General features: G+C 31.6%; 4 protein-coding genes across 6 annotated transcripts; 2 read left to right on the top strand and 2 right to left on the bottom strand.

Moving 5' to 3' along the window:
- Positions 1-28,004: 28,004 nt before the first annotated feature.
- LOC140446834 (uncharacterized) lies at positions 28,005-30,233 on the bottom strand. The gene is made up of 3 exons (XM_072539419.1): positions 30,033-30,233; positions 29,680-29,927; positions 28,005-29,623 (listed from the first exon to the last, which is right to left on the bottom strand). Exons 1-3 carry the CDS (start codon positions 30,143-30,145, stop codon positions 28,518-28,520), a joined length of 1,467 nt encoding a protein of 488 aa, XP_072395520.1. The 5' UTR covers positions 30,146-30,233; the 3' UTR covers positions 28,005-28,517.
- Positions 30,234-35,660: 5,427 nt separating this feature from the next.
- On the top strand, positions 35,661-41,858 carry LOC140445531 (uncharacterized). 2 transcript variants are annotated; one of them, XM_072537622.1, is made up of 5 exons: positions 35,661-37,560; positions 37,629-37,720; positions 39,357-39,433; positions 39,978-40,199; positions 40,291-41,858. In XM_072537622.1, exons 1-5 carry the CDS (start codon positions 37,535-37,537, stop codon positions 41,806-41,808), a joined length of 1,935 nt encoding a protein of 644 aa, XP_072393723.1. In that variant the 5' UTR covers positions 35,661-37,534; the 3' UTR covers positions 41,809-41,858. The 2 variants fall into 2 exon arrangements, with proteins under 2 accessions (XP_072393723.1, XP_072393722.1); XM_072537621.1 differs by having other exon boundaries at positions 35,661-37,720.
- Positions 41,859-57,056: 15,198 nt separating this feature from the next.
- Positions 57,057-59,290, bottom strand: LOC140446832 (zinc finger transcription factor family protein 17-like). Of its 2 annotated transcripts, XM_072539418.1 has the most exons (5): positions 59,031-59,290; positions 58,855-58,971; positions 58,561-58,801; positions 58,360-58,497; positions 57,057-58,282 (listed from the first exon to the last, which is right to left on the bottom strand). In XM_072539418.1, the coding sequence occupies exons 1-4, from the start codon at positions 59,272-59,274 to the stop codon at positions 58,395-58,397; spliced, it is 705 nt and encodes a 234-aa protein (XP_072395519.1). In that variant the 5' UTR covers positions 59,275-59,290; the 3' UTR covers positions 57,057-58,282; positions 58,360-58,394. The 2 variants fall into 2 exon arrangements, with proteins under 2 accessions (XP_072395519.1, XP_072395518.1); XM_072539417.1 differs by having other exon boundaries at positions 57,057-58,497.
- Positions 59,291-59,505: 215 nt separating this feature from the next.
- Positions 59,506-60,604, top strand: Cpsf5 (cleavage and polyadenylation specificity factor subunit 5). The gene has a single exon (XM_072537620.1). It carries the CDS (start codon positions 59,664-59,666, stop codon positions 60,381-60,383), a length of 720 nt encoding a protein of 239 aa, XP_072393721.1. The 5' UTR covers positions 59,506-59,663; the 3' UTR covers positions 60,384-60,604.
- Positions 60,605-72,089: the final 11,485 nt, after the last annotated feature.

The raw sequence follows: 72,089 nt of genomic DNA, 5'->3' as shown, positions 1-72,089 counted from the left end.
CTATGTCTGGAATTTCTCCAGAATTCAAATGTAAATATAGGAATAGATCAAAGTTTGCAAGTGACTACAGCTGATGGTCAAATTCAACCAATTTTAGGTCAATTCACTACTGAGATTTCTGTTAGTTTTTGTAAAAGAATGATTACATTCTTTGTTATTCCTTCAGTTAAGAATTCAGTCATCCTAGGTATGGATTTTCTGAAAACTTTTAATAGTGAATTAAATTTTACTGAATTTTCCTTATCTGTGTCTTCTTTCAATATCTCTTGTGTCAATGCTGTTAAAGATATGAGTCGACTTAATGCTCAGGAATTAGAGCAGTTAAATAGTGTCATCACATCATTCTCTTCTATCTCATCGAAAAATCAGTTAGGTCGAACTCATCTCATCGAACATCACATTGATGTTGGTTCGTCTAAGCCCTTCAGGCAATATCAATGTCCCCTGCCTCAAGCCTGGCATGAAAGTTTAGTAAAGGAGGTAGATGAAATGCTTAAGTTAGGTATTATTGAGCCCAGTACTTCTTCTTTCTGTAGCCCTCTGTGGCTGACAAAAAAGAAAGATGGGACTTTTCGTGTCTGTTTTGACGGACGTAAACTTAACGGTATAACTATGAACAGAGATGCTTATCCTATACCTCGTATAGATATCATCCTAAGTAAATTACAGAATGCAACATTTATTTCATCTATCGACTTAAAGAAGGCGTTTTTACAGATTCCTCTCAGCGAGGAGAGTAAAAAGCTTACTGCCTTTGCAGTAAATGGCAAAGGATTGTATCAGTTCACTACAATGCCTTTTGGTCTTGTGTCTGCTCCTCAGACTATGTGTCGATTAATGGATTTGGTAATAGGTCCTGCTTTAGACCCATTTTGTCAATACTATCTTGATGACATTCTTGTCATTACTCCTGATTTCGAAACTCATATCTCTGTATTGCAGCAGTTGTTTCAGCGTTTAAAAGACGCAAATTTGACTATTAATTTGGATAAAAGCAGCTTTTGTCGTGACTCTATTAAGTTTTTAGGATATGTTGTAGATTCTCAGGGTCTTCGTACTGATCCTGATAAGATGTCAGCGATTCGGGATTTTCCTGTGCCTAAAAATACCACTCAGGTCCGTCGATTGTTAGGAATGGTTGGTTATTATAAGAAGTTTGTTAAGTCTTATTCGACCTTGTTGTCTCCTATCACAGATTTACTTCAAAATCGGAAAAAGGGACAAAATATTGTGTGGACTCCTGAGGCTAATGAAGCTTTCATTAAAATCAAGGAGGCTCTCACAAATTCTCCTGTTATGGTAGCCCCAGATTTTACTAAGCCTTTTTATCTGATGACAGATTGTTCTAACACTGCATCTGGAGGTGTACTCTATCAAATGGTAGATGGAGAAGAACACCCTATAGCTTATACAAGCAAGAAATTAAATAAAGCCCAGAAAAATTATACTACAACTGAAAAAGAGTTGCTAGCTATAATTACTGGTATTGAACATTTCAGATATTTTCTTGAGGGTCGTTCTTTCACGGTCATAACTGACCATAGTAGTTTGGTGTGGTTACAGAATATGAAGAACCCATCTCCTCGTTTGGCTAGGTGGATTTTAAAATTGGCACAATATGATTATAAGATTATTCATCGTAAAGCTGCAGGTGTAGTAGTCGCTGATGCACTCTCTAGAACGTTCGATATTAATTTGTTAGATTTATCTTCCTTGCAACCAGATGACTGGTATCGAAAAATGTTGTATGATGTACAGAATGTACCAGGTAAATTTCCTGATTTTAAAGTTGAACATGGTGTTTTGTATAAACATGTCTTAAGTTCCATGGATGCCCTTACTGGAAAGTCGGATTGGAAGATAGTCGTTCCAACTCCTAATAGAGCAGAGGTTTTGGCCACTTTTCATGACCATCCTACTGCAGCTCATTTTGGTTTTTACAAAACTTTCCGTCGTATATCGGAACTCTATTACTGGCCGAAGATGCGTCAAACTGTACGTAGCTATATCGCTAAATGCAAAATCTGTGCTACATGCAAACCGACAAATCTTACCCAACCAGGTTTAATGGGTAGTTATCGACGGATTGATTTTCCATTTCAACTTATATCTTTAGATCTCATTGGTCCTTATCCTAGGTCTTATAAAGGTTCTCAGTATGCCTTAGTAGTTGTTGATTATTTTACAAAATTTCCTTTGGTTCATACTATGTCTAAGGCAACTACTTCATCCATTATCAAGTATCTTGAGAATGAGGTTTTCTTAATTTATGGTGTTCCACAGATCGTGTCTTGCGATAATGGACCACAGTTCACAGCTAAGGCTTTTCGCGACCTCATGTCTAAATATAATGTCCAAAAGATCTGGTACAACGCGAACTATCATCCACAAGTCAATCATACCGAAAGAGTTAATAAATCAATCGTGACTGCTTTAAGGTCATATTCCTTTCCTGATCAAAGAGCTTGGGATACTCATATCCACTCTATAATACAGGCTATCAGGACTTCTTCTCACGAAATAACCAAATGTCCTCCATCTTATTTGATGTTTGGTCGTCATGTTCCTCTTTCTGGTGATTATTTTGGTACAATTTCAGAAAATGCCAATAACTTTCCCACTATATCAGATAAATTACACCGTTTAGAAGATATCCAGCATCTTCCTGATATTTATGTGGATGTTCGCAAACGTTTGAAAGCATCTTATGCTAGAAATAAATGCCATTATGACTTGAGAAAGCGAGAGTTATCCTTCAGAATTGGAGATTCTGTGTTGAAAAGAAACTTTGTCAAATCTGATAAAGTGAACTTTCAATCGGCCAAGTTATGTCAGAAGTACATACCTTGCACAGTTATTAAGGTCATTTCTCCTTTAATTTATGAGTTGAAGGAAACTTCCACTGGCAGGAAACTAGGAAGGTTTCATGTCAAAGACTTACTGGAGGACAAGACAGTAGGTCCACATAACTTGTCAGATAATTTGGATTCTTCATCTTCAGATGAAGATTAACTGGTCCCTTATCAATGCTGTACCAGTTTGGTTGTTTAAGATCGGTTTATCTATTTTTGTTTACCTGGCAAAACAATAAGAGTTGTGCTATTTTGCCTTCTATTTTTTTTTATCTTATCTTAATGTTGGTTATTATCTTAGTTTATGGACTTGTTAATTTTGTTGTTTGTTTTCTCTAAAAAGTCCAACTGCATATCATAGGAGTACAGGATGGATATATGGGAATTTCCCCATCTTGAGTTCTGAGTTGAATAGATATCTACAGGGATAATCCGGAAAACATTCCAAATATTTTCTTTAATAGTGTTGTATGGTTTTGTGGACCATGGCCATAAAGCTTATGCATTCATATTCACTTACTGTGTCGGTGTTTTAGCGTGAGTTCAGGATTGATCACCCTGGATGTGTGCCTTCACTTGGCTCAGAAATATATCAATACATATTAGTTGTTCCTTGAGTGTCTCTTAGGTTGAAATTAGAATGTGTCATTTAGAATTGGATCGTTCTGATATTCAGCAATAAGTAAGTCTGTTTAACTTGGTTTGTTATCTCCTATGTTATCTTCTCAAGAATTTGAGTTTAACATATCTTAGTATCTTGAGTTTGTACCTGTCTACCTACCATTCGTACGGATTGGTAGATGTGAGTTTATCTTTACCTTGAGTGTACCTTTATCTTTACCTTAATTGAGTTTATCTCGTACCTTTACCTTAATTGGTTTATCTCATACCTTTACCTTAAGTTAGTTATCTTTACCTTTACCTTGATAAGTTTATTTCTTATCTATATCTTATGAATATATATCTTATCTTTATCTTGATTATGGAGTCCTAAAAATCTGTCCTTTACTGTTCTTGTCGTGAGTAAAGAATTGGACCACGTCAATAGTACAGTTTGGGTATTACAGTTAGGATCTCTTTTACCTTTCCTTCTACCAAGTGTATAGCTGGTAGAAGTGAGTTTTGTGCATATCCTCTACCATGAGTAGATCTGGACTTGCAATTATCTTTTACCTTTTGTGCATATTCTTTACTACGAGTTGGGATTGCAGTTAACTTACTTATTTTTTTTTTTTAGCATACCCTATACCATGAGTATAGTGGGCTTGCTAGTATCTAGGCTTGCTAGTGCCTTTACCGATTGTGTGTTTTTCCTACCGCTGCTAAAGCAAGTAGATGTATTGAATTATCTTTTACCTTGAATTTTCGAATATGTTGCTGATATCCAGAACCATATCATATAGATGTTTAGGTTTGTAGTAATATAGTTTCAACTAGTCCTAATAAATTAAGCCCTCATTGAACTCTTGGGTGATTAATAGAATCTGTTCGCTCTAGTGTCAACGTTGGGTAAACTTGATAGGACTTTGTTTGAGTTTGTGTTGTGAATGGTTCTTGGTCCTATCTTTTAGAGGTTGTTAACACACCTCAGTAGTGTAGTTTATTTATAGTTTTACTAATACTTGGAAATATAGAATTTAAGTATTGTCGAAGGTTAATTTACTCTATATAAGGTTGAATTGAATTATATTGAATATATTGGTATTGAGATTGATATTGCTATAAAGTTATTGAATTATATTTAGAAAGTACCTAAGTGATTGGGTTATATGTTTTTTTTTTACTTTTCTTAATACTTTGTCTAAATAAATTAGATTATTTTAATTTTTTTTGGTAAATTACGCATTATTAAATAGATCACATGCTGTCTGTCTACTGTACGTCTGTCAGTGTCATTACTTTTATCCCATCTAATGAGTAAACAGTGTGGCTGATAAGCTCAAAATCCTTGTGGTTGACATCACAACGTTTCGGCTTCAACATATTCATCGTCTGGTTTGTCTTTAAGGCTAGATTGTCCTAGACAATAAAAAAAAGGAAACTTCTGGTAAGTGGAAAGTTTTCCTTTTTTTTTCTGGAGTTGAGGGAGGATGTAGCAGTCACAACTGCTAACATATAATTAATTAATACAATTTATTATTGAAATCCTAAAACCCCTCAGAATCCCGTTTATGAAACGTTCATGGGCAATAGACGGTACGATGCGCAAACTACAGGTCAAGAGGCGCTCGCCAAAGTCAGTTTTGGCCAACAACTCACGCAGAGAGGTGTATTTATCCAAGCCTTAACCGGCATTTTTTTGTCTTTAAATCGGGTAGAAAATCTGGGATTGGATTTAATATTTTCCCCGAACATCAAGGGAGAAATTGGAACAGATGATAAAGAATCTTGATTGAAAAACCGACTTCCAAATCTATAGAAATGAATATTTAAGACCCGGCTTCCAAATCTACTGAAATAATTATTTTTTGTAGATTTCACCCGATTAGGATAACGTTTAATACTAGAATTAGTTTAACCAAACACCTAATTCAACCCATTGGTAACCAGGAACCGATTGTCTCCAGAACCACAGCGTTCCTCTTCATTCGTTTTTTTTTCGGAGCCTCAAGGATCGTCAGAGTCTTAAGGGGACTTATCCAGGACCGCTGTAGTGTTGTGACAGACAGTAACAACTAGTTTCTCAGGGTTAAGGTTTTTCTTGTAATTTACAACTTTGTATATGCATATACCAAGGTTAGTACTTATTACAGTTTTTGTAACATCTATAAAAGTTAGGTAAATAGCTATTAATTAATTAAATAAGGGAAGAAATTTATGTATCAGGTTTTTTAAAAATTATATATATATCTTTCCGAGTCTGTTGGCCATACTCATCACACTTGATCACTTTAGATATCTCCCAGCATCTATGTGTAAGCATAACACTTACACATAGATCTGGTGTTAAGCTGCTTCGACACATATTAGTCGTATATTTGTTAGGTAAGGTAGTTTCTTTTGTATAACCGTCACGGTTTTTTTTTAGTATTTATATTCCCTACCTTACCTATCTAGGATTTAACTTTCGTAACTAACCTTAGTGTTAAGATTTCGCTTCTCCCATGGACTTAGATTATAGATTTACTAATACACTTTTTCGTTTGGCCCAGTAGTGGGGATATTTAATTTTGTCGTGGCTTTTTGGTCCTCGCATACCGTAGCCCCACTACTGTAATTATATTTTCTATATATATATATATATATATATATATATATATATATATATATATATATATATAGGTGAGTTTTGTTAGTTGTTAATATTATAAATATATTTGTTACAAATAGTTTTGCTTTTATTTCAGTTCCTGCTTACAGTTATAATATAGCAGAACAAGGTCAATAGTGTCTTTTCGGTTTTTAAACATTATTACAGGGTATTAAATCAATAGTACTTTATTCCTTGTTGTTCATAACTTCATTTATTTTTTTTTGTTAATTTCCTTCAGAAATTAGCTGGCGCCCATTTTAGTATTTTCCTAGGCATCTCCGTATATTCTCTTATCTTACCCCTTTTATAGTTCCAGATTTTCCGGTGCATTATTATATTGTATTCTTTTGGTTAAAAGATCTCTTTTCCCCTTATCTCAAAGCCAAATTCTAGTGTAGTGAGGCTAGCCCGAATTCGTGCTTGAGGTTTTGTGTCTCTGTGTTCTTTTGAGCTAAGCCATTCTTTTTATTATAACTTCTTTGCTAGTTCTTCTCTAATTGATCATCTCCTTCTCCATATACCACCCCTAAATTTTATTTAGGTTTCAATTGGCGCTTTTGCGTTTGCAATTTGGTTAGGTTTCAATTGGCGCTTTTGCGTTTGCAACTTGAGTTGTTTCAATATTGCTCCAATAAACTTTGCCAGGCTACATCATAACTGTCTTCCGAAATTTGTAAATTCCGTACAGTTTCAGCTTCTTCACCTTTCAAGGCAAGTCTTAAGTAATGAAACTTTTGAACCTTTGACAAATTAGGTTTATTGTGAATGACAGAGATAAAAGTATCCCTAAAAAATAGCCAGTCTCCAAAAGAACCATCAAAACAAGGCAAATTGATATCAGGCAGTTTAAGACCAATATCATAAACAGGAAATGGTGTGTGAACCGAAGGCAATGGAAGTGTTTTAGAGTCAACAAAATCATTAGATACCATGTTTATGCCATTATTATTTGGCAAAGAGAAGTTAATGTTCGATGCTGTATTTACATTGGTAGCTTGTAATGTGTTGGCAATGTTGCACTCAATACTACTAGGTACAACTGGAATATTTTCTTCAGCATTTACAACTTTGAGAGGCTTTTGACTATTGTTAGAAATAACTGATTTAGAGGAGCTTGACTTACTTCTTTTTTCTTCAAGTTCTTTTTTAGCAAGAAAAATTAATTTAAAATAAGTTTCTTCAAACTGTTCCCGTTTAAAATCATCAGTTAAAAAATCTCCGTCAACAAGTGGTGAAGCCACCTCTATACTATATTGAATGTTATTGAAGTCATCTAAAATTCCTAGAATATTGTTATAGAGCAAATAGAGTTGATTAAAATCTTTATTAGAAGACGAGATATATTTATTTAAAAATGAATGAAAACGAGTGAGAGTTGATTTAATAATTTTACGTTTACCTTTTAAAAGATCTAAATCATCGGCCATTTTGTGAGAGAAAGCAAATAAAAGCTTGACTAAATGTTTATTTTATGAAAGAAAACACAGCGATAATTATTACGAGGTATACTCTTAGTTCTATAGAATGAACTTTATGTTTATTTATTGCAAATTTAAATCGATTAGATAATACTAATGATTTATAACTAAGTGTGTCGACTTACTATATAACAACCACATATAATATTACCAAAAACAACGCACATAGTGTGGGTTGGAGGTTATAATAACAATATTACGACAAGTGTTAGGAATTAATTACTGTAACCAAAGAAGTATAGTAACAAAATTATGCAAGGTTATATTGTTATTGACTAAAATATGGTCAAGTATCATTTAATTTTGACCAATCGAAACCAACATTTCATCCAACGACAACTTATACTGATTCTGATTCAAATAAAGAAAACCGAAAAACTCATACCTTACAAAATGTCCAAGTCTCCATTCCAAAACCAACTCCTTCAAGGTTATGACGAAAACGATGTTTTAATTATTGGCACTATTAATTCCAATCCAGCGATGAAGGACCATGAAAAAAGGGTTTTCGTATTTTTGATTATAACAAATATACGTTCTTCTGCGGTAATCAGAAGGAAAATTTATTAACTTTAAAAAACTTTATTATGGTACGCTTCCCAATCAGCTTTTTTAAAGTTTCTAATTTTATAAGGACTAGTCATGTTGTTAAGTACCTCACAATTGCCATTATCATTAAGTAAAAGACGTATAGGAAAGTGGTCACTGTTACCACAATCTTTAATAGTATCCCAATTAGCCTGTATAGCTAGATTCCCACTTACCATAGTCAAATCTACTGCACTTGGTATTGCCGCTGATAATTGAAATAGTGTTGGTGAACCATCGTTCATAATCACAAGATCATTATCAAATAAGAAATCATGAATTATTCTACCTCCTTTGTTGGGTGTAGCTTTATCCCATAAGGGGAGTTAAAATCTCCCATAATTATAATGTTTTTAGGATTGAAGGAAATAAGATCATTTAAAATATTGTTATTTATATGCATATGAGTTGCAATAAAAATTAATTACTTGTAAATTACCTATTTATATTATTATATATTGAATATAATTACTATTTAACTGGGAATAAGCCACAATTAAAGGTTAAAATACGTTTATTGACGTTTCAATTTCCACTTCGGAAATCGTTCTCAAAATACAAACATTAGTGTAATACTAATGTTTGTATTTTGAGAACGATTTCCGAAGTGGAAATTGAAACGTCAATAAACGTATTTTAACCTTTAATTGTGGCTTATTCCCAGTTAAATGGTAATTAATTTAAAATGCCACAAGAAAATAGCTTCAGAACAATATATATTGAATATGTTCTGAAGAAAAAGATTTAATTTTCTTAAATATTATATTATTTCTAATGCATGTTACTATCCCACCATTCCCATCATCTCTATCCTGCCTAACTATGTTATATGAATTGAGCCTAAAATTGTCATTGGCTTTTAGCCAAGACTCATTTATTAAAAAAATATCGGGGTTTTCTTTGTAAATTAAGCTAATTAAATTACCCCTGTTTGAATTTATGCTTCTTAGATTCCAAAAAATTATTTTTAACTTAATTGTATCTGACCTAGATGGAAAGAAAAGAAGATTATTTAGGACTCTGAGTCCGATTGGGAACCAGGGTCTATATTCATATTAAAATTTTGACTGAATAGTATGTTTTTAATTACTCTTTTATTATTTTCTGAAGTATTCAAGATTGCATTGATAATACATCTAACCTCATCTGGATATGAGGAATGAGATTCTTGTGGATTATAGGTATGAACTGCACTAGTAGTAGGCAACTGTGTATTTATATTATTTTCAAGTTTTTTCTAGAAATTTGGTGAGTTGTTTTCATTTTGAGATCTTGAGTTGGGAAATAATAAATTTTCATTATGAGCCTTTTTATCATAGCCTTTGTGAATTATCCTTTTTTTTATTGTTTTCAGCCACAACTTGCTGAAAAGATCTTTTGATAGGGTCGGTTCTTACATGATGTGTACGTCTTTGTGAAGGTTGAATGAGGTTATCTTTATTATCATGTGTTTTTTCAGTTCTATTAAACTTTTTAATGATAGGGAATTAGGAGGGGCGATATACAAATTCATCACGTGTCAAATAATTTTTTTTTAACTATTTCGCTAGCATCATAGAAAGTTATATTTTCAAAAGACATGAGCTCTTTTCAAAAGACATGAGATATTTTTTGTCTTGTATACTCGGGACAACTTTTATCAGTTGATTTATGGGGGTTTTTACAATAAAAACATTTAATTTCACAAGAAGAGTGAACCTCCCTGTCCGATTTTTTTTTTCTTCAGCACAGGTGAAGCACCTCTCCTTGCCTTTACAATTTGTATGTGTATGGCCATACCTTAAACATCTAAAACACTGAGTTACTGGGGAAATATATACAGAAATAGGTATTTCCAATCTATATAAATTTATGGATTTAGAGAGACAAACTCCTTTAAATGTAAAGAGAACCGATCCAGTAGGTTCATATGTAGTTTCATTATTTTTAACTATTTTACGATTAAGTCTCTTAACCCCTTAACGTACGTGCCCGTCTCAGACACGGGCGCGCCTTACTGGTAATTTTGTACGCGCTCGTCTGGGACACGGGCGCCGGTTAAATTTTACACATCGAATTTTTCAAGTCTTGTGAGGCGGATATTTGTATAAAGAGACATATATGTAAGCATATATCTAAATTATTTATCTATTATAAAATAGATGACTCAGTCAGTATCGAGTTATTTTAAAATATATTTATTATCTCATAACTTGCAATTTGCAATCGTCACCATTGATAACCGATATTATTGTCGAAGTTTTGTTTTTATACAAGTATTCTGTCTTGCTTGCCATGTTAACTATACTGTACCGAAAAATAGAACAAGTGGAGACATACACATGCCTTGGAACCACAGTCAACACAAAATGGGACCAGTCAACAGAAATAAGATCACGAATTGAAAAAGCGCGAAACGCGTTCAACAATATGAAAAAGTGGTTCACAAGCAAAATCTCAATGGAACTAAAATTAAGACTGGTCAAGTGTTATGTCTTCCCGGTCTTGTTCTATGGAGCAGAGGCATGGACCACAACGGAAGCCACCCTGAAGAAACTAGAATCCTTTGAGCTGTGGATATATCGCCGTATTCTTCGGATATCCTGGACAGACCACATCACTAACGTGGAAGTAATGCAGAGAATAGGCAAAAGCAAAGAAATAATCTTCACCGTAAAGAAACGGAAGCTTGAGTACTTCGGACATGTCATGAGGCATACTAAGTACCGGCTGCTACAGTTAATAGTCCAAGGAAAAATCGACAGTGGAGGGGACCGGGAAGAAGACGACACTCATGAATGCATAACCTGCGACAATGGTTCGGACTAACATCGACCGAACTGTTCAGAGGTGCCGTAAACAAAGTCAAAATAGCCTTGTTAATAGCCAACGTCCGAAACGGATAGGGCAAAGGAAGAAGAAGAAGAAGAATTCTGTCTTGCCGGTGTAAAGTCGTTTGATATCGATATTTATTGTGTTTTTGCGTTTGAACTAATTTGTGCCTTATTTTAATCATATTATATTGTTTTGTAAGTAAATTTGGATATAATAATCGGTAGGTTAGAGTAATGTGTATATTTTTTGTTTTAATAAATTTCATTATAATTCATCTAAAATGCCATATTGTGTGTGTGTCAATAAAACATTTTGGATTATTTGTATTGTTCATATAAATCATACTACTATTTACCTATTTACAGTATTTCCTCTGCACAAAATTTTTAAATTTCAACGGATTTGCATAGATATAGAGTGCGCCACTGTCATCTCTAGTAAAAGACCTTTACGCGTAGGCGTAGAACCTTTACTTTCCCTGGGGGTTAGGCGAAATATTTATTTTTGTTTTAATACATATACTAATAATATACGCATATTATATATATATATATATATATATATATATATATATATATATATATATATATATATAAGCAGTCAGCTTGGTTTTGATATTAGGTATTCTACTGTCTGTGTCAAGTTAAGAATTCATAAAGGAGCCTTATGGGAAGCGGTGATGCCAGAACTACCGATAGACTGAGATAGGCGAGAGTAGTGGAGTTGCAGCGAAAAAGCAGGGCCGAACTGCATGTTATATTGCACATTAGACGTTTTTTCACTTAGGTAACTTTAAATTTTTTTTGTTTTTTTGAAAAATAAAAATTAAAGACATGTCTTTTTCTCACAACAGTTATTTATTAAATTTCGGCTTAGGTCATCATCAGACTCTTAAAAATATTCTTAATTGTTTAATGAACAAATTGAGTGAGTATTGTGGTAGATATTATTAGTGTCAGTAAAAAACATAAAAAAACAATAAAAACTTCTGTATATTTTAAAAAAAATACAACAGAACCATAGAAATGTAACAAATTATTTGGTTTTTTAGTTTGACATTTATATATTTACAATATTACAATTATCAAAAACTATGTACATTCTTCGTCCATATCCAAATCGGAATTGTCACTACTATCATATAAATCTATAACTATGGGAGTTACGTCTTCCATTAGACCGTCCACTTCCCAAAATTTTTTCTCCAGAGTCATTACATGTTGAATATAGTTTTTCCAGTTATCAGACGTAACATTTGAAAACGCTTTTTTTATGAGGTCCTCCATATCCTTCGCTTTGAAGGTGCTGTTATTTACGGCCACATGCCTTTTTACTTGGCTCCATACCATTTCAATTGGATTTAATTCGCAATGGTATGGAGGCAAACGAAGCACTTTGACATTATTTTGTTGTTTACAAAGTTCTTCAATTTTGTAATTATCAAAATTTTGTTTAAATTGCGCGACTACCTCCAAAAGCTCGCACTTCAGATAATTTTCTTCAAAAAATATGTCTTTTTGTCTTAACCAGTCCATAATGTTATTCTTATTCCACGATTGGTTAGGCAACAACTCGGTTTTTACACTATGATATGGAGCATTGTCCATAACAATAACCGTTTTTCGAACTAAGTTGGGCAACAGTTTGTTTTCAAACCAGTTCTCAAAACACGGACCGTCCATTTCGTCGTGATAATCAGCGCTGTTTTTTTTTGCAAGGAAAAACATTTCAGCACCGTTTACAAAACCATTTTCACTTCCGGCATGGACAAGGATGAAACGTGGTCCACGCTGAGTGGGATGCTTTAGTCCAGTACTTAGCCCTTTTATGAACGCATCTCTTGCCGAGGTGACGGTTTTGTCTTTCCATTCTCTGGAAACCGAGTGCCCCACATTGACCCATGACTCATCCAAATACACAATGTCATAGCCCTCAGCCCGATATTGTTTAATGGCCCTTAAATATCCATGCCTCCATGCAATTATATCAGGACGTTCTATTAGCACGGCACTTTTATCACGTTTTGCATAAACAAAGTTCATGTCTTTTAACAACCTGTACATTGTACTGCGGGTAAAATTTGGCAAGTTTTCGTCTTGGTTCACTTTTGGCAGAAGACGATTCAAAGTAGGAGGAATGTTTTCAAAAAAAAAACTATGCACTGTTCGACGAACGCCGATACGAACACCTTCATCGTAAGTATAGTCTCTGGAGTTGTTTCGGCAACGGGTTCTTTTTCTGTTTGTTTTTACCTCAGAAAGCTCACCTTCTTTGTCTTCCTGTACGATTTTTTGAATCGTACGAACTGACACTCCTGTCATCGCGGATACTTTGTCGAATACAATACGTTGACTTTCATCTCGAAGCAAATTAATGTGGTATCTCACTACGTTTAAGATCACTTTTTTAGCACTCAGATGTAAAATTTGACCACTTTTAAACGGCAAAACTGGATCCATTTTAACAATATAATTTTTTACACTTGAGATTTGAGTGCGCGATGGTTATGCCTTAACCCTTGTCCGGGCAGAAGAATTTAAAAACGTAATCGGGCAGTTTGGGCTTATGTATACAGACAAACATATAATCTCCACTTCACCTAATTACACTATTTTGAAAAACATACCGCTCATTTATCTATAACTCATAAATCTGTCTGCTTTCCAAATGTGCTTTCCAAATGACACTATTGTTTGGAATGACTAAGTACATAAAGAGAATTAGAAAACTATTAATAGTCAATTATAAAGTAATCAATATTGTTTACTGTTAGGGCCTGTTAGCCCGGCTTGCCCGATAATGGAAGTTTAAGCACAATATCTTAATTATTATTGCTTTCTATTTATTAACTATTGTGAAAGTAATATTTTATAAATAATTTTGAGAGTTGACACCTAAGCTGTCAGAATTACCTGTGCCATAATAATTAACCAATTGCGTAAAACCTAATTTTTAACTTTTAACCACTAATAAAGACATTTTTCTAATAATCTTTAAAATCACTTCCCTGAAAATGTAACCATATTTATAAGTAATTGTAGTCGTTAAGCTTATTAAATAGATACGTACCTATCTTTTTAAAATAAATTTGATTAACATTGGAAAATATAAATAAAAATTTGAATATAAATAAAGAATGGGTTATTTCGGCCGGCCCTGCATAGTCCCGTGAACTATTGGCAACATACGCCCGTAAGAAATGCACTGGCCTATCTGTTCAGTTGTGAATTCTTAACTTGAAACAGTCTGTAGTGAAAGATGCATATATCTGAAATGATATTCTATCATTAGTTTGAAAAAGTTGAGACACCTATCTGACTAATCCTAAATTTAAGTTGGAAATGCTATCACTTACCTGGTTTTACCTGTAAATCTAAATAAATCAATTACTCTTCAAATAACATATTTAACACAAATATAATAAAGCAAATATAATATTGTCCAGTTTTGTGATCGAGATATGAGGCTTTTACTAGGTAATAGCAATGTTTTAAGGTATTAGTGGATATTTATGACATTTAACTTGTTTTCCCTGAAAATTGTATTAACAGCTATGTGTAGTTATAGTTATTGTTTATATGAATGACAGGCAGTTTTATAGAAAAAATCAAATTTATTTCGAATATAATAATAACAATATTATTATTATTATGAGGCTTCCTCGTCCGATTCGTCACTGAAAGCAGGCTCCGGCAAGATGTCTGTTACATCATTTCCCGTTTTCAAATTACGATACCACCAGTGATATTCCTCCGGTATCACTCCCTTATCACATAGCTGTAATAAATCTCTCTTTTTTGCTATGCTATTGACAAATGTGCATCATAAAGTCGCTTAAGTTCTTCAAGATTGCTTGAATTAGTTGATAACTTGGCGTGGTTTTTTCTTGTTGACTGCCGTGCAGTATCAATAAGGAAATAATTGAAGCTTGTTGACATGTCATAATTAAAATAGATTCTGTTTGTCTCTCCTTTCACGAATCTCATTCTTTTTATCTTCAACCAACCTTTTTTGAATTTATCAATTCAACCTTTTAAATCATAAAAGTCGTAGTATTTAAATTATTTACATTTGTATGGTTCTATACATACTTTTTTATCATCAACCTTGATATTTTTATTTCTTCTTGCATTTTGAAAAACAGACAACTAATCTGGCATCCCATAGATAGATCTGTGTTTTTTAGCAGTTTCGTTACTACTCTGCATAGAGTCAACTTCCATATAGGAATGTCCAGACTCTAAAAATTTGTGTTCAATAATATTTAAACGGATTCTGTCCTCTGCAGGTATCACAAAATAAACTTATTTCACTTGCATATTCTGGAACACATTTTGATAAGTAGTGGAGTATAATGCTTTCTATTTCAGAACTTCCTTGTCTACCGTTAATTTCTGACCAGTCAAAACAGTAAGCTGCATTTGGTAATGCGGCTTCATATACACACAAATTGTAGACACATAATTTTCGAGAATAATATAGTTTTCCAGTCAATCCACTTGGAATCTGTAGTACGGCCTGTAGATCGAAAGTATCTGAAACAAAATCCCGTTGTTCATTAGATCTTTTCTTATCATTTTGTTTTTTAAGATTACATACTTCTTTTCTTTTCTGATGTTCTCTGTAACTGTCTTCTAAATCCGATTTGTCAGTTGGATTACACATATCATATTTATTACAAACTAAACATTGATCTTTTTAGCAACAAAAAAGCTTAAATTATAGTCGTTAGAAAATATTCTTCGATATGTAATTTCGCTAACACCTTCCAGTTTCTTCTGCTCATAGTCGATTATAAAAAGTTGGTACATTTTTCTTATACTTAAATTTTTGTCCAAATATCTACGCTTTGAACTTTGGCGAATATAATGTGGGCCCATGGTTGGAAAAGACTCAATATGAGCCTTCACAATTTTTCGGGCTTTACTGCTTGTTTTATTTGGCGGTGTATGCTTGCCTCTTTTATCAGTATTTGCATAACAGCCTAGAATATCAGTTTTTCTTACATCTTGTATTAACGACGCCGACATACAAAGTGTCTTACAAAGAAATTTTTCACATACCTGTATGTCTTGACCATTCAAAGAAAAGTAACACTTTTTGGAAAATGCACGTGGTTTTTTAAACTTCAACGAACTGCAACGACTCTCTTTGGTGGCTCCGTTTTAATACGTGCAATAAGAAAATGTTTCTGGCCTATACATTCTAACTTTCAATAATCACGACATAGCCTTTGTCTGTAATCTTAGCTGAAATAACTGGCACATTTGTAAAAGCACTCTGAACAATTAACTGGTTTTGGCATTGCTGGTCTATGGTCTTTTTTTTATCTTATAACGCAAACCCTTAGCACGCCTCCTTTTTGCGACATTTATTACCCAATCTTTGGGGTTAGCTTTTCTCCAATGTTTTAGTGGACGTAGGTACGTCTTTCCATACTTTGTCAAGAAGTAGATTTAATATCCAACTAGCTATTTCAGTTGACACTAAATTGTTCGTCGGTGCACCTATTTCAGTATCTTTTTTCTCATCATTTAGGCTATCAAAGTGTGTAAATCATATAGACTTCCTAGAGAGAGCGTCCCTCTTCACTTAGCTGATATGTGGGGTCTACATCTGAAAAGTCACTATCAAAAATGGATTCCATCATTGAGACTATATTGTTCTCAGAATCATCAAGAATTGAACTGCTGTCTTCAGTTATTCTGTGTATGTGTTATAAAGATCATTTATGGGTTTAGCTTAGTAATCATTTCTAAATTTTACCTCAACCCGTTTTCAGGTAGAATGAAGTAAGTAGGTACACAAGTTTTTACTAGTCGATATGAAAGAGAAATTTTAATAAATCATACACGTAAAATGTATTAAAGACCCTTATCACCTTTTTACCGAATATGGTTTGCAGTAGTAGAAATATATTGTTGTCCGGCATAATAATATATGTGGGCTTACTTTGTTTTACATGCAACAGAACTTTAATTTTATGGAAGTAAGTAGCGATATATTGTTTTATTTGAAAATGAAAAGTTGATTAGGTGTAACTTATTTGTTTATTACACAAATTATCTGCTGAATGGTAAGTTGTATCATTTATTGGGTTTTACCTGTATGTAGAGCAGAAAAAGCTGAGAATTTTGGTATACTTAACTCAATATTTTAAAATTTGTCATTTACCTGGTTTTCGCAGTATACCGACGATATACATATATATATATATATATATATATATATATATATATATATAATATATATATATATATATATATATATATAATATATATATATATATATATATATATATATATATATATATATATATATATATATATATATATATATACAGATTGAACGAATTTAAAACGGAACATACAATTTAATATATGTCTGTTTGAACTGCATTTGAAATAGTGGACCAATATAAAACTTGGACAAAAATAAATCCATACCCGGTGATAGACATTGTATAAAATATCGTTCAACTATCTGTCTCCTTTAAAGGAAAGAGGAGCTTGCCTAATAGTCGGAGAGGTAGAGCCGAAATTTTGAACTGATCAGTAATAAGACATTTCTCTATTGGAATATATTCATTGTAACTGGGTTAAGACTTTGCCTTACAGGCGGACGCCCCTCGTGGTACAGGGGGTGGCTATACAGGGATGAAGTTGTAATTTTTTTCGGAAAAATTAACGATCGATAATATGGCTGAAAATTTGCCCAGAGTAAGATCTTGGTATAACTAGACGAAATCCCAAAGGGCGGACGCGAGAGTGGATACATAAGGGGTGGTGGACAGGGGTGAAATTGCAATTTTTTGGGGAAAAATTAACAATAAGTAATATGTCCGCCATTTTCATGGCTCATTATTTAGCCCCTAAAAACTCTAAATCGAAAAGAGCGGACAGCTGGGTTGGTACAGAGAGCCATAAAACGGGATCAAATGTACCACTTACCTGCGCATTTTAGGTCTCGGTAACAATTTTCACTGATTTTATTATGATATTTTTATACCGATTGATCTGAAAATTTGTATGCTCACTTCTGTTACTATTCTGAAAAGCTTCAAGTAGAGTTTTCCTCAAAATTTTCCAAAAACATTTCCGTAAATGAAAATTTTCGTAATTTTTTGAGGTAAAATCTAATTTGTAGAATCCTTTCGATTTTCTGTCAGTTATACCATGATTTTTTTCCAAAAATTTTCAAACGATTTTTCTGATAAGAAAAAAAAATTTAGAAAAACTTTTCTAAAACATTTGATAAAACTCTACGTCATCGTCTGAATCTTTTATAGAATATTTTGTAGTTTTAAAATGATATTATGATAATGTTATTTTTTTCAAACTAAAGTCATATTTACTTTACAAATCACATTTTTTTCTTAAATATACCTCTGGGCAAATTTTCAGCCATATTATCGATCGTTAATTTTTCCCAAAAAAATGACAACTTCATCCCTGTATAGCCACCCCCTGTACCACGAGGGGCGTCCGCCTGTAAGGCAAAGTCTTAACCCAGTTACAATGAATATATTCCAATAGAGAAATGTCATATTACTGATCAGTTCAAAATTTCGGCTCTATCTCTTGGACTATAAGGAAGCGATAAGTGGTTTGACAGCATAATAACTGCTTGTATAGTCTAGTTTTTTCCGTGATTCTAGGCAACCTATTTGGGTGGAGTTTTGACTTGTTCTTGAAAGAATTCAGAATCCAGCAGCCCGCTGAAGTATTGGATTTTTATAATATCATTATTTGACAACCTTTTGTTGGCCAACCACCTAGAGCGGACTTGAGCCGAAATACATTGATTTCGTATGTTCCGTTTTAAATTCGTTCAATCTGTATATAAATATATATATATATATATATATATATATATATATATATATATATATATATATATATATATATATATATTGTGACAATTGGGGTTTATAGAAAATAATTTATAAGTTATATACTACATAATATTAGATATAAAAAAGTATTTGATTATTTTAAATAAGTTATATACTAGAGAATTTTATAAAAATATATTTATGTGAGGGCATTTTAAGAAATTAGCATATAATAATTGTAAAAAGTTGTATTTTAATGTTGTAAATAGATTTAAGTGAGCCATGTGCCTAGGCAACCAACTATACAGTAAGTAATTGACAGATAGAAATTAATCATAAGGGAATATAAAGTGGGGTTATAATAATATATTGTTTGAAATGTGTATTTTATTAAATTAGAGTGTTAGTTACTAATTTAAATGTTTATTCTGATCTGAAAAGCCTAAATGTCAACAAAATTATCAATGGAACATTAACGAATTCTCCAGAGTGCAGAGTGTGACCATTGTTTACGGTCGAACATTCTGGAATAATGATTATGTCGGTGGATGGAACAGATATTTTTTTCGAGAACATCTATATAGAAGAAATAGAACAAATTGGAACATGATCTCTTACCAGATGGTTCTGGAATATCCAAAAGGATATAAATACCCGTGATTTGGATTCAAGAAGGCAGTTTTTAGTCAGAAGTCAAGCAGTTTATTATGAAAGTTAGTAGATTAGTTAGTGAAGTCAATTGTTCACAGTTTTAGTAAGTCAGTCAAGCAGTTTAATAAGAAATATGAAAGTTAGTTGGAGATAGTCCAATTGTTTAATATAGTGAGTTAAATGAAGATTAAAAATTATGCATATATTTAATGCACATTTATAATTATACACAAATAATTATTGAAGATTATAAAAGTATATTAGAAGAATATTGGATGGACATTGGAAGGAATTAAAATTATATTATGATTGGAGATTAGTATAAATCAACTTATAATAATTGGATATTGGTATATTGAAAAGAAGAATAAATATAAATGCTGTTTGCTGGTTTGGTTGGTGGTGTATAAATGCTGGTGAAGAAAACTATATCTTAAATTGGTAGAAGCTGATAATTGGAAAAAGTAATTTCACAAAAACAAGGATAACCGAAGTACGAAGACATTCAGTGGTGATTAGAATCTATATAGTGGAAAACAGTTCATTTAGGCATTCAGTGAAAGAAAGGTACAAAATTTTGTTAATATAATTTAGTTAGTGTCATAACAATTTCAATTTTGAAGATAGTTTTGTTTAAATTATAGATTGTCTATAGAATTTAATTAGTTTTATAAGAATATCAATTTAAAGATAGTTTATTTTAAATTTACATTGGCTAGGTTAGATATATATATGTGTGTTTCATAATAGTTATAATAAAGATAATTTAAAAAAGAACTTACAAGCTAATTCTTTGAGAACCGCGATAAAAACCCTATATATTATATTATTAAAAATACTCATTGCTCATCATTCAAACAAACAATACATCATAACAATTTTGGCACCCAACGCGGTGGCTCTCTATTTAAAAGAATTAGTTTGGGAAGATAAGTGCTCTCATATAATTAAATTAATTATCAGTAGAAAGGAAAAATTATAGATTTTATTTTTAATTATATTTGAACAAGTAAAGTCTCAAAATGTCTCAAGGAAAGAAAGGTACAAGAAGCAAAAAGAATGAAGAAGATGTGGAAGTAGAAACACAACCTATACAAGAGGAGAGTTTAGTTCAAGTTCCACAAGATACTGCAGAAATGAATCCAGAAAGAGAGGAAAATGTCAATATGGCAGCTTTGATGTCATTAATGATGCAGATGAACAAGACAATGGAAGAGAATACGAAAAAAATGGAAGAGAATTCAAAAGAAATCAAAGAAGACATGAAAAAAATGGAACAGAAATTAGAAGAGAATTATAGAAAATTAGAAAAGAAAATAGAAGATAATAATAATAAAATTGTAAAACAAATAGAAAAACAAATGGATAAAAAACTGGAAGCTGCAGAGAAAAAAGTAGCAAATGAAATAAAAAATATACGGAATGACTACAAGAAAAGGATAGAAAATGAGAGGACAGAAGTAAAGAAGATTATTCAAGATAATAAGATAGATATAGAACAGAAAATAGAGTTACAGAAATGTAACTTAGAAGTAAAAATTAACGAAGACAGGAGAAACACAGAAGAAAAATTAGACGATATACAACAAAATATCCAAATAAATAGTAATCAAATAAGAAATGTGGAACAGAGAATAGATGATATTTCACAAATGAGAGACATAGGGAGACCTTACTTAAATTTAACAAATGAGACTGGGATTAAATTCTCTGGTAATATAAAAAATTTGCATCCTAGAGTATACATAAATAGTTTAAAACATAAATTAAGATTGGTGAATAATATTAATGATAGTAAAGATTATATTAGAATGACATTAAATGACAATGCAGCAACTTGGTTTGCTAGTATTGAGAATGATTTAGATAATTTTCAAACATTTGAAAATAAATTTTTAAATTATTATTGGGGTGAATTAGAGCAAGCCAAGTTTAGAGAAATTCTATATTTTGGAAAGTATAATCAAAATTTAAAATCAAATCTGGTAGATTATGCATTGAAATTGATAACAGTTGCAAAATATTTAGAACCACCACTTAGAGAGGATGAAACAGTCTTAAATGTATCTAGACATTTTGATGCTGATGTTGTGCAAACCGTAACTGTACAAAATATTCAAACAATAGATAGTTTTATTAATTTTATTCAAAGAATACAAAGAGGCAATATGACAAGTAATAATAACAACAGAAAAAACAATAATAACTTTCAATATAATAAAAATGATAATCAACAATATAGACAATCATATAATAATTATAGATATGGTAATAGTTTACAAAATTTTAATAATAATAATAGTAATCAAAATAGACAGAATTTTAATAATAATACTAGTTATAATAGACAACATTTTAATAACAGTACTAATAATAATAGACAAGATTTTAACAATAGAAGAAATACAGAGCGACCTAACTATAACAGACAGGTAAATTGTGTTCGAAGGAATAGAAGCTGCGAAGACAGGGAACGAAGTAGTACAAGGCAGGAAAATGTGAGTAGAAGTCATAGTAGGGAAAGACATAGGACATCAGATCCAAGTGGTCAGATACAATCTGACAATTCTAATAATCAAAATTTTGTGCAGTAAACTTTCTGAATTACAAGTTAGGCCATTGCTATTATGAAAAACCTTCTGAATTTATTTCTTTAGATGAAGATAAAATTATTGAATCTATTAATTTAATTTATATAAATGCTTTGGCCAAAAATAAAATGATTAAGATTATGATAGATACTGGTTCAGAAAGTACTTTAGTCTCGGAGAATTTTATTTTTAATACATTAAAACTATCAGATATAATAAAGATTCCAAAAATTAAAATTGTTGGTGCAAATAATAAGAAGTTGGGTGAAATTGATAAACTAGCCAATTTTAAAATTAATATTCTTAATAAAGAAATTAATATGCAAGGATTTATTGTCAAGGATTTATGTGTTGATATATTAATGGGAAATGATGAATTGGAAAAGAAGAAAGTAAAGATAGATTTTGAAGAAAAAATGGTAACTTTGGAAGGGCAAATAATTAAATTTATGCAGAAAGATGAGGTGGAAGAAGGAATAAGAGTTGATAGGATATTATTAAAAGAAAATAATGATGTTTATGAAGAAGAAATGTATTTTGATGATAGGGAAATATCCCAAAAGAATGTAAAGAATAATTATTGTAGTGAATATTTAAGGAATGGAAATTTTAAGCAGATGGATGCCTACGAGGCGGAGTGCGTAAAATTGGAAGCAAGGAATAATGAGTACATAATGAAGAATAATGTTATTTGTAAAGAAGAAGATATGATGAAAGTTTTAAATTGCCCTGAAGAATATAAATCAATAGTCATTTCCATATTGCAGCAACACAAGGGACTTGTCAATAAAGAAAATAGAATTGCACAAAATTATATCCATAGTATAAAAGTTAAAGAAGAAAAAGATTTTAAAACAAAATCATACCCAATACCATATAAATACAGAGAAGAAGTAAACAAAACAATTAATAATATGTTAGAAGATGGGATCATTGAGAATGCAGACACACGTTTTATTAACCCCATAGTAGTAGTACGAAAAAGATCAGGTGAAATCAGGTTATGTTTGGATGCAAGGAATATTAACAAGATTACTGAAAAGCAATTTGAAGCACCAATGAGTATAGATGGAATATTAGGAAGAATTACAGGAATGTCATTTTTCACTAAAATCGATTTACAGCATAGTTTCTGGTTAATACCTCTAGAAAGAAAAAGTAGACAGTATACAGGATTTCAGATAGATGGAGTAGTATATCAATTCAAAGTAGTACCATTTGGACTTCAATCATCTTGCAGTGCTCTATGTAGATGTCTTCATGATATTTTGGATCAATATGAACATTTTGTAATTCACTACATTGATGATATATTAATTTTTTCTAAAACGGCTGAAGATCATGAGAAACACCTAAAAATTATAATAAATAGATTAGACAAAGTTGGACTAAAAATAAATCAAGAAAAATGTACAATTTTTCAAAAAGTAATGATATATCTAGGTTATAAACTTAACACTAACAGCTTACTGATATATCCATTTTATTCAATAGACTTGATTTGTTAAATAGATGGTAGATTTCATTATTTTGAATCAATTTGACATCATATTTATTGTCTGATACATATGGAAATTATTTTGTACCCTAAAAATCATAATTTGGGGTTAGACACAAAATTGATACTATAATTGCTATAAAAATGTCTTTCTAATATAATAAAGTGGAAAAACTTACCAATTTATATTGATGAAAGTTATTTTGAATGGAAATACTTCCTAGATTTTGTCTATAAATAAACAGAACACAATATAGATTATATTTTTAATTAAGGTTATATTTTATTCTCTGATAAAATCCATTCTCCATTTGACATGACAGTTTGACCATAGAATAGCCGAACTGTGCTACGTTGTTCTCTGCTTTGATATAGACAGCGAACAGGGATGTATTTAACACATTTTAAATAAAAAAAAAAAAAAAATTTGATTTATTAAATTTAATAAGGTATGAGAAAATTTATATTTAAAAAAATAATAAGTAAATTATTTATTTTAAATATTATTTTGGGGTATTGTGACAATTGGGGTTTATAGAAAATAATTTATAAGTTATATACTACATAATATTAGATATAAAAAAGTATTTGATTATTTTAAATAAGTTATATACTAGAGAATTTTATAAAAATATATTTATGTGAGGGCATTTTAAGAAATTAGCATATAATAATTGTAAAAAGTTGTATTTTAATGTTGTAAATAGATTTAAGTGAGCCATGTGCCTAGGCAACCAACTATACAGTAAGTAATTGACAGATAGAAATTAATCATAAGGGAATATAAAGTGGGGTTATAATAATATATTGTTTGAAATGTGTATTTTATTAAATTAGAGTGTTAGTTACTAATTTAAATGTTTATTCTGATCTGAAAAGTCTAAATGTCAACAAAATTATCAATGGAACATTAACGAATTCTCCAGAGTGCAGAGTGTGACCATTGTTTACGGTCGAACATTCTGGAATAATGATTATGTCGGTGGATGGAACAGATATTTTTTTCGAGAACATCTATATAGAAGAAATAGAACAAATTGGAACATGATCTCTTACCAGATGGTTCTGGAATATCCAAAAGGATATAAATACCCGTGATTTGGATTCAAGAAGGCAGTTTTTAGTCAGAAGTCAAGCAGTTTATTATGAAAGTTAGTAGATTAGTTAGTGAAGTCAATTGTTCACAGTTTTAGTAAGTCAGTCAAGCAGTTTAATAAGAAATATGAAAGTTAGTTGGAGATAGTCCAATTGTTTAATATAGTGAGTTAAATGAAGATTAAAAATTATGCATATATTTAATGCACATTTATAATTATACACAAATAATTATTGAAGATTATAAAAGTATATTAGAAGAATATTGGATGGACATTGGAAGGAATTAAAATTATATTATGATTGGAGATTAGTATAAATCAACTTATAATAATTGGATATTGGTATATTGAAAAGAAGAATAAATATAAATGCTGTTTGCTGGTTTGGTTGGTGGTGTATAAATGCTGGTGAAGAAAACTATATCTTAAATTGGTAGAAGCTGATAATTGGAAAAAGTAATTTCACAAAAACAAGGATAACCGAAGTACGAAGACATTCAGTGGTGATTAGAATCTATATAGTGGAAAACAGTTCATTTAGGCATTCAGTGAAAGAAAGGTACAAAATTTTGTTAATATAATTTAGTTAGTGTCATAACAATTTCAATTTTGAAGATAGTTTTGTTTAAATTATAGATTGTCTATAGAATTTAATTAGTTTTATAAGAATATCAATTTAAAGATAGTTTATTTTAAATTTACATTGGCTAGGTTAGATATATATATGTGTGTTTCATAATAGTTATAATAAAGATAATTTAAAAAAGAACTTACAAGCTAATTCTTTGAGAACCGCGATAAAAACCCTATATATTATATTATTAAAAATACTCATTGCTCATCATTCAAACAAAAAACACATCATAACAATATATATATATATATATATATATATATATATATATATATATATATATATATATATATATAATATGCGTATATTATTAGTATATGTATTAAAACAAAAATAAATATTTCGCCTAACCCCCCAGGGAAAGTTAAGGTTCTACGCCGCTGAATATATTTTTTTTATTTAATTATAACAAAAACACAACATTTTCTCTAAAAAAAAATCGATCATTTTTTGACCATAACTTCAAAATTAATGTGTATGTTAAGGGGTTAACTTGAAGAATTTCTACCAAGCTGTCTGTTTTACAGCAATCTAACAGTTCTCTCTCTCCTAATTCAACATCAATTTGCCTAACTAATCCCTTACAAGTTACAAAATTGAATGGCATTTCGCATTTTAAGGCACTCTAACGGCTCTAACCTAGCCAAGCTTTTATATGACAGTTAACATACTCTTAAATGGTGTCAGAGTTGCCAAGTCTCCAGTTTTTTCATACTCTCAAATAATATTAAAGAAATGTATATAAAAATTAATAGGAAATGCATTGAAATTATATAAAAATTCATAGATTTTAGTTAAATTAAAGATATTCAAATGCATATACAATAAAATTGATTACAATGATATAAAAAATTATTAGTATTAATTAAATTACCGTATATAATAGAAATGCATTGAAATTATATAAAAATTCATAGATTTTAGTTAAATAAAGATATTCAAATGCATATAATAAAATTGATTACAATGATATAAAAAATTATTAGTATTAATTAAATTACCGTATATAATAGAAATGCATTGAAATTATATAAAAATTCATAGATTTTAGTTAAATTAAAGATAATCAAATGCATATACAATAAAATTGATTACAATGATATAAAAAATTAATAGTATTAATTAAATTACCGTATATAATATTTGTTTTATACTTATTTAAAACTTGTAGCTTCTCATAACACAAATTATAATTTCGTAAAAGTAACTTATATTTTAAACCTTCGTATACATTTTACAAAAAAAAATATGGCAAGTTTTATACTTATTTAAAATTTGTAGCTTCTCATAACACAAATTATTATTTCGTAAAAGTAACTTTATATTTGTAACATTCATATACATATTTTACTAAAATAAATACGGCAACACTGTGACGCGGTGCCTTGAGGAAATATATTTGGTTAGGTTAGAGCATGATACCACAGTATAGATAACAACCAGTATTCTCACTCTACCGCGGTACCTTTGATCTTTTTAGACAAAATTCGGTGACCTTGACGCCATATTTTCTGGACGAAAACCGAGGACTGGCCCTGCACATATGGACGCGACAGAGCCGACTTTGATTTATTTAACAAAATTGATTTTAATTTCAACCAATTTCAAAACTCTTCTTGCTACTCTTTCATTCTTCGAGAAATTAAAAAAAAAACCTAAAATTGTTTCTTTCTCTGCGTTGTATTTATGATTTTGTTTTCTAAAGTTTCACAACTATTTGTTACAGAACTGTCTTATACACTATCAAAAAAAAATCAAATGGAGAGTTATGCAACAGTTTTTAATAAATATGCTAGTTTTAAAGCTGTATGGTTATAAAGTAGAATAAAATGCAAAGTTTCATTTCAAAATTCAAATACAGAGTTTGAAATCAGTTAATATATTTTTAATTATATCTCACTAAAAACACAAGAGGACGTGAACAAAACTCCTAAATATATATATTGATTAGTGATTGATCTTACCTGTTCATTGTAATAGACTATTTTAACTTGTTATTTCGATATAAACGATTAAATAATCGTTTTATTATTTTTTTTTTTAGTTTTATTTTCATATTTTTGAGTATTGAAATTTCTGTTGTTGAATTTTAATGAATAGTACAAACGTATACGGCTAAATAAAGTTGTACAATATTTTTTGAGTGTTGAAATTTCTGTTTTGAATTTTAATAAATACTACAAACGTACAAGGCTAAATAAAGTACAATATTTGAGTGGTCTTTGTTCAAAAGGTGACTAAAATTTATGGTACTCAATCGAAAAACATGTTTTAATAATATTCGGCTGTACAGCTAATATTTCAAAATTCTTTTGAAATAGAATGTCAAGTATACCTCCTTATAAAGTCAACAGAATCAACAGTAGGGATTTTTAGATTATCAAATGTGTCACCGGTTCTATTTTTATATACATTAACATATGAATATACAGTTTTATCCGACAAATTAGTTACACTTTTTGAGTAGCTGTCTGGTATATTATTTTTAAATAATATATTAGGGCTGGGTAAACAAAATTTGCTACACAAAACATTTTTGTAAAACACAGGCCCCTTGAAGTACATTAAGAGACATCCTGTTTAAACTGATTACTGAATCTTCTACCTCTTGCCTTTTTCTAGATTGTAAAATTTGAACATTTATGAAATTAGCTAAATTTAAGGAAGGACAAAATTTAGATGTAAGTGCCATATTATCACATTATCGACACATTTCTTTTCTGTAGAATGTAACATCTGAATTTTTTATTTAAATAATGGTTTTCCTTTCATAATTTCATAACTGTACTTCATAACACAATTTTTCTTTGAGTTTTTTCTTACAATCCTTGTTGATGTACATTAGACGTCCAACGGAATCGTACAAAGTGCTAAAAGTAGCGTCATCCTGTTAATGTTAAGAATGTATTTGTGGAAATAAAAAATAAATTTTTAAATGAACTTCATTTATTATTACATGTTAAATTAGATATTTATTTATTTATTAATAACAAAGGTAACAGACCCACTGTCAAAATTATACAAAAATACATTGTAGATAAATACAATTACAGATAAAAATCTGTTTATGTCCATATAGCTTGGCTAGTAGCTTTGTGAACCTCGACGAGTGGCTGAAGTGGTCTATCAATCGTTTGAAGAAGGTTGTGTGGTCCAGTTTGGGGTCTGCATGCGTCTTGGCCCATGTAGATGTCTATCCTTCGTTATTGTTTTTTTTGTTTATTTTGTTATAAAGTTGTTTTCCCATTGAAAACAAAGGAATGTTTTAACATATTATTTCTAGCCAATTTGATAAGATGTGGTGGGTCAAACATATACATTATTTTTTTATCACGAAAAACAAAGTATGGCTTATTTGGTGTTACATTTAAATCGTTAGCTAATTTCCAATTATTTGACCCAAGATCACTTATTAAAGCACATACATCTAATCCACAATCAATTAGGGCAGCAATCATTGTAAACAAAATCGTTTTAAGTTTATCTGCTGGACAGGATGAATGGTGAAAATAATATGCTAAGGGTTGTTTCCAAGAATTGAAAAGCCCTCGTACCATTAAAACTGTCACATTTGCTGCAGATTTAAAAGCTTTTGATTTATCACCAAAATCTTCAAAACCAACAATTTCATCCAACCCCCTATTGTAAAACATATTTGATTTAATTGCCATTTCGTCAAATGACAAAACACAAATTTTGTCGAATTTATTAAAGTTTGCTACTTTGTGTTTTAAAACAGTAAGTAAAGCTTCATTTAGTCCAGGCTCAATTTTAATATGTTGTATGTGTTTAAATAATGTATTAGGACTGGGTAAACAAAATTTTTTGCACAAAACATTTCTATAAACTTTTGGTCCAGTGAAGTACATTAAGAGACATTCCTGTTTAAATTGATTACTAAATCTTCTACCTCTTACCTTTTTTCTTGATTGTAAAATTTGAACATTAATGAAATTGGCTATATTTGCAGAAGGACAAAATTTAGATGTTAGTGCCATATAGTCTTCAATTGTCACATTGTCAATATCCTTCTTTCCTGTAGACTGTAACTTCTGAAGTTTTTTTTTTAAATAATGATTTTCCTTGCGTAATTGTATAACTGTACTTCGTAATACATTTTTTCTGGGAGTATTTATTGATAATTTTTGTGACACTTGAGTTGAACTTGGTGTACTAAGTGGTGTTACTGGACGTGTAGTTAAATGTTCAGGTTCTCCATGCATGATGTTTTTACCAGGAGTAATAGTAATATCCTGAAGTACAGTTATAGTAGATGGTTTATTTTTAATACTAACATTTTTCTCTATATCCATAGCTGGACTTTTCACTACTTCTAAAAGAAAAAGAGAAAGCTTACATATGTGTTACATAATTATTTATTTTATTTACCTTCATTAATAGGACATCTTGGAAGACATATGTTTTGGACAACTGCAGAATAAGTATGATCAAAAGTTGATGAGCCCTCCATTAAATGACAGTTTGTGGGAACTGCAGAAGGTTGTAATCGATTTCTCGTATCATTCAGAAACATCTTATTGTCGAAATGAGTACCACAAAGACGATGACTTCTATGTAAACGTTCTGCCTTATCCAATAAATCTTCTCGTCCACATGCCATTAACCAAATTTTTGCCCTAAATACAAACATTTTTTAATACACGATGAAAATCCGTCGTTAATAAATAATATAACATCTAAACATCTGTAATACACAATTTTAATTATAATTTAACACTCACCTATTAACATCTTTTGGAAACGAAAAAAAGCTAACATTACTTTTTATAGAATTATTACAACACTTTGTAGCTACACAAGTGTGGCAAGGCTTTTTGTTTTTATTTTTGTACATATCGATGTACTTATACAACGTAATTGCGAAATAAAAAATGTAAAGATTATTTTTTGTATCTATAAATACACAAAAAGTAATCAAATACAATGGCCTCTGTATTATTTGCCTATGACAAATGACAATGGCCAATGACCAATGAGAGCAGTCAAATTTTTTGGAGTCCAGAAAACATGGCGTCGCTGTCTGCGCGAGTAAAATGCGTGAACTTTCGCGCCAAAGCGGAGTGGGAATACTGGTTGTTATCTATACTGTGATGATACTATGATTAAGAAGATAAGATATTGCGCATAAGTCGTGACGTAATTGGAGACCTGCACGTTCGTAATGTCAGTTTTTTGTATGTGTCAATAAATAATCTTTAATAAATAGTTTGGAGATATCCTTTTGTGTACGATTATTGTAATTATTAAACCTTTTTTTAATATTATTAATTTGCTAATCGAATAATTTCATCACAGAATGTATAAAAATCCCATTTAACTTGAACAAGAATTCAAATTCTGGTCTCCAATGACGGCATGCGCGAACACGACCGATTTTGTGCTACGGGAAGATCCTATCTTGTTATTCATAGTATCATGGGTTAGAGTGCCTTAAAATGCGAAATGCCCAAATGTTTTATAGCCTTTATCAAGAAGAGTTTTATTTTTTAAAAAATTATTTGCAGCTTGAAAGTTAACAAATTCTACTGAGATTGTATTTAAGTCTTTATATATTGTCTATATGTATCAGTTAAGTTTTGAATACAAATATCTCTAGCAATTTTAATATTGTTAAATTTACCAATATTGAAACCCACTTTTTCAGTGGATTCCACATATACCAAAAAAGGCCCATTATCGTTTTGTCACAGAATACTAATCACAACAAGAAGCGAAAGCTTTGTCGGAACCTTTGATGTTGGGAGGACAGAAATTCAGAGTGACAGTAGCAATAAAACTATGCATTCGTACACGAAGGAAAGTAGTGAGGAAGTCGTTCAAAACTGTAGTCAAATGATAGTTACACTGAGAAATGAAGTAATCATTTTTAAGTAATCTGTTTTGTATGAATTTTATTTTTTCTGTAAAATTTAATATAACTTATATATCAATTCTGTACTGATAATTAAAAAGTTGTTAAGTCAAAAATATCGATTTGTTTTTTTTTAACAAACAAATTACCGTATTAAAAGTATTTTAGTACGTTAAAAAACCGATAAAAATCGATTGAATTTGAGAGTTAATTTCAAAATAGAGATGAAAAGCAGTTGATTTCTATTACTTTTTATCGTTTTTTTAAGGTTAATAAAACACTTCATCACTCAAAATCTACATTTTGACTCAAGACTTTTTTACTTATCAATACAGAATTATACTTTTGAAATTTCTATTAACTTTAAGTTGCTGACTTTTTTTGTTTCCTGTTGAGGAATTTCTTTGAATGTGAATATCTATTAACCTCCAACACCACGATATTTTCGCTGCGCGTAAAAACTCTGCAGCTGCGGCTAGAATGACTGTATACCTCTTAGATTTCTTTCTATGCATCTGAGGTCTCTGAAACTTCTGGTTGTACAGTACTACATTCAATTCGCCTAGATATATCACATTTGTGGTAGGGAGGGGTAAAAAATTGTAATAAAACACAATAATAATAATAGAAATTTATTGTAATTAATACTAATAATAATGTTTATTTAGGAAGCTTAGGTTATAATATAGATTTACAAAAAATAAGCATACTTAACACTAAATAAACATGAAAAATCACTGAAATAGAGCTACCATAAAAGTAGCACCCCTTGTGTGTGATACTTAAAAAATATATGTACAAAAAAGCAAATATTTAACAAATGTATTAATATAAACAGTTACATATGCGCACTTACAAAAATACATTCATTTTAATATAGCATGTGACATAAATATGTCAATAAATTCAAGAAATATTGTAGTTGGTAAACAAAGTATATTTCGATATTTTTTATTTATTACTATTATCAAATAATCTGCTCCTCGCAGAATCGTGTTATTTTGTTTCCAATCCATTGTTTAGTTTTATACTGTTTATATCTATATCTATGTTTTTTATAACTCTTAATTTGTTTTAAATTCTCCGGTAGACAATTGTATCATTTGGGCCCTATGTAGCCAACATATTTCTGGAGTATGGATTTATTACATTTAGATAAAATTGCATTATTCCTTATATAACTAGTTTGATGCGCATGATTGCTAATGTATAATAGTATATTTTTAAATTTCATGTATGTGTATAAGGGCTTTGTAAGAGGAAAATTTACGTACAGTTAAAAATTTATTCTCATTGTATAACAGTTCGCTGTAATATCTCAATTTTTTTCATAAAAATTTAATTAACCACTTCTGAATGTTTATAGAATGCAAGTAAATATTCCTTATTCCGCCCCATTCTGAAAGACCATCATAAGCATGGATAAACATAACCCGGATGGGAATAGAATAGAAATATATGCTTTATTGTCATTGAAAATTTTACAATTTTATGGACGAAGCTTACAAAGACTCAGAGGAAAAAGACAATAACAAATTGCATAATCAACCGTAGGAACTAATAAGTTTAAGCTACTTTGGATAATGATGACCCACGGGTAAAGAACCATGGAACTGTACATTAAGATATTGTAATTTCTTAGTTATTAATTAAGAAACTCTTCTACTGAATAAAATGGTCTTTCAGATAGATAGGCTTTTGTCATTTTACGAAACTTCGGGAACGATGTTGCAGATTTATGTCGTAAAGGGAGATCGTTGCAGTTTTTTTGCAGAATATAATATAGATTTGTTTACTAACTGTGAACGGCATCGGTAAATAAACATCAAAGGTTGAATTTTCGTTTAGTAGTCACGATAAGGTCTTGCTGGAAAGACATGTAGGTATTTACGAACTAAGCAAACAGTTTCTAAAATATATAAAGAAGGAAGTAAAATCCCGTGATCTTTGAAGTAGACTCTGCAATGTGTTGTTCTTCTGAGGCCAAACAGATACTTTATTACTTTTTTTATTTAATAATATCAACGGATTGGGCAGCTGTACCAGAACCCCCAAAAGAAAGACCACATCGAAGATGAGACTCGAAGAAAGAAAAATATGCAATTTTGGAAGATTATAAATTGATCGCCTTCGAAACAGATCTTATTGCATAGCAGGCTGAGGCTAGTTTCTTACTTAACAAATCGATATGAAGGGACCATTTAAGGTTGCTGTCTCAAAAAATACCAAGAAATTTTACAGAATCGGCGGTACTGATCTGGCTTTTAAGAGTTGAAGAGCTCCTTGATAGGATAATGCTACTGTTTCAGAATTGTAAACGGCCAATTGCTTATTTTTTTAATTCAACCTGTGACGCGAACGACTTCACTAAAGTTCTCACTGAATGTGTTACCAAATTATCAGAATCTGGTTTACATGGTCACATTCTACTAACTGATTTAGGGTCAAACTTTATAAAGCTTTCCAGAAAATTAAATGTCACTGCTTAAGCTTATTTATTTTTTGATCCTCCACATCTACAAAAATCACCTAGAAATAACTACCGACGCGCATATTCAACCAACAAACTATAAAAAAATGAAAGTGAAGTTAGCTACTCAAGTTTTAAATGGAACAGTTGCAAGCGGTATGCAGACTTACATAGTACCCCTAGTAACACTACCCCTTCATGCTGCAGGTATTTTTGAAATGATAAATAAATTTTGATATATTCAGTTCCACCAATATATGTCACCACATAAATTTAAAAATGTTTTTTTAAGATTTGGATTATCAGCTCAATTACCTCGACCAGATATGGATATTTTTGGATAACTTAAACGTATGTAAAGAAAACATCGATGTATGATCAAGATCTAAACTTCGTACCGGTTGGATGGTGACAATAAAAAGTCTAAACGTTCTTTGGCAGCGACTGGAAAGGGCAGGATTTATTAACTTAAAAGTCAGCGAACAAATCAAGATAGATTAGAAAATTATTTTCGGAAATTTAAGACCACAAGGGGGAAGCTCTGTAAACTCTACTCCAATTCAATGTGAAAGATCATTCAAAAAATTAATTTGTCTTAATTTTTACACCTTGAACATATATGAAGTAAGCAGATGACTTAGGGATTATATGAACAGGTGTAAATAATATCAAACATAATATTTTCGAACTTATAAATGTTACAAAAAATATAAATACCGCTATATCCATTTCAGATTCCAACTACAGGTACAGAAAATGCATTTACTTATATATGTGGATATTTGATCAAAAAAGCTTGACAAATGCATGATTGCGCTGTTTGTAATAAAGTTTTTCAAGAGGCTAAAATTAAAAATGACTGGTTTATTTACTAGACTAAAAGCATACAGTACTAAAAAAGTGTCGTGTTACATCTGTTCCGTGGTTCTGTGGATGCGTGTGTGATAAACTTATTTTCCACGGAAACAAAATAAAAATAATAATAAAATCTAATAAAATGTAACAAAAACTGTTAATCGTAAAACGTAATTAATTCTCGAATGGAAGGTATTATTGTATGTATCGCGGACTGATGCAAATTGTGACTGTTTGATTACTAAACTAAACACACATTCTTTGTTTTAAAAGCCAGACTATAAACTCAAATATTATCGGCCTGTTCTCATGTAATGTCATTGCTTACAATAGAATATTTCGTTTTCCATACATATAAGATTTTCCGTTTTTGTATAAGAATTATTAACTGCGAAAATGTAAATTTTATTATGAGATCTGTTATTTAATTTTTGAATAGAAAAGTTATAATTATTCATAATTAGCTTGTCGCTACACAGTTTTATTAACTTTCTTAAAAAGGTAGAATTTCTAAAACTTAATTTAAGGAGATGTCAAAAGAACATTTTCATCATCCATGTCTTAATTTTCCAATATCGTACATTGTAAAACTATTTATCAGATCTTACATTATATTGAATCCTCTGTATTATTTTGTTGCCTTAGCAGCAATAATAATAAGTGCATAATAAATAATTTATAAATGAAGTATCCCTAAAAATTGATTTAAAAATTTGAATCTTAAAACAATAATAAGTGCATAATAAAAAACATAAAAAAAATCTTGATAGGAGCCCTCTTAACTTAATCACTATATTATTTGCTTGAGTATATTATATATCTCTATATATATTGAAAAAGTTGTATTTTATTAATTTTATTTTTATTTATAATAAATGTTGTAATTTTTAAAATCTGTGGTTCGTTGTTTAATTTAATATATACCTCAGCTAGCTCAATTATGTGTTCTAAGCAATCTGTCACTGTGTGACGTCGACTCTGTAGTCTCCTGGTAGAGTTCAAAAAGAAATTAAACCAAAATTTACTTTAGACCTTTGATAAATTAACCCAAATGAAGCACGTTATTTATTAATATTGAACAAATTTAATATAAACAATAAAATTCGTCTGCAACTTGGGTTGCCTTTAAAAATTTACAAAAATAGGAATCGTATAAATCTTAATGTGGTTTAGAGTCGTGACAATAAAAATTTATTACAAAATGTGGAGACTCTATACAAGTACCTAAAAACTAAATAAATATTGCAACTTTATAAAGTGTTTAAATGAACTATAAAGAAAAGAAAATGAACACTTTATTCCGCTGACTTTTAACTTGCATTCAAATATAATCAAAATTTCAAATGATCCCCAAAATTATTATCCAACCTTACTTTAAAACAGTGCTGATTTATTTAAAGAAAACTAACTACTCGCAAAATAATTGGTGAAACTGGAATATCAATCCTCTCTTCGGAAGTTAAGGTACGTACTATTCTATTTTTAATTTAATGATCATTAATATTTTCAATTTTTTTAAGGCCTATCGCAATTATGTTAATTCATGAATTTTAATTTTCTCAATTTAAATGACATTTCTGTACTCCAATAATAATTTATAAGTTAAATTGTTTCTCTTACTCTCTGGAACAAATTCTGGATATCTCTGCTGTGGAAAAACTAAAATTCTCTTTAGACGAGTTAAAAAAACACTCCCGACCTATTCCACAATTTCAGGGCTCTCCTTTCCAAATTTCTTGTCGGCCTCGCAAAAATCTATCATTCGTTGCTAACAGCAACCAACGTTCTTTTTTCTTTTCGTCTTCTATTTTTTTTTAAACCATAAAACTGTCCTGTTCTGACACATTTGTCAATCCACATTAATTTCTCATAATCACTTTAATCACATCTAATTTGGGAATTTATAAAAAAAAATGTTCAGATATAAAACTTATTCTATTACAATGCTAATACAATTTATTCTTTTCATCTCCACATCATTGTAATTTCTTATTTAACAAAACCCCTATTAATTTAGCTCCCATAGACTTGCTTGACAGTTTATTTTCTGACGTTTTCAAAATTTCTATGTTTAAATATTTTTTTAAGAATTCTTCTTTTTTTGTTCTTTTTAAGGTTTAGACGATTCACCTATACACTAGGCAACTATACTATTCAGAAATTATTAACACTATACCAGGTAAGTCAAAATTAATTTATTTAACAATTTACTAATCTTTTTCTCTCTTTTATTTCAGAGTCGAACCCACATTGTGATGGCTTCATGAAATTCATGAACACCAAACTCATATAAAAATCCATTTAAGTTGTATCCTTTTTAACATATTGAAATCATTTCAATATATATATATATATATATGTGCATTTGTATCCTTTTTGCCTCCGTATATACAACAGACGTCCCTCGCTCCACCAAAACTAGATGTAGTGTGTGCACATATAATGCATCATTAACCTTATTTTGATGTATATTATAAAGGCAAAGAAAGAGGGGTAATTATTTATTAACCTAATTTTATACAATTATTTTATTTGTGTAGTTCTTGTTTGCCTCCATACAGTGAACGTACTCTATGGACTCATTTGCATATTTTATATGATGTTGCAAGTGCGGGTCCACCTCCGTAGATGTTGCCAAATTGATCGTGTTATTATAGTGATCGCGAAATATGATTCATACTTCTTATACTTAACTCTTTCGTATTTCTAGATTGAAATTTATTTGCCCTTTTTCATTTAGTCTTTTTATTATGTACTGTACAGTTATTAGGTTTCTGTTCTGTTTTTGTTGTATTTTACCTTCTCTGATATTTTTTAATAGTATTGGTATTGATAAAGATTATTAATGCGTAATCGCTTTCCTCCGGTGGTTTCCCGAGTTCTATGACTTTTTTTCGGCGATTAACAAGCTGGTCGAACTCTGTCTCATTTCTCAGTATAGTACGATTATACACATTATACAGTTTACCTATTTTAGAAATTCGTTTTGCTTTGTGTATAAATACATGTGGTTGTGGTATACATGATCTATTCTGACTTTTATAAATATGTCAGAACTGCCAGGATTAAAAAGGTAAGTTTAAAAATATCTAATTTTAATTTAGACTATAATTTCAATTATTATTACATTATTGTCTTCAGTAAATCAAACAATGATGTTATGGCCAAGGTACCTCGAACAAGAGGGAGGATTTTATTGGAACTTGCTAACGAGTTACAGGAAAATAAAGAAGGTGAGTTATTTTTTTCCAAAAAATTAATAAACGCGGCCAATAATCCCAATCATTTTAACATTAACAGTGTAAACATTTTTCCAAAAATATAATTAGTTTTCTACTTCTTTTATGTTTAGTTAATTAGTATGCCTTTGTAGTACAATCGTATTTTAATCAACGGTACAATTTATATAGTGGCTCACAGTAAATATGATCATTCGTTTAAAATATGTTTATTGCGAAAAATATCTACATTTAAAATTAATAAATTCAATGTTGCAACACAACTTTTAACATAAATAATATGAAAATAAATTAAACAAAAGTCTTCCAACTAAAGAAATTTTAAAAAATTAGTGTGGGTATTTGTTAATTCTAATGCTCACAATAAAAATCGCCAATCTCCACTTCATTACCATAATTTAACAGTAGGTAAAATTTTTATAAACGTCTTGTTAGTACTTGGGAGATAATACCTCCTTTGAGCTCGGTTGGAATTGATTTCACTAATTTTTTACAATAATTAGGACTAATTTTACTCCATTTTTCTAGAAGAGAAGTTTTAAGATCTTCTTTATTGTGAATATCATGTTTACGGATCTGAACTCAATAAGGAAAACTAAATTACAGAAACAAATTACTAATTGCATTTAAGTCAGCTGATTATTTCGGTGTTTGAATTACCTTCTGTCAATTACATAATAGCCATTATTTAACAATTTGTGCGGAAGCTTTGAATCGTTATCATTGTAGAAGACAAAAGTATCTACAATACCTAACTTCTCAACGCTTTTATTTAAATTTGTTTTCAATCTAGTATGATAAAATTTGCTTTCGTCAAGAAAGAGCACATGTTTGAAGAAGGAAAATCTTTTGCAAGATGGTTCTTGGTAAATTCTGTTAATTTTTGCGTTATTTTGACTGTCGTAAGATTAGGTACTTACTAGCTTTTCTATTATGAAAAATATTCTTTCGTAATATCCGTTGTATGTTTTATCTTGTTACAGCACTTTTGTACTTCAATAGTACGCAGTTCTTGAACCATTTTTTATTTTTATAAAAATACATCGTTCTTCTCGTATACTTAACGTTTTCGTATTTCTAGCTTACAATTTATTTGCGACGCTGGTTTCTTGTTTCCATTTTTTTATTATGTTGCACAGTTGTTCGGCTTCTATCCTCTTCTAAACATTCATATTTAATGATGACGTCTACACTATTTGCAGTTATAAAACACTTTTAATTACTAACTACAAAACAAATAAATGAAATAGTATCAACTAAACCTCTTTTGTTTAGGGGAATTCCCCGATATTCGGATTATGACGATGTTTGTTAGTATGTATTAGAATTAACAAATATTTTATTTTTTAAATTTAGTGTAGTCGAGATGACTTTTTGTTCCTTTTCATATTATTTACGTTAAAAGCTGTGTTCCAACATCGAGTTTATTAATTTTTTAATGTTCTTATTGTACGTACTATATTTTTTACAATAAATATATAATGAACGAATGACGACATTTATTTATCTTAACGATATCTATATTATTGACGAAGTTACCCTCGCAAACACAATAATAATTATTAGTTTTGAATATTTCAAGACTGTAGTAAATGACTGAGTTAAAATACGTTAATATTTTTGGATGTAGATACGAATACCATTATTATAAGTCAACATCAAGAGCCCGAGCCGGAATATTCTGCTGATAGAAAAAATAATGTGCTGGTAAGATTGTTAAAATTCCTTATTTTGCAATAATGTTATACAGTATTGTACAAATATAAGGAATAAATTCGTTATTTCTTAAGCCGGCGAATTATGATAGTAGGAGTCGTATAATAGCTCATTTGCAAGGTAATTAAGTTCTCTATTCTGTGATATAAACATCAACATAATGATTTATACAGGATGTCCAATTTTTTTTTAATTAAATTAATTTGGACACCCTGTACAAATAATTATGATAATGTTTATACTACTCGATAAAGAATTGAATAACCATTGCAACTGAGTTAGCACATGACCCCTATTTTCATTTAAAAAATCATCGATTACGTCATCACGCCCAGGTGGGTGACGTCATTAGTATGGTATGTATATGTCAAAAAATCATAATTTAAAAAAAAACATCGACCTGTTTCAGGATTTTTCGTTACAGTCGCCGGCTTACGAAATTACGAATTTATTCCTTTCATTTGCACCATACTGTATAATCAAAAACAGTCTTGTTACACTTATTGTTGACGAGATAATTACGCTTAATTTGTAGGAGTGGGTGAAGTCAAATAAATTTAACGTCTACGAAAATGATGATCCCCAAAACAGTCATTCTGATTCCGATAACAGCACTGACGAATATAATCAATCTCACATATCCAGGTCTTATGTTTCCGATTCCGTTGATTTAGATTCTGATGTTAGCTCAAATATTTTGATAATTCAGGAACCAATAGTCGTTAATAGGAGAAATACTGCTGCACTAGATGAATATGTAAGTGAGCATTAAAAAAATAGTAAACATTTTATTCAAGTTGCGTTTAAGAAAGTTATCTGGGATTTACCTATCGTCCCTTTAATTTTAGATAGAAAAAATTTCGAATAAAAGGAACAAGAAAAGGACTGTTTGCAAATTTTGTAAGAATAATGTAACTAATTTTGAACGACATCTAGTTAGACATCATTCTGACAAAAAAGAGGTGAAAGATCTCTCAAATTATTCAACAAGGTCGAAGGAAGACAAAAATATACGAAGAAAAATTTTATCTCTATTGCGATATGAAACTCAATTTGAGGCATTTATACAGAATGACAAAATAGATTCTAATCGATTACCCTGCGTTTATTGTAAACGTATAGTTGCTGTAAATTACTTACGTCGCCATTACAAAACGTGTGCTACCAAACCCATAAATGAAACTGGCCATAAAATTCAGCATCGTGCTCAATCTCAAACTCTAGTTGCTTGTGCTGATCTTTCTATAAATACAGCAGCTACTTTAAGGCTTAAAAATGAAGTATTTGCAAAAATGAAAGCAGACCAAATATCATTAGTTGCAAAAAGAGACCCATTAATTCGACATTTTGGGGAAAACTACTTAAAAAAACATAAGCGCGCTCAAATTTCGGTCGCTTGCTCTAATAAAATGAGGGAATGCTCTAGATTACTAATTGAAATGCGCCGACATACCGAGAAGAAAAATTTACCTTTTTTTGACATATTAAACCCTATGCTCTTTGATACCGTTGTAGCAAGTGCAAGACTAATCAGCGGTTACAACGAGGAAACTAAAATCTATAAAGCTCCAAGTTTGGCCATGCATTTGGGAACTACACTAAAGCAAATATGTGATTTGTGTAGTCATTTGTTAATGAAAGATCACCCCGATATTTTGTGTAACGATAAAGACGCAAAACTAAAAGAATTGAAGAGATTTAAGTTGTTAGTGAATAGTCAGTGGAGTTTTGAAATATCGTCATTAGCTGTGAAAGATCTTGCGGAAAAAAAGTGGAATAAACCAGTTTTATTACCTCTGACAAAAGATATAATAAAATTTAGAAATCACGTTGTAAACTGCGCAGAAACTAATTTTGAACTCTTACAGCAAGATTGGACAAATCAACAAGCTTTTAAGAAAGTAGTTGATTCTGCATTATCACTAACTATTCTGTTTAATAGAAGGAGGATAGGAGATGTTCAGTATGTAACTATAGATTCATATTTAAAAAATTTCGCATGTGTTGACCAAACAGAGTACTTAGAGCAACTAACTGAATCTGAGAAGCTTTTATCAAATACATACAAGAGAGTTGTAGCTGGCGGAAAAGGTAGTAGACCCATTATTATACTCTTTCCAAAAAATGTACAAGCATATATCGACTTAACACTGCAAATTAGAAACGAAACCAACATGCTATCTAAGGAAAATCAGTATCTGTTTTCTTATCCTAGCTCTAAATCTCAGTGGGTTAGAGCAGATGTCGTCATAAAAAAATTTGCGAATGCAAGTGGCGCAGAAAATCCTGTAGCACTGACGTCTAATCGCTTACGTAAACAAATAGCAACAGTAATGCAACTAATTAATTTATCGAAAGAAGAATAGGCTCATTTTGCACAATTTATGGGACACACCGAAAAGACGCACAGGGAATATTACGAGTAAGTTATCTTATTGATATATATCATTGAAAATGCTCAACAACTAATTAAAAAAAAATTAATTTGTTAAATTTTTTGCTACTACTAATTAATACTTAAAAATTTTTTTATTTAAATAAATCATTTGTAAAAAATAGCGGATTTTCATTAGAATTTTCATTCAAAGTAAGACATGAAGCAAAATACCGAGGTGCAAAAAAGTTAACAGCAGAATTTTACAATAATGACAACGACAATAATTTGAGTGACAGTTCGTGTCGTATGTGTTTTGTCAGATAACATAGAAATAGCAGTAATAAAAGTAGTTTTAGACTACGTAGTACTCTGAATAGAAATTCTAACATCCGATATAAGGTAAACATTATTTTTAATAATTTTTTCCTCTAGTCTAAATTACGCCATTGAAAAATTTGTAATGATTTTTTTTCTTGTTACTTGCTTGCAGAATAACGCAGGACGCTTACCAAATGGCAAAGATGTCAAAAATACTTGTGTTATTTGATAAGGGTCAGGGCCTTCAATATAAGGGAAAGTCTTTAGAAGATATTGATATTGATCCTACCAAGGATTTGGTCGAACCATGTGATAATTTCGATGATGACAGTCTATCTGAGCCACCAAACGATCGACCAGATAATTATGTTTGTGAAGACAGTGAAGTATTGGACAGGGACAATAGCGATAACGAGACAACAACTAAGCAGAAAAAGCATAAGAAGAAAGATTGCAGTACTTCAGGTATGATTAAAAAGAAGGCGAAGAATAACAAAATACGTTGGACAGAAGAACAGAAAAAATGTGTTAAGTCATATTTTAAAGGTCATATTCAAAATAAAATTGCACCAAAAAAAGAGGAATGTCAAACATTAATTGATGAACAACCCATCCTATTAAAAAATTTAGATTGGGTTAAAGTAAAAACTTTTGTTTATAATAGCTATAGAAATACAGTGTTTTAGGCGTTTGCGGTAGCTTAGGTACTTATTCTACATTACTGAATGTTCTATTTTTTTACTTCTATAGTAGTTTTTATATTAGGCACTAGATTACTTTTTATATGTTATAGTTTTATATTTTGTAAGCTCTATTACAATTAATTTCATTAATGTTTAAATAAAGTTGTTAAATTTACATTATGGTTTTTAATCTTAGCACCGATAGAAAATAGACCATATATGTCAACCTAGCAAGGAATCTTCGAAGTAGTAAATATTTTCATATGGCTGGGGTCTCTAATAACAAACGATAAGGATGTAACAAAGAGATACGTAGAAGGTTGACTATTGCAATGCAAGAACAGCTATGATGAAACTGGTAACAATTTGGAAAAATTCAACCATAAAAATACACAAAAAACTACGGCTGATAAGGGCACTCATTTTTCACATAGCTACATATACATCTATATCTATATAAACGTGGACCTTGAACTAAGCGGATAAAAAAAAATAGATGCTTATGAAATGTGGGATACCGCGGTATGTTAAGAATATCTTGGGATGATCATCGAACTAATCTATCGATGCTAAAATAACTCAAACAGTAAGAGATATATTGCTTAAACAAATACAACAGAGATATTTGCAGTATTTTTTACAATTTGCTAGAAGAACAGGCACGATGGAAAAACTTATAATCGGGGGCAGAGTTAAAGGGAAAAAATCTGGGAGAAGATCTCCAAACCGTTGGGTGGATCAAACAGAAACACTGATTAACCAAGGATTACATGACGCCGAAGAACTAGCCCAGGACCGGAAAGGATGGAAAGAAATCGTAAAAAAACTATAAAATCCTGATGATGTCACCAAATCCCAAAAGGGATTGGGAAGGATGAGCAAGGGAGCTCGCATATTTATTCACAACGTAAAATTTTGTCAGGTCAGAGAGGTACATGTAGCAAACACTTTTGCCACAAGTTGTGCGTGCCGATGCTTTTAGATAAACCCAAAAACGTACCGAAGTTTAAAAAAACTGTACGCATAATATGAGCAACATTAACATCAAAATAAAGAAATAAGAATAAGAACAATGTTAATAAAACATAACATTGTAAGGTACGTTTATTACAATAAAAGTATGCTTCAAAATAATGTAGGTGCTATTACTATTGAAAGCAATGTACGCGGAAAAAAAGTTAAATCTTGTCCTTTTAGACTTTCTAATTTAAATCACGGGCATGAAAACTTACACGATTTTATAAATAGATAAAATAGATACCTACTTAGGATCTGATAAATTTAAGATTACCCCGTAACAATACCTATTTAGTCAAATGCATACTTGCATGACATTTTCTATCGCGGTTCTCAAAAGTGAAACAATAAATATTAGCATTTCAGTTTCTTATGACTATTCATAATAATTATTGTATATCAGGTCCCGACTACATTATGCGATTAAATTATTGCGATGTTGCCACCGCTAAGAGGCGAAGTGAACCGCTGAACATAGCGTGTATATCGGAGGCGCCGTCTACCTTTGGCTAACGACAGAGTATACACGTGTAACAAGCTGCGCCTCTGACGCCAGATACGGTGAACTAAAATGTATATCGAGAGATGATTTTGACTCGATTTTGCCTCTAGTTAAAAAATTGTCAAACGCCTTATACAGACGAGTTAGCAACTAAATGCACAAGAAACATGACTGTACGTGTTCGCCTCCGATTTCGGAGGCGAACCCGTAAAATCGGAGGCAAACTCGAACTAAGGATGTAGCAATCGGAGGTATATGGGTAGCAAATGCATATATATATATATATATATATATATATATATATATATATATATATATATATATATATATATATATATATATATATATGATACCCGAGTCGATAGCCGTAAAGAGCGGTTTGTTTTGATATTGCTGTCGGTGCGAGTTTGATAGTGATCGCTATTGTGTTATTTTGTGAATTTGTTTAGTGCAAATTAGGCCCATAATTTGGTATTCCAAAAAATCTAAGTATGGAAGAAGATGCTATTGGAGGTCATAGACCGCCCGATGAATTACATTCCGTAAACACGTCTGAAAAAACTAATATTGATGATAACAGGTCTGTAAATACTTTAATTGATTTTGAAAACCGGTATAAACCCAGCGATAAGGCCCCATTCTTTGTATATATTGAACACAAAAATAAAAATATCGGTAGGTTATTTCCAATGAAGGTAGGACATTTTTTATTAAATGATTCGTCTATTAAAAATGATGTACTTGATATAAAAACAGTTGGCATTAATAGGGTAAAAGTCATTTTTAAAACTTATTCTATAGCAAATAAAATAATTAATCATGATTTAATAAATAAAAATGATCTTATAGCTTATATTCCAAAATTTTATACACATAGAAAGGGCATAGTCCGTATGGTTGATACTTTCTTTTCGGAGAATTATTTAAAGGATGCGATAATATCCGAGAGACAAGTGGTAAATGTTCAAAGGATGCAACGAAAAGTAACGAACAACGATGGCACAACTCAATTAGTACCAAGACAAATGATAATTGTAGAATTTTTGGGCAACGAGGTTCCACAAAACATAATAATTAATTTATGCAATTTTTCAGTAGATCCATACATACACCCGGTAGTGCAATGTTATAAATGTCTCAGATATGGTCACTCCTCAAAACAATGTAAATCTAAGGACAGTAGATGTAAAAAATGTACAGACACCACCCATACTGTAGAAACTTGTAATGAAAATAATCATTGCATATTATATTGTAAAACCAACGATCACACCTCGTTGTCTAGAAAATGTCCAATATACGAGAAACAGAAGAAAATCAAAGCAATAATGGCATCAGAAAATATAACATTCAGAGAAGCAGAACAATTACATAACAATCCAAGTTACGCAAAAATAATAACTAATAATAGATTTTCTATTCTAAATAACACTTCCAATTTTCCAAGTTTACCTACCTCGTCTAACAATGTCCCTAATTTCACATTAAATAAACCGGTAAGAAAAACTATTCACACATCTACAAATAATAAACGTAAAGCAACTTCTCCACCAATTTTACCCCATACCTCTGCGTCAACTCCTAGCAAAAGACCTACCCCTAAATCTAATCCTATAATACCCAATCCCTACAGGGACGAATTTATTGACTATAAAGAGAAACTTATATTACTTGTCACATCTCATATTAATCAACTTATGTATACCAATAATCAATCTCAACCTATATGCAATTTAGAAAATGAATTAAGAAAACTTATTTCTAATAATTTAGAAGAAACAGGTAATAACACAGAAACGGATAATTTAGCGACAAGTGACAATGAAAGCATTCACTCGTATTATTAATTTCCAAATGCACAGTCAACTTACTCAATCTTCCTTAAATATTTTACAATGGAATTGTAGATCGTTAGTAAGTAATAGGGATAATCTGATAAGTTATATTAATAATTCTCATGTAGATATTATAATTTTATCCGAAACTTGGTTGAAAAACCAAATAGACTTTAAATTAAAAGGGTATAATTTTGTTTCAAAATGCCGTGAAGGTGGCTATGGCGGTGTAGGCATTTTCATATTAAAGGGCATTGATTATCAAATAATTAACATTAACTATAATTTTAATACCGGAATAGAAGTGTGTGCAGTCTTACTTAACAAAATTAATATATCTTTTGTGTCTATATATAAACCATCTGACATCAGAGTAGAAAAGACTGATTGGATACATTTATTTGAACAATTCGATTATAATAAAACAGTTTTTTGTGGTGATTTTAATGCCCACCATTACATGTGGGGTCCGATCCCAGATGACCGTAATGGTAGAATATTAGTCGAAAGCATGGATTTTTTCGAATTAGTTTCTCTAAATGACGGAACACCTACTAGAATCGCCGCGAGTGGCAATCATTCTGCCGTTGATTTGACTATCACCTCAGCCTCATTAACAAATCGTATAAACTGGTCAGTATATCCCGACACATTGGGATCCGATCATTTTCCTATTAAAATAGAGCTTAAAATTAATCCTACTTCTTTCCTAATTAATCCATCAACAAAATGGAACGATTGCCGCGCTGACTGGAAGCTATTTCAGACAGATTTAGACAAACAATTATCCACATTTTTATCATCTAATAATCTTTCTAACGATGAGAAGACAGCCCTACTCTTTCAGACTATCTCTCTAGCTGCTTCCAAATCTATGCCCATAAAAAAACCTTTTACTCCCTCAGTTCCAAGGCCTTATTGGTGGGATGAGGAATGTACATTCATAATAAAAAAACGATCAGAAGCATTGAAAGCGTATCGAACCCAAAGTAACCATAATAATTACATAAACTATAAAAATATAGCAGCCCAAACCAGACGATTATTTAAAACAAAGAAAAAAAGTAGTTGGATAAATTTTTTAAATAGTCTAAACAAAAGCACACCTCTTTCAAAAATATGGTCAACCGTCAGATCAATTTCCAATAACTATCAGTACAACAAAAAACCTCAACTTTCTGAAAATCTCATTAAACAGATGTTAGACCAACTTGCACCTTCATCTGCCTCTGGTAATGTTGGTAGGATTAAAGAATTTTTTCGTTTTAATACTAGTGTAGATTCCATGTCAAAACCTTTTACTCCTTCAGAACTTGATTTCGCACTAAAAAAAAGCAGAAATACAGCCCCCGGTTTTACTTATAAGATATTGGACAAATTGCCGTCAAATGCCAAAGATGTTCTCTTACAAATCTTTAATAGTTGGTGGTTGAAACAAGAATATTGCGATACTTTAAAAAATATTATCATATGCCCTTTACTCAAATTTAACTTAAACCCAGAACTTCCATCATCTTATAGACCCATTTCTCTATTATCATGTGTGACAAAATCCTTTGAAAGGCTTATAAAATTTAGATTAGAACATTTTATTGAAAGTAGTTCAGTTTTTCCCTACTCACAGTATGGATTTCGTAGAGGTCGGGGTACCATTGATGCTCTCATACATTTAGTTACGGATATTCAACTCTGTTTTTCAAAAAACGAATTTATGCTATGTTTGTTTCTAGATTTAAAGGGTGCATATGACGTGGTTGATTTGGATATATTATATTCAAAAATGGTGGGGTGTGGTATTGATAAAAGATTATCTGTAAATATAATAAATTTGTATGTGAATAGAAAAATATACTTACGGGACCATAGAAATGTATTACACGGTCCAAGAATATTATATAACGGTCTCCCACAAGGCTCAATTCTAAGTCCTTTATTATTTAATGTTTATACTGCAGATCTGCATGGTTTGATGGATGAAAAATGCAAAATAATTCAATATGCAGACGATATATGTTTATATACCAGCCATAAATCCTATGAAGATTGTATGTTGAATCTAAAACTTAGCTTTAGTAACTTAGATAAGTGGGTGAAACAAATGGGTTTTAGTATATCACAAGAAAAATCTTCGATTGTATGTTTCACTAGACGTAGACAAAAAATCACAGGCAAATGCCAGATAGGTGATTATAATTTCCCCTTAGCAGAAGAGTATAAGTATCTAGGCATGATCCTAGATAAAAAACTCTTGTGGTCCAGCCATATAAAGTACGTAAAACAAAAGTGCGAGCGTGGAATTAACCTTCTGCGTTTCGTTTCTAAAAAAAGATGGGGTGCAGATCAAAATATCTCTTTAATGTTTTATAGATCCTACATACGATCCATTCTGGATTACGGCTGTGTTCTTTACGGTTCAACATGCAAAACAAATCTATTAACTCTTGACAGAATACAATTTAAATCAATAAAAATTTGTCTAGGAGCTATGATGTCTTCACCAAACCAAGCAGTTCTAGCAGAAGCTCAGGAACCACCTTTACACATACGTAGGCAAATGTTAGCCAACAAACGTCTAATAACATACAGATCGTTTAATACAACTATGGTTCACAAAATAGGTTTACTTTTGACAGAAAATTTAACAAATTCTTATTGGAGAATAAAAAATTCTCCTCCTCTTGCAGAATCTTTTATTGATACGAATTCATTTCAATCTTATATATTACAGCTCCCAAAATTTCCTTTTTACATACAAGACTTTGAAGTTCTGATAGACAAACCAACCATTATAATGCCCTCTTATTCAGACTTGCCAATTTTAACTAATATGATATTTAAATCCATACTAAGCAAATTAGGGGAAGATTTAACAATAATTTATACAGATGGTTCAAAAACTGTTGAAAGTACTGGTTTCGCTTTTTTTGTTTCAAACAGCAATTATGTTGAGAAATATCGAATTCCTGAATGTTGTTCTATTTTTACAGCCGAGGCTGCTGCTATACAGAAAGCACTAACTTGGTGTGTCACTAATTATTGTGACAACATCGTAATAGTATCAGATTCTCAGGCAGTATTACAAGCTATTCGTAGCCATCCATTGGATAGTTTTCAAAACTCCATTATACTTGATATCAAAAAATTATTACATGATCTAAAATTCACAAAAAAAACAGTTACTTTACTCTGGGTTAAAGGACATAATGGAGTAATTGGAAACGAATTAGTGGATGGTATGGCAAAAAATACATCTGAGATATCAGAAATTACAAATTTTTACTACTTTAAAGATCTTTTTTCTATTATCAGGAGTATTGGCAGGGAAAGATGGATGTCAAAATATAAAGAGGTTCAGGAGACTTCAAGAAACCATTACTTTTCTATTCATCCATGCTTACCAAAAAATATTCCCCATTTTAATTTTAACTATAATAAAGTACATTCTTCGTTAATAACCCGGTTAAAACTTAACCATGGCCTCTTTCCAGAGCATCTGCATAGGATTGGAATCTATGAAACCCCTTTCTGTCCTTGTGATGGTAAATCTGTCGGAGATTTGAACCACTTATTTTTCGATTGTCCTAATCATAGGGAACAGACTCGAAGCCTATATCTAGATTTAATTGATCTCAATATTAGCCTACCAGTTAACATCAGCAATCTGTTATCTTATTCTGACAAATCTATATATAATATTCTAATCAAGTTTATAAACAATTCTAAAATAAAAATTTAAACTTCCTTATAACAATTTTCTGTGGCAAAAAGATTTTTTGTCTAATGCCATCTCTCTCTCTCACACACACACACACATATATATATATATATATATATATATATATATATATATATATATATATATATATATATATATATATACTAATATTAAAAAAGTAACCATAGATAGATAAACAGGTGTTCTACAAGATTTATTGTAATATTGAACAAAGTATGATAAAAAATTACACCAATTTTAAATACACACAACGCAGAAGTATAGGGATATTTTATAAATAGACGTATTTTCTTTACCTGTAATAAACTTAAAAAAAGTAATACAAAATTTGTAGTTTAAATTGTTGTTTAATATGTCAGAAACCATAAATTGCAAAAAAACAGAAAATTGGAACAAAAAAAAATATATTGCAAATCACGCATGTTTCACATACCACCATAAAATGTCAAAAATACGGAATAAAAATTAGATTATTAAGATTATTAAAATATCCTTAGACTTTTGCGTTGTGTGTATTTAAACAAGGGATAATATTTTCAATTTTCTATCCCCCCTTTTTATTTTGTTACTTTTCAGATCCGCGTTAAAATATTTTAAAGAATAAAATAACCGTAAACGAATAAATAATTTTATAACATATATATATATATATATATATATATATATATATATATATATATATATATATATATATATATGGAAATGAATCACATGGATGTTTAAAAGGAACTTACTTCTTTCATGACCCTAAGGTACGAGTGAGATATTTCACCTTTAGTAAATATTTCTTCAAATGAAGAACAAAACATTATTTCTAATTTATAAATATATTGTACGAAGTTCTCAGTCCCCCATACTCACATTTATCAATATTGTATGCTTTAAAATGTGTCAATAACAAACTACTATCTAGTTCTTCTATTTCCTTTGAATATTTAATACATATATGACAAACATAAATATTGAGAGCCTTTTTAATTAAATAACCACATACATATTGAAAAGCATTTACAAGTTTTTTTTACATTTAAATCCATTAAACGTTTATCTAAATCATCTTTGCAATTCATTTTGTTAGAATGCATAAAATTTTGACAAAATAGTTTTTTAAATGCCCTCTGAAATTGTATGGGAGTTGGATTGATGGAATTTCCACCATGTTGTCTTATACTACCAAAATAATTTTCCACGCAGTCTTGGTTAAGTCTTCTTGTTTTTAAGTATTTAAAATCATGAGACTTTAAGTTACCCCAAAGCTTTTTAACACCATTCATTGTTACAATCCAACACTTTTTTGATCGCGAACGACATGTTACATCTTTTCCTGTTTTATCTAATATTTTCAGTTTATGTACCAAATCTATCATAGAATCTAGGTAATTGATCTGAAAATCAGTTCCCTCAAATACATTTTTAAATTTGTTAGGATTATTCTTATCAGTAGAATTTAAAATATCAAACAAATTATTAAATTTTTCAATAATTTCTATTGTTCCCAATGCATCTGATGGAAGAATATAATATAATAGTCTCCCGTTTTATACCGCTGTCGCGGCTTTGGGAGTATAGCAGGGTAGTCTGCTATATCTAGGGCCTACGGTATACAAGGAAGGTAACATGGTCAGTGCTACGCTTCAACCGTCTATTATTACCCCTGGTTTTACCCAAGGTACTCATTTTTATTCAGGCTGAGTCGACCTGGGGCCTATAGACATTTTTTAAAATGTCTAGAGGTTCTTGCCGGCGGTGGGATTCGAACCCCGGACCACCGGCTTGCGAGGCAAGCATCCTACCGCTTGCGCTACGCAGGCCCTAATGGAAGAATACCAAGAGAAATATATGTATACATAGAACTTGCAACAGTGTTACTTAAAATTTGAGATGCTAGTTTTACTCGCATTTTTTCAAAAGATGTAGGATATATATGGGAGTGTGTTAGTTTTGGTGCACACTTATAGAACTGCTTTTTATCTTCATGATAAAAAGTTTCTATAAATGACCAAGATGTTTTTTTGTCATCAAAATCAAAAACATTATTAATTAAGTTATTTCTAGTGGCTTTAATTAAATGACATGGATCAAATATAAAAATAATTTTTTGTCCATTGACATCAAATTCTGAGTTAGCTGGAGAAATCCCCAGTAATTTACTCAATTTTAAAAAATTTGATCCCATATCAGTAACAAGACAATTCCCATATAAACCTGATTGAAATAGTTTAGAAATACATTCTTTTATAATAGGAAGAAGGTGATTTGCTTCAAAGGTACTGTTTACAAAGAAATATGCTAGTTGTTGTTTCCAATTTGAATATAAGCCTCGAACCATTATCACAAGTACATTTTGTGCAATTATTGATTCCTTTTTCCCATTTCCTATATCATATAGACCAACAATCTCATCACGACCTGTATCAAAAAATAAATTACTTTTAATAGACATTTCATCAATACAAATACTACAGTGCTTGTCCTGATCTAACATTGTGTTCACTTTTAACTTTAGGGCATCAAATATTTGGTCATTATTCAAACCAGGTTTACAGACCAAATTTTCAGTAATTTTTTGAAGACTTCGTTTTGAGGGCAAATACAATATTCTTTCCATAAAAGCATAGGCTCTTGGGCCCAAAAAATATAGTGTTAATGCAAATTGTTTATATTCATCAGAATACCTTCTACTTTTTGGACATTTAGTTTTTAAAATTGCTTGAGCTTTCACTATTTGTGCTAGGGATTTGTTTAAAAATTTGTCACACATTTGAAAAAATTTTTTTAAAGATTTATTGTCTTCCTTCTGTTTGGAAGACGCATATGCTTTCTTTGCACTTGCACGCAATTTTTTTATTTTTAATCTTAGCTTCTTTTTAATGGGTGTACCTCCCGACAACTTGGAGGGGGTTTGTGTTTCAGCTGTGAAACATTCTGGAGTATGGGCTAGACACTTCCTGCCTATTAACATCTGAAATATAAAAATATATTTAATAACCAAATAACATATAAACGTTCAAAGTAGATATGTTAATGCTTATTAGTGATTAGTTGAATGCATAATACAGTTGTAGGAACAATAAATAAAATTACCTGTTAACAGAAACTCTTCCATCAAAGTATCAGTTATACTATGGTTATCATCAATTGGATTTTTAATGGCAACTGGCTGCACAATATCTATTTCTGTTATACCTAAAACCACAACATAAATATTACTCAGTATGTAACCATAAGATATATGTTCTTAATAAGGCTGATAAAAGATCATTAAATTTCACAATTCCAGATCTTGTTTATACCTATTATGAAAAACAACAAACAACTTTGTATATAGTTGTAAGTAGATACTGATTTTTATATGACTTTTATAATAAAGCACTATAATTGTGAATAAATAAAAAGTATCTACCTTCCAGCCTTATGACTTTCTTTAATGGTTCGTCTGTGTGTTTTGAATACTGAAGAGTATGTGAGAAAATCGTTGGATGCGCTTGTTGAAATAATCTCTTCCGTGTGTTTCCTTTGTACATGTACGCCGGTTCGAAATGTTTCTCGCACATTTTATAATTTGTATGCAATGTAGCATGTTTGGAAAGAAGATCATACCTATTGGCCGCTCTCAGCCATAATTCAGCTCTAAAAAAAAGTGTATTTAACTAAAATATAAACATTCAGACAACATTTGTAATACGTTTGAATTTAAAATTTAATTAGTTTACCTGCTACGATCAGTCGGTATTGAAAAGAGACTAATTCCTTCACCAGTTTTCGATGGGCACCCACGAACAACACAATAAAATCCTCTCTTTGGTGCAGCCATCACAATAAGTTTATTTCACAAATATATTAAATTAATTAACTAACTAAATAACTAACTAACTAAATTAATTATACTAACTATTAAAAAACAAACACCAAACACTTTTCAATACATAAACAAACAAGACATCAAAACTACATAAAACATGGCGGATTTCGCACATGCGCAAAGAAATTTGGATTGCGAAAAAGCCCTCCGTTTCGCTTCTGGTTGTGATTGATTAGTATTCTGTGGTTTTGTGAATAAAAAACTGGCTCTTTTTCAAGGTTATTGCTATTACTGGTCGCATTATTAAAAAAAATTATCACCATTATGCATCTGTTCTTGGCATTCTAGCCCTGTGCTGGGGGGCCGACCCCCCTGTGTCGCTCATACTACTACAAACAATCAACCAAAAGAGATAAGCATGCAATCAGAGAAAACAAAAAATTAAGCCAATAAGCAAAATATGTAATCTAACAAAATAAAGCTTATTTAGCTGTTATCAAGCTCAACTCACCTTTTAGAAACACACACCAACAGAAAATTAGATGGAAAGGGTTGGAAACACAGCCTCCCAAACTAAAGCTTATGTCGTGAACGTTATGGTTATGGCAGGCAGAGAATAACCGAACACATAAGGTTCGGTTATTCTTATTTCTTATAGTTATGGACATAAGAAATGAATGGAAATGATTCAAGAAAATGCATCATACGCCCATAATACCATCGAGCAAAAAGACAAAAGAAAAGAGGGAATGTAAAGGTAGTGGGGGCAAAAATATTGTTAGACAGGAAGTGCCATCTTGAGAGGCCAAATTAAACAAGGAAAGAGAGTCTTTCCTTGTTTAAGAAATCAAATTTAGTTGGGTTATGTTATTATTTGTCCCAACTGTCACATGAAATCTTATTTATATTGAAGTTTTTTAACAATTGTTTCACATTTTAGACTGTTATCGTTAATATTTAATTAAAATATTCTCGTCTAAGACACATTCTGAAAACTATTTTATAGCTACTGCTAATAAGTGTCGTAAAATTTAAATTTGGCGCATTCGCATTTCCGGATATGTCCGCCATCAGAGGCCACTTTTTTGGTCGCCTTTTCATAACGATTAGATTCCCTCTTTTGTCTTTTTGCTCGATGCATAATACCATCGAGCAAAAAGACAAAAGAGGGAATGTAAAGGTAGTGGGGGCAAAAATATTGTTAGACAGGAAGTGCTATCTTGAGAGGCCAAATTAAACAAGGAAAGAGAGTCTTTCCTTGTTTAAGAAATCAAATTTAGTTGGGTTATGTTATTATTTGTCCCAACTGTCACATGAAATCTTATTTATATTGAAGTGTTCTAACAATTGTTTCACATTTTAGACTGTTATCGTTAATATTTAATTAAAATTTTCTCGTCTAAGACACATTCTGAAAACTATTTTATAGCTACTGTTAATAAATGTCGGAAAATTTAAATTTGGCGCATTCGCATTTCCGGATATGGCCGCCATCAGAGGCCACTTTTTTGGTCGCCTTTTCATAACGATTAGATTCCCTCTTTTGTCTTTTTGCTCGATGCATAATACACAAACACAACCTCAAAAATTCATCAAAATTCAAAATCAGATGACGATGCAACGAGTTCGTAGTTCTCTGCTGGCAACGATGCCAACCCAACCAATCCACAGGAACAGGATAGACACTCCTTATGCTGTGACCAATCACAGCAAACGTAGGTTGTAATATTTAGCGTGGTCTGTTCCATCTGGTCCATCCTTTAGACACAAACGAAATATTATCAAATCAATCAGTCATAATACACACAGATAAAATTACACCTAGATTGGTAACAGGGATAGCCAAGGTCAAATCATGTTCGGATTAGGCGCCCATTCGTTTGGTGGCGCTGCTAGTCTCGTTCCTGCGCGGAGGGAGTGTGCTGTGATCAAGTCAAAGTTGAGAGGAGCGGCTAAATCATCGAGCAAAAAGACATAAGAGGGAATGTAAAGGTAGTGGGGGCAAAAATATTGTTAGACAGGAAGTGCCATCTTGAGAGGCCAAATTAAACAAGGAAAGAGAGTCTTTCCTTGTTTAAGAAATCAAATTTAGTTGGGTTATGTTATTATGTGTCCCAACTGTCACATGAAATCTTATTTATATTGAAGTTTTTTAACAATTGTTTCACATTTTAGACTGTTATCGTTAATATTTAATTAAAATTTTCTCGTCTAAGACACATTCTGAAAACTATTTTATAGCCACTGTTAATAAGTGTCGGAAAATTTAAATTTGGCGCTTTCGCATTTCCGGATATGTCCGCCATCAGAGGCCACTTTTTTGGTCGCCTTTTCATAACGATTAGATTCCCTCTTTTGTCTTTTTGCTCGATGGGCTAAATGTAGCATACGAATCCAACGTTGCCAAGTTGGCTAGAAAAAGAATAGCGCGAATTTCAAAATTTAGGATTGAAGTTTCTGATATCAGTGGTAAACCAATAAACTTACTCGCATATTTAGCGAATAAGTTGCTTATAATTAAGATATTTTTAATCGTCTGATGCTAATTATTTGTTAATATAGGAGACAACATTCACACAGTTATATTTTTTAAGAAATAAATGAGAAGTTGAAACTGATTATTTTAATTAATTGTTGAAATTTTGAATGTTGTTTGTAAAGATAAAATATTATAATAAGGAACAATTTGTGTTTCGCGTTCTAAATATGACAAAAACAAGTGAATTATTTTAGTAAGTTATCAATCACTCTGTATTAGGAATTAAAAGAAAACAATGGTAAAAAATAAGTTTATTTATATCTACATACAGTATACAAAATATATCGATCGTGAAATTGCAAAAGTTCGTGTTAATTTAATATATTACAAAAAAAAAGAAAGATTTGTATTTCACTATTTTTAAAATATTCGACTTAAAGTAGGTATAACGTCAATGTAAACTTAAAAATAATTATGATCATTTTCAGTACTTCGTGAAATAAATTGAGATTGTCCAAGTATACATTCTTTTATATTTACAATTTCTTTTACAGTGGGTTTGCTTATATATGTTTAGAATTCATAACTTGTTTCTTTTTTTTTCGTGGAATAAAATGTTAGCTGCTTTTTAATTTTTTTATTATGATGCTCTACATTAATAATTGTTGTAGGTGAAAACTTTTTGATTGTATTTAGGTTACATTCAACCATAGTATTTTCATTTTTTAATGTTTTTACAACATGTTTTAAATTGTCTGCATTTTCAATTAATTCTATATTGTGTTGTAGTTTAGAAACTTCTATTGTAGCATGTTTTCTCAACTGTTGAATATTGTCAGTAATATTATAATTATTTTGTGACAGCGTTTTTAAATGGTCTATAATTTCTACAATATCATCATTGTCACTAATACCTAAATTTATATTTCGTTCAAGCAACTTCTGTCTTAAAGTTGAAGCAACACTATGTATGTGTTTACATATTGTATGTTTTATAGAAAAATCTATACAATTACAACTAAACGAATGAATACATACATGACATTCAGAGCATGTTAGGTGACAGCATGGTTCTCCATTTTTTGCCACTTCATAACTTTTTATACTGGAAGTAGTACTGCCTAATTCTGATAGATACCACATATTACTACTATTTATATTTTCAATTATTTTAATTTGATTAATTTCTTTTATTGCAGTTCTATGTCTTTTGTTGATAAGCTGTATATGTGATTAATTTTTTCCTTTTACTTTTTTTAAGATTCGCTCAACAACTTTATCTCTAATGAATTTATTAAGTGCATCAAGTCCTTTGTCTAACCTTTTTACCTTTTTACCATCTAAATACACATATTTTATAATTTTATGCATGCTCTCTAATCTCATGTTTATATTAATTCCTGCATTTTGACGGTATGAATAAGCCCATAGTTGAAAATTTCTAGCATAAGTATTCAAGAAATATTCACCAAAATTTATTGTTTCTCCATCTTCAAATGTTTGCTCGATAAAATTTGATAACAGTTTCTGAAATTCTTCTTTATCTGTTACAGTATGTAAAATTTTTAAAGACTGGTATACTATTTTTCTTTTTTCTAAATTACTAATTTTGGACATATTCAATTGCCAAGCTCTGTCTACGTGCCATGCACAATACAATTGCATATTAACTTCACCCATAATTGACCTCCAAGCATTATAGAAAACATGCGTTATATCTGTCATAAATACATTTGGTGTTAAGACTCCTATTTTATTTTTAATTGTTTGAAAAAATAGTTCAAATATAAGAGTGTCTTTTCTATTTGTTAATAAACTGCACCAGGAAACCCTTCACCCCACTCATCGACAACTACAATAGTTGTTAATTCGAAATCGTAAGCATTTAAACCGTGTGTACTATCAATAGCCACTATATTATTGCTGAACTGCAATAACATTTTTTGTTGTGATACATTCATAAGTATAATGCAGAAATCATCTTTTTTTAAGAAAGAGTTTTCATCCACTTCACCTTGTGCTTTATATAATAGAACTGGATAATGTCTAAATTCATGCATTCTTGTACATACATATCAACACTAACCGCATCTGTAACAAACGAATATATTTTTAGTTGATGTCAGCAGAATAATTAAATTTCATAAAAACTTCTAAATATAAAGTACCTTGAACATGTCTAACTCCATCCTGAATTTGTATATTAAATGCGTTTTAAATATTGTGTACCTATATCTTTTTTGGTAAGCAAATCTATACGCTTTAGTTTTTCATCATTAAAATTATTTCTGTTATTATCAAGAATTCTAAAAAATAATAAGTGTATGCAATTAACTTCATATACATAATAATTTAATAAAATAGTTTACCTTGTTACACTTACACCACTATTTAACTTTTGTGCGATGTTGGCTCTTTCTACCTTTGGTATTGACAAATGTTGAATATCAACGCTATGACCATAATGTGTCTTATCAAAGATTGCCTTTACTCTAGAATTAGTTTCATTCTTTATAAGTTTGATCTGACTAGTACAAGCAACATTAATTTTCTTAGATCCTTGACACTTCTTCGTTCTTTTCCGAATGTGGGAAACTTCACGACTTTTTCCTGCAAAATTAAAAATAAACAAACCAAAAATATTATTTTGTTTACAAGAATACCTGATCTACTACAATCATAATATACATCTTTAACGGAAACTGAAAAAACTAAACCACGAGGAAAAATGTATTCTGCGTTGGAAACACTTTGAACGTTTCTTAACCAAATCTGAAAGTCTAAAAAAAATAATGTAAGTACCTAATGATATTTAGAAAGTAAATGGATTCATACTGACCTTCAATTGTAGAGAATTCGTACATCTCTCGTTCCATTTTAAAATTATGACAATCCTCTAGGTGCCGTACTAATTCTAGTCGTAGCCTAAAAGAAATATTGCATCCCTCTAAACACTTAAACGATGTCACATTTTTATCATAAAATATTATTTGTGCATTTAAGCCATGAATTTCCTTTAAATGTCTATTCAGATTACTCTGGCTTGAATAAACTTTTGAACATTCTTTGCACATTACAACCATAATTATCTTCAACCGAAAAAAATCCCGCACATAAACGATAAACCAAAAAAATAAAGAGTTGATGAATTGATATACTGTATCTATCTATGGTTATGCTAATCTCTGTGACTAGCCAACTTGGCAACGTCGGATTCGTCTGCTACATTTAGCCGCTCCTAAAGTTGTGGTAGTGTGCTATCAAAGAATATAGACGCTTAAGCGTCTATATTCTTTGGTGCTATGATAATACATCACATGTCACCTGCCACACGTCAACTTTAGTTTCCATTTCCATTACTTATTGAAAGCTTAGTAAAGTTTGGTATAAGTTTTATATCTAAATAAATACTTAAGTACCGTATTAGTGCAAGTGTAAATTGTTAAACGTTTAATAATAAATAGTAGCTATCATGGCTATGACATCTTCGCAAGTAAAGAGAGAACAACAGAACAATTTAACCGGGGGCACCGGTTGGCCAAGAAGAAACAGTCAAACGACTACTAATAATACAGCTCCAACAAATACTTTTACGCCTACAGCAATAAATCGAATTATAAACTTGTATCCTTTAACAAATTATATATTTGGTACAAAAGAGCCATTATTCGAGAAAGATCCAAGTGTACCTGCCAGATTTCAACGTATGCGTGATGAATTTGATAGAATTGGAATGAGAAGAAGTGTAGAAGGTGTATTATTAGTACATGAACATGGTTTGCCTCATGTGCTTCTTTTGCAACTCGGAACAACTTTTTTTAAACTTCCTGGTGGAGAATTAAATCCTGGAGAAGATGAAGTTGAAGGTTTGAAGAGATTATTAACTGAGACTTTGGGTCGTTTAGATGGTGTTAAACAAGAGTGGGTTGTAGAAGATATCATTGGAAATTGGTGGAGGCCCAATTTTGAACCACCACAATACCCTTATATTGCCTCCCATATAACCAAACCAAAAGAACATAAGCGTTTATTTTTGGTTCAGTTACAAGAAAAAGCATTATTTGCAGTTCCAAAAAACTATAAGCTAGTAGCTGCCCCACTTTTTGAATTATTTGATAATTCACAAGGGTATGGACCTATTATATCCTCATTACCACAAGCTTTGTGTAGGTTCCAATTTATATATATGTGAAGATTATAAATTTTAATGATGCATTCTTTTGTATTACAGACTGTAACTTCATTACATTGTAATATTGATTAGATATAAAGAACTCTAAGCTATTTACATTAAATAAGCTAATATAGGTTTAAAGTTTGTGTTATCAGTTTGTAACATTGGTTATATTTTACAAGAAGGTGTCCTAGTGGTTAACTTCATATATTTTGGCAAATATAATTTTTTTCAGATTATTTTTTTCATATTTTCTTCCTCATAATTATTTAATACCTAATACTTTTTGATCTGTTTACAACTGAGATCATATAAGTAGGTGACCTAACCCCTCGGCAAGGATTTTAGATTTATTCACTGCAATGAGTTTACATAAAATACAAATCTATTCTTATGTTGACAACATACTATTTTCTAGTTCTATTAAAAATACTAATTAAGATACACTAATTAAAATCACATTGCTATACAGGTCTACAGAAATATGTGAAACCACCAAGGTCAGATCAATAGAGAACTTTGGTTGTGCAACACTGTCAGATCAATCAGCTCTTCAGTTTTTTATTTGTTACCTGTTTCACAGTAAAATTGATTACAATTCTAGAATTCTTTTAAATTTCTATTATGAATTGAATGAAGCTTTTTTAATTTTCTTAAGATACTACAGTCTTAAATGTTTAATGTCGATCAATATATTTTTCTGTTATTTGATGTCTTTTTCCAACAAAACCCAAGCTGGTGAAATTCCTGTCTGATACTTTCTCTGCTACCTTTATAGTTCAATTCTTCTACAAAGTTTATATTAATCTTTTTAACAGTTCAGTAACATCAGGAACCTATTGTTCAGTAAGATGATTGTTTGATTCAATTATGACATGTTATACATCAATAAATCTTTGTATATTTTGTTGGTAGTCAAAAAAATATTCAAAATAGTTGTATACAAACCAAACATAAACTAATAGATATAATTATTTCTTTGCTAAATATTTTTAAACATACAATGAACTTCACTGTCAAAGCAGGTACTCATTCTTGTATCATATGTAGCTCAATAAGTAGTATATTTCCCCTACATAAATTTTAAAACATTGTCTATAATTTCATGGGATTGCATAGTTAGTGTCCTATTTTTCATGGCATTTAATATTCATGTTAAATAAAAAAAAATAAATGTATTCTATCTAAACAGCTATTTGACGATTTTATCACAACATCGCAAAACCACTGATTTCGTGTACAGTGCTTTTTACATGTATGTTTACTCTTTACAGCAATGCATTGAATTGAAGTCCCCTCTCCTTGATTTGCCACCTGAGTGACCTTCGCAGTTTTAGATATTTCTGTATACTTGTAATCACTTTCATAGCTAGCTGATTCAATGCAACTGGGAAACACTAGAGGTGTTCACAAAGCATTTTTTATTAAAAAGTTGTTCTTGAGAGAAAAATTCATAATTTTTGACACATCTTTATATGACTAAAAAAACTGCTATGTGGATGTTGCATTTTAGGTTTTAGACAGAGCAGGACTGTTTATAGAGAATAGCTTTTTTTGTAAATTTTTTGGTTTATATAATTGCAAAAAAATATTTAAAAAACTTTTTTTTGTTTTTTTTGCATTTAAAGATGCATTCAAGAAGTTAAAATGAAAGCAACACGAAATTAAAATCGATGGCAGATTTTAAGTCATCTTAGATTTGCCGATGACATAGTAGCTACTCATAAGTAACAATACAAACGAACTACTCTACATGATGAGCTTAACCCTTTAACAGGCAAAACTATATTTTTTTTGTAAAATATACTTTTGAATAGTAAAAGTAATTAATTCATTATGCATCATTAACAAGACATTTAAAAAATGTTTAAAAAAAATTTTTTCTTTGTCAGAAGGGCTGGAAAGGGTGGTAGATATAGCTACCAGTGTGCATTTTGACAAACTAATACTGGACAATGGTTTACATAGCGACCGGTATAAACAATTACAAAAATTTATAAAAACAATACTTTATTTTGAAAATATAAAAAAAACTAAATGCAGGAATATTTTAAATTTATTATCTAAGAACTTTCTATCTACTATGGCAGGGTGCAACACAGTCTTTGCATAGAGCAACGTTACAAACTTAACAAATAAAATTGCTGTGCGTTTCTTTTAGATGAGGCACAAAGGGCACAGCGCCTATAAGTTCCTTTGGTGGGTAAGTGTGAACCAGCATTCAAAGTTGAGTTTGATGGAAGTCCAGACTTTTTTGTAAAAGTCAAAGTGCTAATCAAATTATCAGCTAGTTCACTGTGAAACTGTAATGCAGTTTTTTTTAATAAAGTTTTTTTTTCAGAGTCTCCTTATATAAAATATAGCTGTTTACTATTACTATATAATATACTACTATAGCTGCGTCTAACAGGTAGTAAAATATTTTTACCCACCAATGTCTTGATTTCCATGCGATGGAGTAGTTAGCATGATATTGATCGAGTAGATCTACTCCACCCAGGTATTTGTTATAATCAGCTATTGTCTGAGGACATGGTACCTGATCTCTATTTCCGGTTTTGTTTGTTCTTAAAACCTGAGTTTTTTTGACAATTATGTAGATTGCTGACAACACTAATACATTTTACGCCTCTATCTTTCCACTTATACACAGATATTTCCCCAGAACTAACTGAATCTGACTGATTTTGAGAAAGCTCTTTATCAACATATATTTGTTTCGGAAAATATTTTCTTGTTTGCCTTTCTTCCAGTAGTTTCTGCATCAGTGCTATTGTGAAAAATTGTGAAAGTATACGCAGTAACCACGATTTTGATATTTCGGCGTAAGTTTTAAAACAACACATTCTTCTAACTTATTGGACCTTGACTCAGTGGCTTTTCCTTAATATATTTGAAAATTTAAAAGGTATCTATCCCATTTTAGCACATGCTAATGCCCAAATTTTAAAGCCTCTTTTTATTGACTTTATTTGCATGTACTGTTTTAGTGATGTACGCCCTTTGAAAGCACACATGCTTTCGTCAATAGATTGGTGTCTATATGGCGTAAAAGCATTTTGAAAGGTCTCTGAAAGAGGGTTTATGAGTAGTCTAAGTTTGTAGAGCCTATAAAACTCTTTAGATTTCGGTTGAGCCATATTTTCATTATTGTTTAGATGCAAAATTCTCAAGACTTATACATGTAAATACTACAGTCACACGTTCAACAAGGACGATTTCTATGCTCGACCAATATGACCTTATTGTTGGAAGGCTGTGGAACCCCATGACCATAAAAAAGTTGCGAATTCTTCTGGGTATCGTAGAGGTTCGATTCTTTCGAAATTGTTTGATAGATACTCTCACCAATATAGACGCTTATAGAAGAATTGTTCACTGTTATTTTTGAAAGTTAGCAAAAAGTGAGTCGAGTGGAACGCACGTGTTGCACGTGGTACCACTAAGGAGCGGTCATGTTAGCTGTGGCTCTACTATTGCTTCTAAAATATGAAAGAGTGGGGCAATAAATGCAACTTTAGATATTTTTATATGTAGATGCCGCGTGGTCGTAGAATAGGATTAAATTTTTGCGTTTTATAAAATTTTTTAAAGAAAATAATATTATTTTAATTTTTAATAAATTAATCTTTTTAGAAAAATTATTATGATTCAAATTTTTAATTGAAATATGTACAAATCTTAATTATAAATCAGTTTAAGACTATATTGTAATAATTTCAACAATATTCATTCATTGTCAAAATTATGTTTTAGATACTACTAGTTGTTATTTTAAAACAAGATTAAATAGTACCCATACAACGTAAAAACTTTCACATATACTATTCATTAAAAGGTACTGTTAAAGTTTATTTTGTTATTTCAAAAATAAATCAGGAATGTTTTTTGTTGTTATTAAAAAATTATGGATGAAATGGAAGTTTGGAAGTTTTGGCGAAATGGAAAATTTCATAATTTAGTAAAAAGTTTCATTGAATACTTTTTTTCGTTAATTTCTGGGCAGAAAAACAGTATAATAAAAGTTATGTGACGGTTTTTCGTTGTGTTGGAACAAACCAATTTTTAATTCAAAGTTATACAATTAAAAAAATAAATACTTTGAATATTGTTAATATCATACATTTTTAAGTTTTAAAATTAAAAATTTAACAATTTAATATATTAAAAATAAAGATTTTATTGTGAAAAAACAAAAAAAAGACGCAAAGATGCAAAGTTACCCGTTCGTACTCCTTTCCCACTTCCCCCTAACTACATCTTTCATTATGAAATTTTCATAATAGTTTTAAGCCGACAGCCACGGCACCACGCTGTGAGTTTATGCAGCCACCCTCTTTTAAAGTATAAACCGTAACCAAATCGCCCATTTGAACTGCTCTTCTATAAGCGTCAAGCGTCTATATTCTTTGCTCTCACTAAAGAAAACTCTGAAGAAGCGCTTGGTTTACTCGAATTAATGGTAATCAACATTGACGCTTGAAAACTCAGTAAAATCAAATGATTCGAAAAGGGGATCAGAGACGTTTTTCTTGGACCACACAAAAGATTGATTTGAAGGAGCAGTAGCTTGTTCCTCGTTTTTGCCTTTATCGGCAGAAGTTAAGAAATTTGTTGTTTGAGGTAATGTTAACAGTTGTTCATCCCCATCTTTTTCATCAGAAATAGTATACCTATTACTTTATGAGGCGGAGAAGCATGACTTTTCTTGACGCGCCCGATATTACGCGCCGAACGAAGTGAGGCGCGTAATAGAGGGAAGTCAAGAAAAGTCGCTTCTTTGCCGAATAAAGTATACTATTTTTTCTTCAAACGTAGCAATTTTCAACCATAAATAGTACAATTCATACGCTATTTTTACTCGAAATTAACTGTGACAACTATCAAAGTCGTCTAGATGTTAGAAATTAAAATAATTAAGTCGTCGGTGGGATTTGCGTCTCCCTGGTTACAGTTGTTTGCAATTATTAAAGACAGCTTATTGTTGTTGCAACCGCAAGCGCAAATTTAGTGCGAAAATGGAAAACCTAAACGAAATTGAGTCCGCGGCTAATGATGCAGTAGCACGTTTGGGGCCCTCCAAGTCCGGAATAAAGTATCGGTTAGCGTACAAGCACTTCCAAGAGTGGTGCGATACAAGAGGAGTACGGCAAGTTACCGAAGACGTTTTACTGGCATATTTTAATATAATGGAAAATGAAAATAAATGGAAATCTTCTACAATGTGGTCACGATACTCTATGATAAAATCCGAGTTAGTTATTAGAAAAAATGTGGATATAAGCAATTTTTTAAAGTTACGTGCCTTTCTGAAAAAAAACAAGCAAAGGATATACTGCAAAGAAGTCTAAAGTTTTCACTAAAGACGAGTTTGATAAATTTTTGTTTGAATCGCCAGATAAGTTGTATTTAAGATTAAAGGTAAAAAAATTATATTGCAAAGCATGTAGTATACCTACTCTACTAAATTATAAAAATATTTCAGATTGTTTTGTTAATTGGGGTTACCGGCGCCTGTCGATGCGACGAAATGGTAAAAATGAAGACTGTGGACATTGAGGACAAAGAAAATGTAATAATTATCAAAATCCCAGACAGTAAAACACGACAAATTAGATCTTTTACGATAATTGGTCAAAACTACATTAAACTGTATAAAAAGTATGCATCACTGCGGCCTGAAAATTTCACAGAAAACCGTTTTTTTATCAAGTACCAAAATGGAAAGTGTTACCGAAGCGGCATGGGAATACATTCGATCAGCGCAGTAGCCCAAAAAGTAGCTAGTTATTTAAATTTAAACGATGCAAGCGCTTACACGGGTCACTCTTTACAACGAATTTCAGCAACACTTTTAATTGATGGAGGCGGAAATCTAGAATGCCTCAAACGACATGGGGGCTGGAAATCAAGCACTGTTGCCGAAGGATATATAGAGGATTCAATAAGAAATAAGAACGATAATGCTCAAAAAATTTTAAACCCTCATGATTGGCCAACATCGGGAATTATTGCTGAAAGTTGTTCTCGACCATCAGTATCATCAAAGATCTTAGAATTATCAGAAACATTTACTACAATCAAACGGCCAAAATCAAAATAGAAGACCAGTTAACTGATAAAATTGCAATAGAACGTGGAGTACGACAGGGCTGTATTTTGTCTCCATTGTTGTTCAATATTTATTCTGAATGGGTATTTAAGGAAGCTTTAGACGGTTGTGCGAAAGGAATACTAATAAACGGTGAATGGTTGAATAACATTAGATATGCAGATGACACTATAGTTTTTGCCGATAATCTGAATGACTTACAGATATTAACAAATCGCATAACAGAAGTCAGCAACAGATACGGACTAGCTCTTAACATAAAGAAAACCAAATTTATGACAATTAGTAAAAAACCAATACTAAACGCTCAACTTACAATCAACCAACAGAATATCGAAAGACTCGAGCAATATACATATCTATACCCTGGCCGCTGAAAACATGGAATCCAAGGTCGTATGATCACTTAATGCAGGCATCGACAGGCGCTCGAAACTAGACCTTATGGGAAACTGTTTACACCGTCATTATTTGTGTTATGATACTATAACTTAAATGCTTTATGTATCATGATTTGTGTTTCAGTTTCGCCGGCTGGTGAATTTTGTGAAAATGTTTAAAATTAATGTACATCAATAACCTCTAAAAAACGGTATAAATATATTATAGCAACATTGTTAGTTCGTTTTTGTTGAGCGGTGTAAACGTGGGAAAAGTGATAACATAGGAAGAGGAATATTTAAGAGTGCGTGCCATTCACATGATCATTCCATCTTTTCAGCGGCTCAACTATAGGCACCAATTTAAATAGCCAATGGGACCACTCAACAGAAATTAAACAGCGAATAATAAAAGCAAAAGCAGCATTCGTTAGAATGAGAACTATTTTCAACAGTCGAGACATATCATTAAAAACAAAATGCCGTCTATTGAACTGCTACATATTCACAGTTCTGCTCTACGGAATGGAAGCATGGACACTGACTGTTGCATCTATGAATCGGCTCGAAGCTTTCGAAATGTGGTGTTATAGGCGCATCTTACGTATATCCTGGGTTGACAGAGTTACTAATGTGGAGGTCCTGCGTAGAATGGGGAAAGAATGTGAAATTCTCATGACCGTCAAAACTAAAAAGTTGGAATATCTAGGTCATGTAATGAGAAACCAAGAACGTTACGGCCTTCTCCAGCTGATTCTCCAAGGGAAAGTAAATGGTAAGAGAGGACCGGGATGAAGACGCATTTCCTGGCTTCAAAATTTGCGAAAGTGGTATAACACGACTACCACTGAACTGTTCCGCGCTGCAATAAGCAAAGTGAAGATAGCCGTGATGATCGCCAACGTCCGGAACGGATAGGCACTTTAAGAAGAAGAAGATCAGTATCATCAACAATTACCAATGCGTATCAACAGTCGGGAACATTTTTGCACGGTTTCAATTTTGAAAATGCCTCATTAACTAATTGTACTTTTAATATTACTATAAATAAAAATGATGTTTAATTGTTGTTAATTACATTTGTATTGTTGCTTTGTGACATGTTTCATATTGTTGCCATGACAACATTTTTCCCTCCGCCGTAAAGAAATGGGAAAAAAAAACTGCTGCCGGCGGAGACTCAAACTTTGACAGGATCAAGTTAGATAAGTAATGTCATCATTATTTGACGTTTGAAGAAAAAAATATTTTTAGGAAATAACCTAGCCAACTTTTGTTTGGAACCAAATCCATCATCTGAATTAAAGTCAGGATCTTGATTCGAATAATCAAAATTTTCGTTTCCGCTAGAATTATTTGTCTTTCTTGTAAGAGTAGATTGGCGCACCTTTTTCAAGGCCTGTTCTGACGCACTGGAACATGCCGGCTGGCTGTCTAGTAGTAGTACTAATAATAATAATAATAATAATAACTAAACTGGGTCTAAACGAACATCTATATAAGATTATGCAGAAAGCTGTGTTACTTTCGACGTCCAGATGCGTACGAAAATTTTTGGGAGATACACCGACATACCAAGTCACCTAGGACTCGATAACATGGAAAGAGTCCCACCAGAGCTCAATCCTTTTGATACCGTAGGTATCTGGGATGAGTGAATTTTCCCCTTAGAGGGAGTGTGAGCCGTATGGCTAAATCTGGATAATAATAATCTCAAATGATATCAGTATGAATTTTGGACTAGACAAGTGCCGTATACTAAACATAGTCAGAGGAAAGGTTCAGCCCGGAGGTTTCGATATGCAAGATGGCCAAAACATCGAGGCAATGGGTGAAAATGATATGTACAAATATCTTGGAGTAAAACAAGCGCGGAAAATTGACCATAAACAAATGAAAACCGAACTAACTTCGGAGTTCGTGCGAAGAGTAAGACAACTAAATCGGTCATATCTTAACAGTAAAAATTTGTTTAAGGCATTAAATACCTACGCCTGTTCCGCGCTGAGCTACTCATTTGGTATTATAAAGTGGTCAAAAACGGATATAGAGGGTCTTCAGCGGAAAGTAAGAACACTTCTCACAAAGGCGCAAAAACATCATCCACGTAGTGCAGTAGAGAGAACAACATTACCGCGGTATCAAGGGGGAAGAGGACTTATGGATATAGGTGAGCAATTGGATAAACAAATTGCTAATTTAAGAACTTATTTTCAGGTACAGGCTGAGACATCTACTTTACATCGAGCAATTTGCGCAGTAGATGATACGACGCCGCTTAAACTGAGGGAACAAGAAATGCGCATAAACCACCTGACTAAGCAAGACAAAATGCGCGCCTGGATGAGTAAACCTCTGCATGGGCGATATCTTAATGAGATCAGCCAAGAATATGTCGACAATACAGCGTCGAACTATTGGTTGACATCAGGAAAGATGTTTCCCGAGACTGAGGGTTTCCTACTTGCCATTCAGGATCAGGTTATTCCAACTAAAAATTACCTGAAATATATTGTTAAAGATCCTCAAGTCCAAAATGACAAATGCCGATATGGATGCCAAGCCCAAGAGACTATCCAACATCTTACCGGTGGCTGCCAGGCATTTGTCGGTACTGATTATAAAGACCGTCATGACTCAGTAGGAAAGATTATCCACCAAGAACTAGCTGACAAACTGGGACTTCTCCAAACCGACCATCTTCCTTATTATCAATACGTCCCTGATAGAATGCTTGAAAATGAGAACTACAAGCTATACTGGGACCGCACTGTGCTTACAGACCAACCAGTGGCCCATAATAGACCCGATCTCATACTAGTTAATAAAATTACTAAGCAAACAACACTTATTGATGTGGCGATACCCAACACCAATAATTTACGTGTTAAATACAACGAAAAGATCGCCAAGTACAGAGATCTAGAAATACAAATCAGGAGACAATGGAGAATGGAAAGTACCCAGACGATACCTATTATTCTTTCTACCACTGGAGTCATCCCGAAGAGCCTCCTAGAAAACATAAAAAAGCTGGGTCTAAATGAACATCTATATAAGATTATGCAGAAAGCTGTGTTACTTTCGACGTCCAGATGCGTACGAAAATTTTTGGGAGATACACCGACATACCAAGTCACCTAGGACTCGATAACATGGAAAGAGTCCCACCAGAGCTCAATCCTTTTGATACCGTAGGTATCTGGGATGAGTGAATTTTCCCCTTAGAGGGAGTGTGAGCCGTATGGCTAAATCTGGAATAATAATAATAATACTAGCCTGTGGGAGTTTTTGTCAGATCTGCTATCAGGCGCGGCCCCCTGCGAATGGGGGATGCTCTCTGGGTATTCTTAGAACCGATACCCAGAGGGTAGCAGGGATACCTGCCGTGGAACAAAAACTGACATCTGGCAGTAGGTATAAAATGCACACCCATGAAAATGGAGATTAATGATTTATGTTTAGGGTCGCTGCCTGGGGATCGCCAGGGCACGTCTGGAGCCGGCGCTGGACGTGACAGCATGCTGGACGTCGGTGGCAGGGTGTTGAGGAGGCGGGCCCCTGTCATACAATCAGCTACAGCCCAACAACAACAACCACAAGGGAGCCAAACAACAACAAGAGCTCCACTCGCTGAAGGTGCTGCGCTGGAACACCAGCCGGCGCTCACTCAAGCGGGACGACCGAGGCAGCGCATGAAATGGACTGTGTCTATAAATGAAAACATTTTGCGTTTCTATTACAAAGTGACGAACCTCGGTCGAGAAACGATCGGCTATCGACAACATTTGTATGCCGAATTTTGCAGGGAGTACCCAGAGATTCAAGTCACTGAACAGCGAATAGCAGATCAATACCGGGTAATTATAAGAAATAATCTTATCCCAGAGACTAGACGCGATACCATCAAAAGCGAAGTCGAACGGGAGATACATAACCAAGAGCTAGTTGTGGATCAAGTCCATAATGAAATCCCTAATGAGCAGATTCCTGAGCCTCTCATGCAAGAAACTCAACCTGTAAATACGCAGCAGGACAACAGCGAGTTGCACGATAGCCTGGTAAGAGAAATGGCACGTGCCGTACAAGAGTTTAATGGAACAAATCCACTTAGCAGACCACAGCTACCAAAAATAAACTCTTGTAAGAAACTAGGTGCGCTGTTACAATTTATGAACACTGAAGTCCTACCCAATTATATCGTGGAAGCTCATACATTAGAATATTTGCATATGCTGATTTACTGTGCAGCAACAGCAATTGCTAATGTAATGGGCATTAAGATCAGAACACGACGGGGTACTAATATCGAAAGGACATAATAATATAACAGAGTTGCACCTTACGTTACTTACCTTACACCTTACATTACGTAGGGACATTGGTCAAATCACGGAATATGTTCGAGGGACAACAAGTAGAAGAGTAATCAGAAGAGCTGAAGAAATAATGATAACCACCGCAAGACACTCACAATATAATCCAGAAAACAGCACAACAGTGCCTGGATACATTAAAACAAAAACTTTCCGTTTACTCAGGCCGACTAAGGAGATACAAAATTAGTAACAAACGAAAATCCGACAATATGCTTTTTGAGAATGCCGAGAAGGCGTTCTATCGGAAACTCAATTCTACTGCAGAAAGTGCCAATAAATCGTACCCAAGCCAAGAAGAAATCCATGAGTTTTGGGGAAATCAACTTTCCACACCAGCTGCTCTTAACACCAATGCTGGATGGATTGAAGATACGGCGCACAACTGCCAACACTACGTTACTACTCCTTACGAACCCTTTACTACTGAAGAAGTTTCAAATATTATCAAAGAGCTTCATAACTGGAAATCTCCTGGACCAGACGGCATTCAAAACTTCTGGCTTAAGAAGTTTTGGAGTATTCATGAGTGCTTATCAGCATTAATTAATCACAGTATTTCTAATCCGCAGGAAATACCATCTTTCCTAACCCAGGGAACAACTTATTTAATACCAAAAGATCAAAATAACAGCCAAGATCCAACCAAATATCGCCCAATTACTTGTCTTCCAACTCTGTATAAATTGCTCACATCCTGTGTAGCCCGGCGTATCTACCAACACTGTGCTCTAAACAATATCATAGAGCCCCAACAGAAAGGGTGCGCTAAGGGTTCCATGGGCTGCAAAGAACAACTTATCATCGACTCTGTCATTTCTAACCAAGCATATAGCAAAAAAAGGAATCTCTTTAC

This window comes from Diabrotica undecimpunctata, chromosome 7 (genome assembly GCF_040954645.1).
Source record: "Diabrotica undecimpunctata isolate CICGRU chromosome 7, icDiaUnde3, whole genome shotgun sequence".
NCBI classification, from domain to species: Eukaryota; Metazoa; Arthropoda; class Insecta; order Coleoptera; family Chrysomelidae; genus Diabrotica; species Diabrotica undecimpunctata.
Note: the sequence above shows the minus strand (reverse complement) of the source record. Positions and strands in the feature narration are given on the sequence as shown.

What these genes read in the sequence shown, in the direction of transcription:
- LOC140445531 (XM_072537621.1), top strand. Translation starts at nt 37,510, where the DNA reads ATGATCTATTCTGACTTTTATAAATATGTCAGAACTGCCAGGATTAAA. An exon ending in GTTACAGGAAAATAAAGAAG is followed by an intron (nt 37,721 to 39,356) that starts GTGAGTTATTTT and finishes TTTTGGATGTAG; the next exon opens with ATACGAATACCATTATTATA. An exon ending in ATAGAAAAAATAATGTGCTG is followed by an intron (nt 39,434 to 39,977) that starts GTAAGATTGTTA and finishes CTTAATTTGTAG; the next exon opens with GAGTGGGTGAAGTCAAATAA.
- Cpsf5 (XM_072537620.1), top strand. Translation starts at nt 59,664, where the DNA reads ATGGCTATGACATCTTCGCAAGTAAAGAGAGAACAACAGAACAATTTA.
- LOC140446832 (XM_072539417.1), bottom strand. Translation starts at nt 59,274, where the DNA reads ATGGTTGTAATGTGCAAAGAATGTTCAAAAGTTTATTCAAGCCAGAGT. An exon ending in CGAATTCTCTACAATTGAAG is followed by an intron (nt 58,972 to 59,030) that starts GTCAGTATGAAT and finishes TATTTTTTTTAG; the next exon opens with ACTTTCAGATTTGGTTAAGA. An exon ending in AGTGGTGTAAGTGTAACAAG is followed by an intron (nt 58,498 to 58,560) that starts GTAAACTATTTT and finishes ATTATTTTTTAG; the next exon opens with AATTCTTGATAATAACAGAA.
- LOC140446834 (XM_072539419.1), bottom strand. Translation starts at nt 30,145, where the DNA reads ATGTACAAAAATAAAAACAAAAAGCCTTGCCACACTTGTGTAGCTACA. An exon ending in TTTCCAAAAGATGTTAATAG is followed by an intron (nt 29,928 to 30,032) that starts GTGAGTGTTAAA and finishes GTTTGTATTTAG; the next exon opens with GGCAAAAATTTGGTTAATGG. An exon ending in AAGATGTCCTATTAATGAAG is followed by an intron (nt 29,624 to 29,679) that starts GTAAATAAAATA and finishes TTTTTCTTTTAG; the next exon opens with AAGTAGTGAAAAGTCCAGCT.